The sequence below is a fragment of the Syzygium oleosum genome, unplaced genomic scaffold (assembly GCF_021117445.2).
Source record: "Syzygium oleosum isolate NSW1041296 unplaced genomic scaffold, Sole_v2.1 Sole_v2.01, whole genome shotgun sequence".
In the NCBI taxonomy this organism is placed as follows: Eukaryota; Viridiplantae; Streptophyta; class Magnoliopsida; order Myrtales; family Myrtaceae; genus Syzygium; species Syzygium oleosum.
The window spans coordinates 6,323,150-6,395,238 of NW_026607485.1; the positions used below are offsets into that span (position 1 = coordinate 6,323,150).

The following is a 72,089-nucleotide window of genomic DNA, read 5'->3' on the forward strand; positions in this document are numbered from 1 at the left end:
ACCCTAAAAAATCACTATTTGTCATGGAGAAGAGAATTAATGGGACATGACTTTGGGGTGGGTACCATTTATGGTACCAGTTCCACAACAGGTGCCTAGAAAACTCTGGACCACTTTGTCCAATAAAGCTGAGACAAAAAGCATAAGTTAGACATTTAGAATTGGTTCCAGCCTACAACATATCTGGCCAGTAGTCCGACTGAAAAGGAGCTGCTTCTTTTGGTTAGAAAGAGACAGACAGAAACAGCGCACAGAACACAGATTTAGGATCAATATATTCTAGTCTAAAAAGCATTAGCAATTCAAGATTACATGACATGAAATTTGAGCTTCAGGCGCTTGCAAAAGTTATATATCGAGACCATAAACAAATCAATAATCCCATAAAGTTTCCAGCAAGTAAACTTTGTAATGATTAGTTGGAAGTCTTTATCCACTATATTTAGGTATTCAACCAACTTTAAGCTCCATGGCTTAACATGTAAGACAATTCACACAACTAAATACGTAGACCATAGATGGTTCAGGTAAAGGGTTGTTTGCAACCCATTCTGCTTGTGTTTTGTCTACGGGTTGATTTACCAAAAAAGAAAAAAAACAAGATGCTGACCAATTGTAAATATAAATATGAAGCCATAGAAAGTTCAAGATATCCAGAGTCTCCAGAGTCTAGACTCTTCAAGGCAGAGTTGGCAGAGAATTCCGGGTAACTCTTAACAGACCAAAACTGAATAAATGGAAGAACACAATAGAGAAGAACCAATATCTGAACCCATAACAAGTTTTTTAACTATCTTACCATGATATCAAGTCCGCAAAAGTATGCCATAGGCCCTCCCATAGAATGCCCTGTCACCATGACGTTGATGTCAAATCCTTGGCTCTTCTAACAGCATCCAAAGTACCAGGTTGCACCGTCGTATACCGACAAGCATAATAAATCCATGATGAACCTAAGCAAAGACAATAGAATAAGACTGTAACTCATTCCAAATCAGAAGTATCCACAACTTGCAAGAGGCTCATCATCTCTAGAACCATGGCTACAGGCATGCGGGGGTAGTTTAGGACAAGCTGTTTCCAGTAGAAATCTTCAACCCAGTTCTGTATGCTGTAGACATAAATAGAAGTAACCACTAACTGAAAAGTTCAAACAACTTTTCCAAGAACAAAAATTAGTGAAGTATGTGATCTCCTCATGACTCCTTCTAAATTTACAAGCACATAACTTTCATGTCTCAGTGGAAATGATTCACTGTTTTCCCTTCTTATGGACAGCAGACCCATGTGCTTTGTGTACGCACTCACCGGAGGCTACTCTTCTTAGCTTAAATTTTCATCAAATCCTTCGCATGTCAAATGTAAGAGGTATAATTGCTAAAGTTAACATGCATACCTATGTTCTTGAGTACCTTCGAAAGCTATAACCGCAGCATTAAGGTCCTGGCCACGCCAATAGATGCCTATAGGTAATATATATTGATTAGAAATAAGGACAAAAAATTAGATGAAATTCAAACATAGAGGCATCACAGGCATCGCAAATTGGTAGGCCACTGCAACATGAATTACATACCTATAAGCAGTGCTGGACGTCAACTATCAGATCAATGAATTAGAACCCCTACTTTCAAATCCAAAGGCATTAATAACCAGTCAGAAGCTAATAAGAGAAGGCAGCATATGCCCACAAAATCTCATCTCAAGAATTGGCCATTTAGTACTGAGGACCAATTCTTTACGCAACCTTAGCAACAATGTCATATTAAAATGCAGTCAGATTACCTTGGTCTTTCCATCACAACCAGGACATGTCCAACTAAAAAGTTCTGCAAATCTGACATGTAAACTTGCAAAATAAAAAGCTTTGCATCTTGTTACGATGTTATTGTATTGAAATTGGTGAAATCTGAAGGTAATAACAAGAAGCTCTAAGTAAACGGGAAAATCTTTATAAAGAACACTTACTACAGATGCATACTCCACGACCATCGTCACAAGAGCGTGATTGTAAACAGCTTTATGAGCCTTGGACCTCACTCAAAGTTCTGCATTTACCAGTAGAGAAGATTTTAGATTGAAAATGCGGTCACAAGCTCATTCAATTACAAGCAACGAGGCAAGTTTCTTATGTCTCTAGCAAGCTATTTCGACAAATCAAGTGAGAGGAACACTTAAGGAAACATCAACCCAAACCAATATTTTCAGTATATATCTGCTGTCCTTCGTGAACTTAAAGAACTAATTTTATTCCCAAAGTAGAAACAGCAGGATGAAATTTGTATCGAACAAATATGACCATATTCCAGACGTAGCATTGATCCAAACTCGGTAATCCAAGAGCTTAACAGAACGAACCAAATACAACACAACACTGTCAGTCCTATGCTTTGAAAACATCCAAATCGTACACCTGAGGGATCACTCAGCTATAGTCTGTCCCATTCAATCAGGCACCACAGCTCCACAACACAGTCAACTATTCCCCCCCAACCCTGAAATGCCTAATCAGCCAAAATTCACAATTCAAATCTCACTGTCCAAGCTCAAAACCAACCCACTCAATACCAGGGCCTGTCAATTCTCACTATCAAAACTCCCAAATCCGGATTGAGTCAGAGGATCAGGGCAGCAGTAACTGATGCCATGAAAGCGAATTGCAATTACCTCTCGCCCCACTCCACTCGCTGCAATCAAGCATTGTCAGAATAACCATCACTCCCAATCACGACCCGTTCCGCTCCACATTCTACGAGAGAATCGGATCGAACAGCGTCATCGAGAAAAAACCGAAAACCGGGCCACGGGAAAAATCCAATCGCCGCACGTTTCGCATGCGCAGACGCGATCAAATGGCGCGATCGCGCAGCGAGATAGAGAGTGATCGATCGCGATCTTTGTCCGCATTGCTCGGATTCGAACCTCGATTCCGGTCTAGCAGGTTCGTGTGGATTCTTATGGCGATTGAAAGCCACGGCGACTTGGGTGCAAAGGAAGGAGTAGGACGGTGAATTTTACTGACTTTTTTCCTGATTTGCCCTCGGGATCTTCTTCTGTTGAAGGGCACATCCGGTGATTTCGTCGTTCGCGTGAGGGCACCGAAGGAAGTTCAGCTAAGAAAATTCAATTTTGGGGTTGTATCTTCTCAGTTCTCTCTCTTTATGGAGACTTCCCTTTGGTGTCCCCACGTTAGCACTTTTTGACTCGAGCATAGTTCAATTAGCTGGTTCGAACCCGGTTTCTGGAACGACGCCACTTAAATTAAATAACACTCCCCCCACGTTGACGAGAATGGCGAGGCCCAGTTGGAGGGCGATGAGGTTTGATGTTTGCCTTCGCCGTATTTTACTGGATTAGTTGGAATTTTGGTGCCGGATCGATCAGATTCGGCGGATCTCTTGTTTGCTTGCTAGGGTTCACCGGGTCGGCTGCGGTTATAGGTCTCTCCTGGCATTTTGTGCTAGGAAGTGGACGTGTGCTTCGTGTGTGAATACGAGATTTTAAGAAGTTTTGGAATGAGCGTGGGATTTCGGATCGAGGATGTCGAGTTAGGACACTTCGAGTTGAGTTGCTGTTCTACTGGGTTTCCTGGGATTGTTTCACTGGGATTCGGTAATGCAGATTTCGAGCAACAGAGCTCGAGCGTCTGGAGTCGAGAAAGGAAGACCTGTTTATCTGTTGATAAGGTTCAGAGAAACGACTCCAAAGACTGCCAGTATGATCAAACCTCCCCAATCCACCATGGCCATCGGATCTTCCGCAAGCTCAGGAGGTCGAGCACCTCCACTAAAGCCCACACTGAACCCTGTTACACTAATCTGGTTCGAGAGATCTGGAAGTTGTCTTCATGTGCAATTGCGACAACCGTAGTCTTTCAAGACTTGCCGGAAGCCTCGGTACTATGTGTATTTGAGCACACGTCTGTTTCAAGACCGTGTGAGATGAACTCCTGTAGTTTAACTGACCAATGGATTTACCAATTGTCACCAAGTTTCTACGTTCTTGTAGGATCAAATCTTCTAAATTTGCATGTTGCAGAGAAATTAGGGGTTCCCTTCGAGCAACAGCAGCAGCCGGTCAGATTTAAAATCATGTAAATTACTCGAATGTTTGATCTTATAAAATCGGATGCTAATAAATGTCACATAGCATGGTAACCTACCTTCATGTGGCTCCATGCTTTCCAATCATGTGTAATTTCACCATGAGATAGATTGAGAATAGTTAGATTCACCCATGGAAAATTCGCTATGTATAAGCATTCGAGGGAAATTATTCAGAGAAAGCCCGCACAATTCTGGAAGGAGAATTGAAATCCCCAGAGAACATTGGTTGGAAGAACGTTTGATGAGAAATTGTCCCAAGAAAACCCTCGCTTGCGTGCGGACATCTTCCTTAAGTCCATTTTTCAGGCTTGCTAAAGAAACAAAGTCCATGTTAATAAGAGAAAGCAAAGGTCCATATGTCTTCAGTGACTTACATCGACCAAATGCAATACAATGAAATCATATGCAGGCTTTCGTGCTTTTCTTCGAAACATTTTATTTGATAATTGGGTTCGATTGAATGTTTTCAATAAGCAAGCGAAGAAATAGTCAACATTAAATGAGACAATAGGAGGACATTCAATATAGGTTAATCTAGTAACTACACAGGCAATTAAATTGGCATAATCGGAACTATTTATCTGAATTATTGTAGTTAAAGTGGTGAAAATGGTTGCACCGATGCATGCCACGTAACTATTGCATTCGTGTGTGGGTTTGCTATATCAACTTGGTCTAGTGAGGTGTGTGATCTATCTACTTGAATTTATCTTTGAAAACGTCATTTGAAAGAGAGAAGTTGCATACTTGAGATCGGAAAGGAATTGAAACCTTACCGAAGATCGAGTTGCAATCTTAAATGGTGCACAATTGAATTGGGATAAGAAGATCGCATGGGAGATAGGTCAAAATCTAATAAGAAATTAGTGCCAACCTATCATTAAGCACCAAAAGTCGTGAATTCTTGAACTTTTACCTTTTTTTCAAGAAATTTACAAAGCTTAGTCAAATTGCGAGGGTAAAATTTGAGTTTACCTTAAAAAAGGGCTTGTTCGAAAACACAAAAACATTCTCTATTACTTTTGCTTCTGACTTCCCCTTTACAATTAGAAAATAAAATAAAAATATTACTCATGCTCTATATTTTCTATTGATATTTCTCTCGATATTATATGTACTTTTAAGTTGCGAATAACAGCAAGATTTGTAAGTAGAAGAATCCAGAAATATACTTGATCTCCTAAATTTTGCTGGACCAAACTAAGCCAATGACAAAGTGATTGGATGCCTGGATGGCCTTCCATTGAGTTCCTTTGGCACTAACTAACAAAGGGCCAACTCACACTGTCCCTTTTTCACTAACTTAGAAGGACCATCTTAATCCTCTTTCCATTGCAAACAACGCCATTCAATTCAAAGTCTTTTTCACTATCATTTGACACAATTAATAAATCCATAAATTAATTAGAAATCTTGAAAGAATCAATTGACAATAGTTTATTGCAGTAGTTTGAATGGGGTTTTTTTTTTCTGTTGAAGCATAGTTTGGTTCGATGTGACTCTCTAATTCCTTCAACTACTACCTCCAATAAATATCGGTAACGAAGGAGAGGTTTGGAGAAAGGTGGCCAAGCAAGCTTTCGATGAGTTGAAAACGGCTCATTTGATAGTATCCAAATGCTCGGTCGGAGTCGACAGTCACATGAATGAAATCATGAGCATGGTTCGTGTTGTGAAAACAACTCTCGCGAAAATCATCTCCAATCGGCTTTCGCAGGATTTTGCTAATTGTTGATTAAATTTTTTCTAAACACATGTCTAGTTTGTTTTGGCGCAAAAGCACGGCCCTTAATTGGATTCACAGGAGTTGAAGAGAAGCTATACCAATTATTGATTGTATTCAGGAATGTTTCCAGCTGCAAATGGACTTGGTCTAACGTTGTTTAATGTCAAGCTTAATATGAAATAATGACTCAAATCCTTTAATTTCTTTTTGGATCGAAAAATCCAAATCCTTTAATGTAACAGCCCGAATTTCGATGTAATTTCCGGGATCAATGAAACTGATATTATTTCGCATTTCATTTTAGTAAGTCTCACCCAGAGCTGATCACTCTCGGGATACTAACCAATAGGGTATGGCTAACTAGAAGATGGTACGTGGACCGGGGACCCTATCGCGAAAGGGATACCGATCACGAGAGACGCTGAGGAAATATTTTGGGCCAACGTGGGCCGATCTTAGGAAAGAGTAATGGATTGGGTTTGGCCAAGGCCAACGATGTACAATTGGGACGCAGGTGATTCTGCAAGACCAAAAGTGCACGTGGTCAACCAGTCCGGAACTTGAACCTAATGATTGTGACCTCTGGAACTAATGATAATTTCTCATTCTCTCAATGATCGAGACCATCACGATATGAATAGCCTTAGGTCGATACGCGTAACCTCTAAACAGCCACCCGTTAGTGAGAGACTCTGAAATTGAAAGTTTAGCGGGTTTTGTTCACGGAATTGGGCCCGAATTTCGGTATCGATTTTCAAAGGCTTAAGAGACTATTTTTGGGAATCTGACGTCATATTACGCTGGCCACTCACATGTGGAGTTAGTACGAGTAAAAATTGGAATTTCGGTCCGGGGGTGAAAAATTACGATTTTGCCCCCGGGATGTCAGCGTCGCTTTTCGAGGCCAAATGAGGTTATTTTTCGTGGCCGACGCCATTTTTGGGTGGCCACACATACCAGGAGTCGTTTTGGCCAAAAATTGGAATTTCGACTAAAATTGGAAAAATAATATTATTTTATTCCCGAAACTTTGACGTGGATTTTCGAGGGCTTGCGCGATGAATTTCGCGATTCCGACGCCATATCATGTTGGCCACGCATATATGGAACGCGTATGTGCGAAAATTGGAATTTCGGTTCGGGATCGGAAAATTACGAAAATGCCCTTAGACCATTTTTGATTAATTCCGAAAATTGGATTTAATTTTGGGATTAACCAAGGTGAGTTAAGGTTAAACCAGGTCTGGTCAACCATGATTGGGTACAAAAGACCATTTTACCCCTAAATTATTGGATTTGATCAAATCTAGTCCATTGGATCAAGGGTAAAATTGTCAAATGGGCTTAGATAATGACACTTGGACTCCACTAAGACCATCTTTGACTCATTTGACCAGACATTTCCTCTCTCTCTCGTCCATTTTCTGTTCAGCCCAAGCCATTCCCCCTCTTTCCTTCACCGTATCTCTCTTTTCCCGTTTTCCATTTCTGCAATTCCCGTTTCTGTTCATCTGGTACTGTTCACGCCGGAACAGTACCAGCCGGTGCTGTCCCCGCCGAGCCGAACCACCAGCAGCCTAGTTCCACCTCCGTGCAGCCACCACGCCCGGTATAGTCAAAAACAGCTCTCTCTCTCTCCTTTTTCCTCTTTTCTTATTTTTTCTGTTTTACAAACAGCATCACGGAGCTTCACGGAGCTCCGATCGCCGTCCGTCAACACCCGGGCCTCCAAAGACATCCATACGCCGCCGTTCAGCCCCGTTTCGCATGGTGACCGTACGGTTATCGTTCATGTCCGTGCTATCATCGTTCATCCGCACCGCACGGCCGCCGCCGCGTGACCGGTGCCTCGCCGGCCACCGCTTCCCGCCCGTCCGTACAGTGTCCGTACGGAAGTACTGTTCACCGTCTGTACACGCCGCCGTCGTCCGCCGGGAATTCCGCCGCCGGTTTCACTGTTCACCAGTGATCGGCCGCCGTTCCCCGACGTCGTGACTTTGGATTAGGTGAGTAAAATTCCTAAACCCGGATTAGGACTGATAGTACGTTTTTCCTGGACTGGTTTAGGTATTATCGGTGCATTTTTGACTGGCTTAGATAATAGCAGTGTGTATTTGAGACTGGGTTGAGGACCGATTAGTAGAATTTATTATCGGGAAAATTTAGTGGTTTAATGAGAACTATTGGGGAGGAAAATGGGGTTTAATGACCAATTTAGGAGCTCGTTGGTGAAATTGCAGGGTATGCCCGGATTGACTGATGGTATGTAATTCGTGCTTAATTGTGAGTGATTGCATACTGCCATGTCGCATGTTGTGTGGCTGCATTTGTGGAGTGCGATTGGCCCATTTTTGGCTTGTAGTTAATTATTGAGTTGTGAATCGCACGTTAGGCCACACGGTATTAATTGGGCCAATTAAGCACGTGTTGTGACATTGGGTGTCCAAATTATGTTGGTGCTCGTGGTGCATTGCATTGCATAACATGGACACGCATTGCGTATGCCAAGAGTGAGGCATGTGATGAAATTGTGCGAGCATGCGTGTCTGCCATGAGCATGTGATCACCTAAAATACCCTGAAGCGTTATACGCTGGGTTCAGATAATAATGAGCTGTGTGATCACCTAAGGACCTTCGGGTCGATACCGTCCTCATGCACTTTGAAGCGGGACGATGCCCGGTACGTCCGGAAGGCGACCATCCTCATGCACTTTGAAGCGAGGCTCGGTTCGCAAGGAGAACAGTGTTGCGCCTCATGCACTTTGAAGCAGTGCTAGAGACACCGGGCCAGATCGGTTGCTTGCGCCTCATGCACTTTGAAGCGGGCTAGACGCACCGGGCCGTGAAAAATTGATGACTCGAGTCGTAATAATAATTAATTGGGCAAGTGTGCCAGTGTGAGCCAGTGGGCCAAAGAAATGTGCATGACATGTCAATGACATTTGCATGCATAAACATGCATTGAATAGCATGCGAGTGTGTGAGACTCGGTGTATGAGCATGTGATTGGCGTACGTGTGATAATGTATGCCACGTATGTCTCGTGATTATTACATATTGAACTGTCTAACCTGCAGGGTCAGAGAATTGTATGATTATGGTTGTGTTATGATTTTAAATGTTTGTTTCCGGTCAGGAGATTGCATGCTAGCCTAGCCTAGGTTTAGGGGTTGAACTCACTGAGATTCGTCTCACGGTTGTGTAAACCGAAACATTTTCAGACCCCCAGCAGTAGGATGCCGAGGTCACCACCTCTTTTTGGGAATATCGCATTTTATCCAGCAGTCATCGAGCATGCACCCCGGTAGGGATGGAGCAGAACGGAGAAGTGGCTGTTTGGGTTATTCCCAGCTGTTGGTGTTTCCTTTTTGGTTGTCGTGAACACTGTAAAAAGAGTTTTAAAATAGTAATATAAGTATGTACATATTTTCTGCGTTGATCGTTGTTTATTGGATGGCTATCCTTGGCTCATATTGTAATTGTCTGGGTTTGTTTATTTTATACTTCCGCTTGTGCTTGATCTCTGTATGGGCGTGGGTCGGCGACGCTTCCTGGGACGTCGCAATTTATCGACCGAAGGTGGGATGCTCTCGCTTCGTGGGGTACGGGGCGTGACATTTAATTTGAGATGAATAGAAGTGTGACAAAATTTCATCCAAGTCTGAAGATTTACCATAGGCAGTCTCGCATTGTCTGCAAGTTGTTTCCTTTTTGTCTTTTTTTTCTATTACAATAGATAATCTGCAAGTATTAGCTGAGAAGGCGACGAGCCACACCTCTCAAATGGTCCATAACTCAGCTGGACAAAAGCTGAATAGCCGATATTCAATCACCGTGAGGCACTCTAACAAAATCTATCCCCAAAGTAGAAACAGTAGGATTTGAGATTCGCATCTAACAAATATAAGGAAATTCGACCAATCTGACCATATTCCAGGTGTATCATTGATCCAAACTCGGTAATCTAGCGGCTTAACAGAACCAACCAAATACAACTCATCGCAGGTCGGTTATATGCTTTGAAAACATCCGATTGTAGACCAGAGGAAATCATTCACTACGATCTTTGTTCGTATTGCTCGAATTCAATCTACGGCAATGGAGTTGAAAGCTACAGCGATTTGGGGCGAAGGAAGGAGGGGACGACAAATTGACGGATCTTTCCTGATTTGCCCTCGGATCTTCTTCTGTTGGCGGGCATTATTCGGTGATTTCGTCGTTTACGTGAGGGGCAATGAAGGAAGTTTCGCTAAGATGGGAACGTTCATAAAGACCTGCACGGCGATGCCTTGCAGTTGTATTTTAGCCTTGACAGAATGAGACGTGCCTTTTTGGACTTTGGGTTCCTTTGATGTCTCCACATTAGCATTTTTGACTCGGGACCGGTTCAATTAGTTGGTTCCAACTTGAATTCAAGTTAATATTTTATCTGTGGTGGAGGTATAGGAAAATGTGATTACTCCATTACGATGGCAAGCTTCTCGGGTTAAATATTTTCAAATTCAAGCTCGAATTGATCTAATAACTCGAGTTCTCCAAATTTGAAAAGAATGTAATTCAACCTAAGTGCCTCCCAAGTTGAGCTTAATTACGAGTTGTGGAGCCCACCTCTCTTGGGTTGGAGAGACAATATGATGACTTGCTATTACGCAACAATTCTTGAATACTCTCTAAATGACTTATATTGAATTGGATGCAATAGCTTTTTTATTAGATAAATTAACTCTGATTTTGAGTCGGGTCATTTTGTCTAAAAACTTACGGGACTATTGACAAAGCGACTGCAATGGGAAATCATGGCATTTGTTATCCCATAATTGCTCGACTGGAGATATGAATTGTACGATCATCGGGGTTGAATGTTTTACATGTAGAAGAACGCGCCCATAAACTTCGAGAACAGAAGAAAAATGAAAAGCCAGAAAACAATTTAAAACAAAAATAACGAAAAACGCAAACCCTCCTCTGCTTCCTCCAGTTTCGGACACCGTCTCCGATCAAACGGGTACGATTCTCCCACCGTTCAGTCCGACTCTATCCTCCTCCCTTTTTTAATTTCGGATCGTCCCTCGGATTCTGATTCGGCCTCTCTCCCTCTCTAGCACAAACAGTGACGACCTTGACCGATGATCAATCGACCGATCTCTGCCGAAACCGGTTTTCAGCACCGCCATGGCTGGCGAGACCCTAGAAGCAGCGGGCGTCGTGCAACGAGACCCTGTCCCACGGCTCCGACGAGGAGCAACAGCAGCAGCAGCTCAACGATTGTTGACTAACTTGCTAGACGTTGACTTTGTTCGATTCGCATGCTGGTTTCAAGGGACAAACATCAACGTTCTCTATCTTAAAGGGAAAATACATCTACAAACTACCAAGACGGAAGGGAAAGTTTGACATGGACTTACTGCCTTAAAAGGGATTGCTGTATGACCTCCATCCAGTTAGATCAGGTCGACCTTTCGATGTCGAAATGGTGCTATTAGATGCTAGATTTCAGGTGCATGTGAATTTAGAAAGATTGATCTCCACCACCTCCCAAAGGAGCCTGGTAAAATGGAATGTTTGAGAATACCCTTGATTGATGGGACATCAATAAAGCATATGCCTGAATGTCAAGGATTGAAGAGTCCACGAATTCTCAGTGCTTGCCATCGTTCCTCACTGACTACAAAACCTTCCATCGTTCACTTAACTTCCTTATCGAGGTTTCTCTGCGAGGAGCTGGGATCATGAAGCTACCCGGCTCGATTGGACCCCTCGTCAGCCTTGAACACTAGTCTTCCAGAAACTGCAAGTCAATTTAGACACTACCAGACTCAATCTGGACTTTGGAATCACTTGCTGAGTTTGATAAATTGAACACGGACATAGACAAGCTGCCTGGTTTGGTCGGGAACACGAAGCATTTGAAAGTTTTGAAGATGAGCTTCTACGTCATAAGAACGATAACTAGTGCAGTATGGAAGCAGGAAAAGCTAGAAAAATAGATTCAGATCTTAGTGAAAATTTGCTAATAGAAATTCCATTATATCTGGAGATATTCTTCCCGGAAGATTTTGAAACTGACATGTGCTGAGATACACCAAGTACTAAGGCTCGTAGAAATTCTTATCTATCTACATGTTCATACCGAGTTGATGATGGCATTTCCAATCTCTCGAACTTGAAAAGCTTGAGAGATTTGTCTTTGGGATGCTGAAAGTCTCCTCACCCTGTTGACCCGTCTAAGCTTGTGGAAGATGCTATCCCCCGGTTAAACAAACTGGAGTCTTTAGAGTTGTCCTCTTCGACAATGACCACCATATCACCATATATTACGCAGCTTTCTCATCTCAAAGAGAATTGAACTTTCTAATGAATGTCTGCAGTGCCTCCCAATGCTTCCCTGAAGTTTAACGCCCTTATGAATCAGACATTGCCGGTCAACGCATACATTGATAGACCTATCAAACTTAAAGAAACTATCAGAACTTGTAATTGAGTATTCTGCAGTTACAGAAATTCCAGGCCTTGCGAGTCTAGAAAGTCTTAGAACTTTGGAGCTAAATGAACTCAACCAACAGCACAGATTGGGTGATCTGAGTGGCTTCAAGAAACTAATGGCTTTTCATTTACATCATTGTGGTAATCTGGTTGACCAGAATTTTTGGAAAATTCATTGATCTCCTCCGGCAACTCAGTCCTGAAGTTTCCTAATGTATCAACGTTAAAGAAATTAGAACTGGTAGGCATACTTCACTATGGGTGATTTGGAAATTCAGCACATTATGGAGTTGCTTGATCAAACTTGGCAAGTTTCTGCAAAAGAGAAAAAAATGGATACCTGCTCTGTTGAGTACTTTTTTCTGATAAGAAGTGCCTCCTATTCTGTTATAGATACGAATCACCAAGAAGTTTATGCAAATCTTCTTTTCATGTGCACTTGGCATGTTGACTTTTTATATGGTTTTGTAATTCTATATACCCTTGTTCAGATCTTCTTTGTTTTAATTTGGTTCGGTTTAGATGTTTCAGTGGCTTTGAATTGCTAATTAACTTTCCCAGTGAGGTCAAGTCAATTTGTATAACTTCCAAGTGCAATATTTTGTCAATTTACTATACAGCAATTTATCGGAGGTATTCTTATAATTGCTGCTTCGTATTACTAAATCCGAAGTTGTTCGATACCCATGCTTCATGCTGGAGCGCGTTAAACTTCGTCATACCGTATAGAATAAACTAGTTGTTATAAAGTGTGTGAAATATCTCAGCACTTACGGCATCACCTCTACGGCAATAGCCTCCTCAAAATTGCAAGGTGTAGAAGATAAATACTCTACATCGATAAGACAGAACAAAAATTGCAATAGCCTCCTCGTTTTAACGTGGCATTAACATTAGCTACCACTCTCAGAAAGAGAGAAAAAAAATAAGACAGAACAGCGCACGGTTGGTGCAAGAAGACCGAAACATCACGCGATTAGAGGGTCCAAGTCAAAGTCTACGAAGACTTGGACTACGAACAGTCCACGAACCAACTTACTCAAGAAGGAATCGCACCAATGATTCATTTTATTTGGCAGTTTGTGCGTCACAGTCAGACTTCCATAAACATAGAGATTTCATCAAAAATATTAAGAAAAAATGTCACTAGATCACTCTATAAAATTCAACACCGATTCATTTGTTCTCTCGTTCACCCGCAAAAATCACATGACAACAAATCGCTCTCAAATTCTTATATTAATCGATAATTTCGTCTTGCGATTTCCTCTGATCAAATACCATCATATGAAAATCGAAAATCATATAAAAACAAACTCTTAGGGTGTGTTTATCTAGCTTTGAAAATGTTTTTAGAAAATTCATTTTCTGAGAAAGTAAACCAGAAGAATTTGATTATGGTGAAAACAAGATGAAAGAATTGAATTTATCCTAATTGATAATAAGTAAATCCACTAAAGGTGGTTTGTATCGTTAAAAGTAACATATATTGACTAATAAATTAGAATCGATATCATCTTTGTTTATTCAGTAATCCATCAAAATAACAACGATAACAAAGAAATTAGGATAGAAATCAAGGAAAACGATTCATTCTTGCCAAATCATTTTCTCTAAGCTTATTAGCCCATGTTAAACGTTTTCCATCGATCGCATAGTTTTACATAATTCAAACACCGGAAAGTACGGAAAAAATTTCTGAAAAATGATATTTCATCAAATAAAGTGACCCTAAGTTAAATAAAGGAGGAAGAACAGGAGGTACAGTTCCATCTTTTTTCTTTCTTTTGTTGGGAAAGTTATTACCCTTTGGGACAAAATTGTACAAGTGTTTGCAAGCTCACGTCGTTGATAGAAGTCAGATTTGAATGACGGTAGACCATATAATTGATTCCAATGAAGAGATCCAAAGTGAACAATCATATCCCTTTATATTCTTTCTTGTCCCGAAAAGGAGAGAACAAAACTGAAGTGCTAAAAAGAAGTTGGACGAATGTTAAGGCCACTGTTTGATGAAATGATTTTTCTTTCTTTTGGCCGGCATCATTTGATGAATGACTCCATAACACAAATTCAATGATTTCGGGGGATTTTCAATGATAATCTGTAAAACAACATGTGTTCATCGTTTCGCATAACAGGGTTTGTTTAATGGCATCTTAATTAAAAAAAGATGTGCGCTTTTACTCTATAAGCACGGGCTTTTCGTCATTTGAAGTTTAACAAAATAAATCCGGGTTATTTACAAGTAATGTTAGTAAGTATACTAAAATTGATATATTAAGTGATATTGATCAAATCATCTTAGCAAGTGAATGAATGGATTCGTGAGAATAGATACTATTCAAGTGTGAAAATACAAACGGTTCTCATTTACTTTCATAAAAAAGTCATTTTTTGGAAAAACTGAATTTTCCAGATCTAGAGAATCTTGAGCTTTCCAAATTGCTATTAAAAATGTCCTTAACTTTCTACTTTATCATGGAAAACATAAATTTTCAGTTTTGTATTAAGTTGACATGGAATCTTAATTTTCTTAGGAAAAAGTCCAGACCTTTTAATTTTATATTGCAGCAAGATGTCTATATCGCAGATTTGACATATAAGTTTAGTAGATAATTTCAGAGTTTCTACCTTGGCCCCTAGTCTAATGTATGCCATCACAGCACTTGTCTTTTATTTCTTGGCCCAATCGGCCCATCGAACTGGATCGACCGGAGTTCACCTTGATTAGGATGGGGGGAAATGAACTTGGTTGGAAGTTTGATATCTGCTTTTGTTGACTTCGACTTTGAACGAATCCACACTTATTTGTTTGGGGGGGGAAAGTTGATTGTAATCCACAAAATTTCTACACGACATGTTCAGTGATTTTGCCACGTTAAGAAACATAATAATTGTCAACTATGACAAGCTGGAGCGATTCTTCGAGGAAGCATCCTTATTGACCAAATTTTGTAGCAAAACTGTCCCACGGCTCTCTGCATATTCAACCAATCCTGTGGCTTCTAAGTTCATTGACCTACCGAAAAGTCATTCAGAAAAATCTTGCTTTTTAGTTCCTTAATGTTTTGTGGTGAAGGAACAAAGAGGTCTTGATGGTTAAGGCCCGCATGCATCTATACGAAAAGTGTTTCTTTTCCTTTATAAAGAGTAGGAGTTAGGCAGTGGATCCTACCTATTTTCTCTTTTTCTCTGGGCTTTTGAGCAAATGGAGGAAGCTCAATTTCGATTCAAATGGAAGGAGTCCAATTTAAAAAATCTGCAACAAGACTTTTGGACTTTCGTTTAGTAAAATAAAAGTTCAGTGGAGTATGAGCAAAGCTAAAGCTATCGAAGAACAAATATGATCTTCCATTGGTCTCGATTCAAGAAATTCAATACTTTTCAAGAGTCTTTTTTTGACTCATCATGATTAATAAATTCAGTCTTGAATTTTTTTTATCACGCTTGGATCTACATCTGAAAAGACTTAAGGACTCATGAATTCCAGAATGGGAACATTTTTACACCTCCGGATCTAGCGAGATTTTATTTTTTCCTCCATGTTGTCCTTATCAAGTAGCAGTCGGTCTGTTTAATCAACATCTGTATCTATCGAAAGCTGAAGATCTTGCTGGTGTTGGCGGATTCGCATCACTCATGCAGTCGCCGGCAAGTGCGATAGTGACACTGCAATTATATACGGGCAAAGACGCAAGCGTGCCTCGAGCAGTGTCATTATTGCAATCTGCGGGCTAGTGCGTGGGCATCTATCAAGACACGTGTTGTCAGGATTTCCAGTGGAAGATGATATTTACAATTTGTGGTCAGTTGAGTGTGAAGTTTGGTTGTCTCCTATGTCTAGAACTTGTACATAGTAGAAGAGCGAAGGCTTACTCGGTCTAATGGCTTAATCGACTTATCAACTTATCCCACGATTAGCTTTAAAGTTTGTGGAGGGATAAAATCTAGATTGCAATGTTTGGAAAGGGGGCCTTTTAAAGTGCCAGGACCAAATGACTTTTAAGCAGTATTTTCGACATCAGTGGATGACTGTGAGCTATTCATTCAGTCGGTCTTGAAATTGAGAAACTCTGGCTTGGTGCTGGGAATTCAGAAAGCATCAACCAAACTCTTATCACCTTGATTTTCAAAGTTGACTTTCCTAAACGGTTGGAGCAATGTCGGTCTATTAGCCTCTGTAATATTTCCTTCGGTATTATCATTGAGATTATCATGATTTGATTGCATAAATTTAAGCTAAACTTGACTTTACTCAACCACTCAACCAAGTAAGTTTCGTTTCAAGTCATCATGTCCAATATAATATCATCATTGCTAAGGAAATCATTCATTAACCGTGCAAAATGAAGGGGAAGGAAGGCTACATGCTAGTCGAGGTGGATTTGGGCAAGGCGTTCAATAGGTTAAGGTGTGAATTCACGTGACTGGACTTCGTGGCTCATTGGTGCCTGGTGGATCCCATCAAGCGATTTATTGCGATTAACAATATGCAGCTTTTTAGGAATGGAGAACTAAGAAAAGCTCCAGGTGGTGTATAACAAGGGAATCTGCTTTTGCCTTCAATCTTTGTCCTTTGTATAGGGCGACTTTCTCACTAAATCATGAATTTCGTTGAGAAGAGTGTTTGGAAGCCTTTAATTTCCGAATTACATTTTCCATCCCTTCAGGTCATTTGTCCACAATTGCCACCTACATACTCGACCGACATACCATTAAAAAGAAAAATTAGGTCCGTGCCATGAGGGCGTTGGAATAATTTGGCAGCAGCAAAATAGACATCCAATTGATAATCAACAACTCGTATGATCTGCGACCAAAAAAACAACTTCTCATAGACTGGGGGCAGTTTTCCCCAAAATAGCCCCAACTCGACACCCCAATCCCGAAGTTAACCGGCCATTTTCAATTAGAAGTGCACTTAGTGAAACTCTCTAATCAGCCCTACGATCCAACTACCGATTCGAGTAAAATGTTTTTCTAAGAATATAACAAAAATGCTCATTTAATATGCTCGCTTTCTCGAAAGGAACAACGGTAGAGTGGTCAGAAAGAGAAAATAATGGGCATAAGGAGACTGAACGGCACCTTTTTTAGTGATCGTTTAAATCGAGAGAGATTAAATTATCAGATTTCTGGCAATCCAAATTGGAGCTGACACTGAAGTGATCCGAACAAAATTTTTTGCACCGAAGTAAGGGCCGTATAAAATTTTTGGCATTTTATGGTATCCTTGTTCCGAGAACAATGTCCGTCCGACGAAAGCCATTAAAATTAAAATATTGATCACGTGACAGGAAGGAACGAAGTAAAGCGCCGACGCACGCGAAAACAAGAAGGTGGAGGCGTTTGTTATCCGATCGCGGGGATAGGACAAGCCGCGTAGCCAAACGGCCCCTACCCCTGCGGTTTCGATACAAACAAAGCCGGCTCTCTTCACTCGCCCCCACGAGAAGTCTTAACTACAAAAGAGAGAAACCTTCGAACAAACCAAACAGCGTCCTACACGCCTCTCCCCTTATATACGTGCACCGTCTCTACTTCTCACGCTCGTCGCGTTCTCGCTCTCTCTCTCTCTCTCTCTCTCTTCCTCTCTTCAGTTCGTTCGGCTTTGTGTTGATTCATTCGGAGCTCGGAATGGCCGCCGCCGCCGGAGCGGCACCCGCTCGCGCTTCGTTCGCTCTGAGGCAGGCGCAGGTACGGTGATGGGTGTCGGTGGGTTCGCGATTTCTCGAAATGGGTTTTCCTTGTGATGAGGCTTGGTGCCTTTGGATGATCGCGGGTGTCGATTCTTGCGTGGTCGGTTTTTGTTTGGTGCTTGATCTCTGTGTTTGCTGGGATGTAGTTCTTTCGGGTTTTCGAGGCGTGTTATCAGCTTGACGTTAGCTGTTTTCCAAGACTAGGATGAAATGTGCTCGTTGTTTTGGTGCTGGAGGTGTTTTTTTGTCCGTTGGGTTGTGGTGAATGTTGAGTTTTTGTCATGGATTGGTGGAGAAGTGGTGTTTCGTTTAACTTGATGGTGGAAAAAGAAGAAGAAACTGCTGTACTTTTAATGTGTTTAGTGACTGGATTTATGAATTCTGCTGGCGGGGATATGCTGGTTCTGAATGCTTTGTCATGGAAGATGTGTGTGATGATTGATCAAACAGAGCGAATTTTTGGCTATGTTAAGGATTTGATAGGGCTCGTTGGGAAGATGAGTACGTCTTCTGGTGGTTTTCGAAAAACGGTCATGTTTGTGGCGGTAGTCTGGGTAGATAGAGGAATGCGTGAACTGCGTGAGCATCGCTAAAGCGTGCATTTGTAACTTCATTGGAAAGCTACAGCACTGCCAAATGAGCATTTCAAATATCTAGATGGACTAAATGAGCTGTCTGAGGTTAATAGTGAGTTCAGGCTAGCTAGACTAGGTTTTGGCTTTCTGCTGCTTTGTGGCTGCTCTGCTCACGATTCTAATCATTCCGCTTCGCAAGCTGTAAATTTGGGGATTCAACTTGAGCACCCTATCTGGTGATTGATCTAGTTTGGTCTTTTTCGATGTGTTGTCAAGTTGCTCTCAGGTAGTAGCTTTTGCAGGCATTAGGGGAGCCTAAAGTACAATATTATTCCTCTATTTGGATGTGAATCTTATAAAACTTAATTAGAGTCCCAGAGAAATAATTGTTTTTTGGCCATGAAGATAACAATGACCATATGCGTAGTCTGTCATGCATCTCAAAGCAGACAGCTTTCTGTGACTTCCGTTGCAAGTTTGTGGTTTCCGTTCCTCTTCAATGTTGCTTATCTTCCTACCTCTCTCCGTCTTTGAGTTTTCAAAGAAGATAATAGCAAAAGGCACACCAAACTTTGCAGACAGAGCTTACCATCAGCAGATTGACGGAGGAGAGAAGTTTGCAGAATCGAGAGAGAGATGCACTTAAGCGTGACCTGGTGAGTAATGTGCACTTTAATGTTTTCCCCATTACGTGCATCATGCCAATCTTGCCCCATCTCCAAGATATGGTGCAGTATACTTTCTTTCAACATTCGAATACCAAAGCTTACGGGGAAAGATTGTTGCTTTGTTCAACAGGAGATGTTGAGGAAGACAGGTGGGAGAGCAATTCAAGTGGGATTTCCTTTCCTGTATGTTTGTGCGGTCGCTCTTGTTGCCCTTGCAGCCGGATACATTATCCACCCGTAGCTGAGATGGTTTTGGTCGCCGCCTAATTGGGCTTTAAGTAGATTGTGTATATCTAGGGTTCAGCATTGTGTTGCCTTATTTTTTCGTCTGCAATCTCATGTATAAACCTGGAAGCTTTGGTATTTCAGTTGGAGATGATGTGCTCTTAAAATGTATATTCCTGGTTTGACTCTATGGATGGTGTAATTGGAAAAATCTTGAGTTCCCAAGAGACAAAAATGCAAGAAAAGTTCCGCAATCATTGTTGTTATTATTGGTATTTACAAAAGTTCCGGTACTACAAGACATAAATGTTATTGTTGTAAGTTATTGTTGATAACTACAATAATCTCGCAGCAGTTTTTACCAAACATAGTAATCATTGTGTTGCCAAATACATGTGCTTCGACCGGCTTTAAATATCCATATATCTGCAAGCCAAAACACTATTTCATCTTGCTTTTAAAATTTTCATTCCGCCTTCATTTAACATGTTACCTTACCGCGAAATTGATTTAGAAACTTCGAAAAATACTCACAAGAAAAAACTTCATTTTCTAAATAATCTGGCCAATCATGGCATCAATCAAATAAAAAAATTGATACTGTTTAATTTAACTAAATGGAAATGGAATGTGTCATATACGTATAGTTTGCTATTGCATCGAAATGTAATCATTAGATTAACAGCTGCATGAGATTGGTTGATTTGATTTTGATGCGGACGCCAACAATCTAAAACCTAAGCTCCCTATGCCTCGTTTTAACTTAGTATTAACATTAGCTACCACTCTCAGAAAGAGAGAAGAAAAAAAGACAGAACAGCATACGGTTGGTGCAAGAAGACTGAAACATCACGGGTCTAGAAGGGCAAAGTCAAAAGTCTATGAAGACTCGGACTACGAACAGTCCATGAACCAACTTGCTCGAGAAGGAATCACACCAATGATTCATCTTGCGATTCCCTCCGATCAAATATCATCATATGAAAATTGAAAATCACATAAAAACAAACTTTTAGAGTGTGTTTATCTCGGTGAGGATTTTCTTGTCATAGGAAAATTTTTTTAGGAAATTTAATTTCAGAGAAATTAAACTAAAAAAATTGATTATGGTGAAAACAAGTTGAAAAAATTGATTTTATCGTAATTGGTAATAAGTGAAATCCATTAAAGGCGGCTTGTATCGTTAAAAGTAACATATAATGACTAATAAGCTCGAATCAATATCGTCTTTATTTAATCTGTAATCCCATCAAAACAACAACTATTACAAAGAAATTAGGATAAAAATTATGAAACCATATTTGTAAAGTATTATATATGATCTTGTTTTTGGGAATGTAAGAAAATTGAGCACTGATGAAGTATATTCTTCTCACTTCAACGCAGCAAGAGATCAGGAAAAACAATTCCTTCTTACCAAATCATTATTCTCTAAGCTTATTGTTTTTAGTCTGTGGTAAACATCTTATATTGATCAAATAATTTTGCGTAATTCAATTATCGAAAAAGTATGGAAAATTTTTTTTCTCAAAAATGATTTTTCATCAAACAAACTGACCCTAAGTTAAATAAAGAAGATGGAAAAACAAGATCTCAATGACAATTTTTCATGAATATAACTACGAAAATAAATTCCTCTGGGCAAGGGAAAGATCTTGCTGACAACAAAAAGGCACGCTAAAGCATTGGCAGGGTCTTCTTTTCCGTGTTAGGATGACCCATCTTCTTTTTCTTTGCTGTATTTCTTTTCATTATCACTTTGCTTTTTTAACCACATTTTCCTTGGATTCTCGCGGGCCACTTTCGCCGTGAACGCCGGTTGAGGTCTCCAGTGGGTTTATTACTTTGATAGTTGATTGATAGGCGGCCACCATTTGATAAATGATTTTTTTTTGGCCGGCAGCATTTGATAAGTAGGGCTTTTGAACTTTTTTCATCTTTGAAACGTTTCTCGAAGAAAAGATCACGTGAGATCAATGGAGGGGAGGCAATGCTCAGTTTATTCATCATTGGATTGATCATAATCCAGACTCTGAAAAGCTTATGATATTATACGTGCCAACTCTTTACGGGTGACTTTAGTTGGCTGAAGAACGGTTGATAGAAGATGATCTTGGTAGCTGCTGCTTATGTTGGTTGTCGTCGAGTCAGTATCGTGAAACTTTAGTTGCGAAGTGGCTATTTTCTATAGGGAAACACGAAATGTTCAGTTACCAAAAAATTGATGTAGAAACTTGAAAAATACTTATAAAATAAACACCTTATGTTCGGAGAAACTTTGATCTTTAAATAAACTAACCAATTGTGTCATCAATCATCAGAAAAGTTGATACTGTCTAATTTAACTAAATGGAAATTACGAAATTGCCATATACATATAGTTTTGCCTAACATCGAAATACAATCATTAGATTAAAAATTGCAATAGTCACCACTCTCCAAAGAAAAAATAAAATAAAAGAACAGCGTTGGCGGGGGAGGAGATGTGCGTCACAGAACTAGAACGGCAAAGTCAAAGTATTCGAAGACTTGGACTACGAACAGTCCCCGAACCAGATTTCTCAAGAAGGAATCACACATCGACCAAAACAAAACGGAATCACACCAATAATTCATTTATCTGCACGCGCGGGAGAACAAAAACGTCAAAGAAAATCTCCGCGATCAGGCACAGGAATAGCAACTCATATGACCAGATGAGGGGCTGTTTTCCCCAAAATAGCCGCGACTCGACACCCAAACCCCGAAAGTGACCCTACAATTATGTGCAAGCGAAAACGCGCCGCGGGCAAGTGCGTGGGCCATTCATAGCAACGCGGTGTTGTCAGAAACTCCACAAAGACAAAGATTATTAAAATTCAAGAGCATAATAACGGAAAGCACTCGATTGCTCCCATCTTTTTAGAATTCCACTAGTTTAATTACTCCGCAATTTTATCTTCCTGTTTTTTTCAATTGCGTTATGACGGTGAAGATAAAAGAGAAGAATTGAGTTGGGAGGGGCCACTTTGGTTTTGAAAAAACCTGCATTTGTCAACTTTGACCACAAAAAAACTCAAATTAGTATACATATAATAAATTTACTCAAAATTAATTTTTTGACCACAAAAAATCTCAAATTTATACATTTATGACAAATTTACCCTATGTTAAATTGGATTAATACCATAAAAAATCACAAATCAGTACATATATGTAAAAACCCAAACCGGTATACCCGTTAATTGCCACGTGTCATCCGATTTAAAAATTTGACGACAAAATTTAACATAAATTAACGGATGGTAAAATTGTCACAGGTATACCAACTTGGGGTTTTTGATGGTCAATTTTTTTTGATAAATTTATCACAAATGTATCAATTTTGGATTTTTTATGACATTAGTCTTTTTTTTTTTTACTTCCTCAAAGCTAGTGCAATGTGGACATTGTTTAGGAAATGCCAGATGAAGGACAGTGGCCTTTTCCGATTTCGAGAGAATATTCTTTCGGAAGCTTTTATGAAATTGCAATTGAATATTGTCAGGGGTACAAAAAAAAGTGGGCATCGAGCACTGTGAAGCGTGAACCCCGAACACTTGCACGTTCGCTCCTTGAGACTTGAGATTACCTTGGCTTCTTCTTGTACTTACTCCATCCTGGTCTTGAGCGCTCGCTCTCATCTCTGCTATTCCACCATTTGCCTGTGTGTTTCAAGCTTGAAACCTTCTTGTTGCTAACTTACAAAACATTCATAAATTACCACTTCTTATTAAATTTTATCACTGTGATAAGTAAATTACTAAGATTATGAAAATTTTACCAACATTCCAAATGAAGTAGTAAATTAACTCATTTGAATTTTTATCAGTGTTGTAAATACAATACCAGCATCATTGGAAATTAACCAACATACCAATAAAGCAGTAAATTGCTGACTCCTACAAAATTTCACGAGGGTGGTGAGTAAATTACCAACACAATCAAGAATTTACAAACATTATATGGAAGTATTAAATTACCAACTCTCTTAAATTTTACCATTGGGTTAAGTAAATTACCAGCACTATCAAGAATTCACCAACATACCAATTAAGTGGTTAATTACCAACTCTTAATATTAGTATCGTAAATAAATTACCAACACTATCAAGAATTTACCAAGATTCTAATGAATTAGTAAATTGACATAGCCGTAGAACCAACAGTAGAGATCAAATAAATTAATAAAAAAATCCATATATCTTATCCTTGGCCAAAAATGGATAAGAGCATAAGAAAAATCATGGGGCTCAACACAATCGGCTAGTGTGTTTGTGTATGAGAGAGAGAGAGAGAGAGAGAGAGAGAGAGAGAGAGAGAGAGAGAGAGAGAGAGAGAGAGAGAGAGAGAGAGAGAGAGAGAGAGAGAGAGAGAGAGAGAGAGAGGAAATTCAATTTGGGATAAGTGTATTGGAAGTCCTAAAATTTATTGTCACGAAAGTGCAATTGAGTTCTAAAACTTTCAAAAAGTGCAATTAAGTCCTAAAACTTGTCACGAAAGTGCAATCAAATCCTAAAACATTCAAAAAGTGTGATCAAGCCCTAAAACTTGTCACCAAAGTACAATAGAATACAAAAACTTTCAAATAGTGCAGTTAACGGAAGGATTTGATTGGACCAATTTGACAAGTTTTATAACTTGATTGCACTTTTTGAAAGTTTTAAGACTCAATTGCACTTTCATGACAAATTTTAGGGCTTATTTGGATTTTTAAAAGTTTTAGGACTAAATTGTACTTTCGTGACAAGTTTTAGGACTTTAAATGCACTTATCCCATTCAATTTTAAAGAAAGTGAACCATTTTCTAGTGTTTTTTTTTTGTTTTTTGCATTGAAAAACAAGTTGAAAAAATTGGTTTTATGTAATTGTAATTAGTGAATCTGCCACCGTACTAGTTAAATACATGGAAAAGACTCAAGAGAAACCCCCAAAACCCGCCCAGTTAACAAATACGCTTTCATGCTTGATATTCGACTGGAATCAAGTCTTTTTGTAATCATAGTCTATGAACTTAGAGCCCTTTCCTATTGCCTTTTTAAGACTTAGACTTTATGCTATGTGAACAATCGCAGACTTTGAGCATTAGCACAGAGTCAATGAACCTAGAGCCCTGTGTTGATTCCATCTTCGAAAGTTTCTGAGCATTATGTGTGCCGATTCCACTGGATTTTATGCTATGCGATTCAAATCGGAGCATCTTTCAAACGATTGTTCACATAACATAAAGTCTAAGTCTTAAACTTTTGCTTTTAAAAATATCCTAATATTGTAGAGGATCTTGAACTTTTGCTTTTAAAAATATCCTAAACTGTCAACTTTATCAAGGAGAATTTCTAGTTTTGTATTAAGATGACATGGAAAATCAATTTTCTTTGAAAATGTCCCGAATTTTCAATTTTATCAAATTAATTTAGATATTGCAACAGGATGTCTATTCCATAGATTTGAAAATAAGCTTAATAGATAATTTCAGAGTTTCCATCTTGGCCCCCTGTCTGATGTACACCATAACTGCACTTGTGTTTTATTTTTGGTTGTAGGGAAAATTCCTAATAAGGGCTTGAAATGTCCTCATTTTCTTAAATAAAAGTTTGAAGTTGACATTATTTCAAATAATGGCATGAAATGGCCAAGGCAACTACAAATAAGAGCTTGACCTCGTCAGCCGGTTAAATATTCCAACCGATTAAGGGCATTTTCATCCAAAAATAATTTTAATAACTTCGATAGTTGATTGATAGGCAACCACCATTCAATAAATTATTTTTTTTTTGCCAGCATCATTTGATAAGTGGGGCATCTGAACTTTTTTCATGTCTGAATTGTTTCTCGAAGAAAAGATCAAGTGAGATAAATGGAGGGGAGGCAATGCTTGGTTTATTCATCATTGGGTTGATCATAATCTGGACCATGAAAAGCTTATGATAGTGTACGTGCCAGCGCTTTACAAGCGACTTTGGTTGGCTAAAGAATGGTTGATAGAAGCTGATTTTGGTCGCTGCAGCTTATGTTGGTTGTCGTCAAGTTAGTATTGTGAAACTTTAGTTGCGAAGTGGCTATTTGCTATCGTGAAACGTGGAATTAGTTATCACAAAATTGATTTAGAAACTTAGAAAAATACTTCCAAACAAACACCATCTATTCAGAAAAGTTTTGATCTTTAGATAGTCTAGCCAATCATGTCGTCAATCAATAGAAAAGTTGATACCGTCTAATTTAACTAAATGGAAAGTTCAAAAGTGTCGTATGAACATAGTTTTGCCTGGCATCAAAATAGAATCATTAGATTAAAAATTGCATGAGATTGGTCGATATGATTTGGGTTAATACCACGAAAAATCACAAACTTGTACACTTATAAAAAATTTACTCCAAACTAATTTTTTTGTCCCAAAAAACCCCAAACTGGTATATCTATAACAATTTTACCCTTCGTTAAATTTTACTGTTAAATTTCTAAGTTGGATGACACGTGGCAGCTAACGGGTATACCAATTTGGGATTTTACCATCACATATGTATCAGTTTGTGATTTTTTGTGGTATTAATCCAATTTAATGGAGGGTAAATTTATCACAAATGTATCAGTTTTGGGTTTTTTGTGGTCAAAAAATTAGTTTGGGGTAAATTTGTCACATGTATACCAGTTTGAGGGTTTTTGTGGTAAAAAAATTAATTTGGGATAAATTTATTACAAATATACCAATTTAGAATATTTTGTGGTATTAACCCATATGATTTCAATGCGGAGGACACTGACAATCTAAACCTAAGTAAACCATGCCTCGTTTTAACGTGTATTAACATTAGCTACCACTTTCCAAAGAAAAATAAAATAAAAGAACAACGTACGGTTGGTGCAAGAAGACTGAAACATCACGGGACTAGAGTAGCAAAGTCAAAGTCTACGAAGACTTGGACTGCGAACAGTCCACAAACGAACTTGCTCAAGATGGAATCACACCAACGTTTCATTTTATTTGGTACTTCGTGCCTCACAGTCAGACTTCCATATACGTAGAGATTTCATCAAAAGATAAAAAAAAGTCACTAGATCACTGTGTAAAATCCAACACTAATTCATTTATTCTCTCATTCACCCGCAAACATCACACGACATCAAATCGATCTCCAATTCTCATGTTCATCGATAATTTCGTCTTACGATTTCCTCCGATCAAATACCATCATATAAATCGAAAATCATATAACAACAAACTTTTAGAATGCGATTATCTCGCCGAGAATTTTATTGTTGCGGGAAAAGGTTTTTAGGAAATTCAATTTCAAAGAAAGTAAATCAGAAAATTTTGATTATGGTGGAAACAAGTTGAAAAAAATTGATTTTATCGTAATTGGTAATATGTGAATCCACTAAATGCAGCTTGTATCGTTAAAAGTAACATGTAATGACTAAAAAATTGATATCGTCTTCGTTTATTCTGTAATCCATCAAAATAACAACGATTACAAAGAAATTATGATATAAATCAAGGAAGACGATTCCTTCTTGCCAAGTCATTTTCTTAATTATTTTTAGCCCATGGTTAATGTTTTCCATGGATCGAATAGTTTTACGTAATTCAAACACTGAAAAGTACAGAAAAAAATTTCCAAACAATGATTTTTCATCAAATAGTATGACCCTAAGTTAAATAAACGAGGAAGAATGTGAGGGACAATTCCATCTTTTTTTTTTCTTTTTTTTGGAAAGTATTACCCTTTGGAACAAAATTGTGCAAGTGTTTGGAAGCTAACGTCGTTGATAAATCCAGATCCAAAAAAAAAGAAAAAAGAAGTCATTGATAAATGTCAGATTTGTATGACGATAGACCACATAATTGATGCCAATAAAGAGATTCAAAGTGAACAATCATATCCCTTCATATTCTATCTTGTCCCGAAAAGCAGAAGAGAAAAAGTGAAATGCTAAAAAGAAGGTGGACAAATGTTAAGGTCTCGAGCGTGTAGCGAAAAAGGACAAAAGCAAAGCAAGAATATATTCCATTCCACTTTTCTTAAAAGTTAAGTTGAAAAAGGCTAACTGGACTGCTTGGTCAGTATCGATCACCAGGAGATAAATTCATGAAAATAATAGGTGCTCAATCAAGTGAAACACGAATCATCGGAACCTATGGGATGGGTGGCATCGAAAAGATGACTATTGCCAAAATCATTTACTATCAGCTTTCGTGCGATTACAAGAATTGTTACTTTCTTCCGGATATCCAAGCCCCCACGACTAAAGTCAGAACAAAAGTGAAGATGGTAAAACAAGATCTCAAGGATGATTTCTCGTGAATATAACTATGAAAAGGAATTCCTCGGGACAAGAAGGGGCAAAATAGGAAGGAGCAATAGTGAATGATTTCTTGCCACCGAAATGCATCCTCATGTTGTTGTTTTTCTTCTTCTTCTTCTTCTTCTTTTGCCTTGCGGGCTTCTTTTGACTAAAGTCCTGCCGAAAGAGGCGCACGCTAAAAAGCGTTGGTGGGTTTTCTTTTTCCACACTAGCATGACCCATCTTCCTTTTCTTTGCTTTATTGCTTTATATCTTTTCATTATTATCACTTTACTCTTTTATTGAGATTTTCCTCAGATTCTCTCGGACCATTTCGCCGTGAATGACGGTTTGAGGTTCCCGGCGGGTTAATTACTTCGATAGTTAATTGATAGGCGGCCCCCATTTGATTAGATGATTTCCTTTTTTTGGCCGGCAGCATCTGATGAATGATTCCATAGCACAAATTCAATACTTTATGGAGATTTTCAATGATAATTTGTAAAATAACACACGTTCGCCATTTCGCATGACGGGTTTTACTTAATGGCAATTTAATTACAATTGCTAGCAATATGTGGTTTTTTTTTCATCAATTTTTTTTTTTTGGTAAGGTTTTTTTCATCAATGTTGTTAAAAAAGATGTGCACTTTTACTCAATAAGCACGGGCTTTTCGTCATTTGAAGTTTAACAAAATAAATCCGGGTTATTTACAAGTAATGTTAATAAGTATACTAAAATTGATATATTAAGTGATATTGATCAAATCATCTTAGCAAGTGAATGAATGGATTCATGAAAATAGATACTATACAAGTGTGAAAATACAAACAGTTCTCATTTTTTTTATAAAAAGGTCATTTTCGGAAAAACTGAATTTTCCAGATCTAGAGAATCTTGAGCTTTCCAAATTGCTATTAAAAATGTCCTTAACTTTCTACTTTATCAGGGAGAACATAAATTTTCAGTTTTGTATTAAGATGACATGGAATCTTAATTTTCTTTGAAAAAAGTCTTGACCTTTCGATTTTATATTGCAGCAAGATATCTATATCGCAGATTTGACAAATAAGTTTAGTAGATAATTTCAGAGTTTCTACCTTAGCCCCTTGTCTAACGTATGCCATCACAACACTTGTCTTTTATTTCTTGGTTTTTTTTCTTAGCCTGATCAGCCCATCAAACTAGATCGACCGGAGTTCACCTTGATTAGGATGGGGGCAAACGAACTTGGTTGGAAGTTTGATGTCTGCTTTTGTTGACTTCGACTTTGAATGAATCCGCCCATTTATTTGTTTGGGTGGCAAAAGTTGATTGTAATCCCCACAATATCTGCACCACACGTCCAGTAATTTTGCCGCGTTAAGGAACGCAAATAATTATCAAATTTTGACAGGCTGGGAGCGATGCTTCAAGGAAGCATCCTTATTGACCAATTTTGCAGCAAAACTGGCCCACGGCTCTCTCTCCATATTCACCCAATCCTTTGGCTTCTCCAAGTTCAATGACCAACCAAAAAGTCATTCAAAAAAATCTTCCTCTTATTAGTTTCTTAATGTTCTGTGGTGAAGGAGGAACAAAGGGTCTTGATACTTAAGGCCCCCATGCATCTATACAAAAAGTCTTTCTTTTCCTTTGATAAGAGTAGGAGTCAGGCAGTGGGATCCCACCTATTTTCTCTTCTTCCCCGAGCTTTTGAGCTAATGGAGGAAGCTCGATTTCGATTCGAACGAAAGGAGTCAGATTTAAAAAAATCTGCAATGATACTTCTAAACTTTCGATTAGTAAACCAAAAGCTTAGCGGAGTATAATCAAAGCTAAAGCTATCAGAGAACAAATTTAATTTTCCATTGGTCTCAATTCAGGGAATTTGATACTTCCTAAGAGGTTTTTTTGACTCATCGAGTCATCGTGATTTAATATCTTCAATCTTAAATTTTTTGTTGGTCACACTAGGATTTATGTCTAAAAAGACTTAAGAACTTGTGAATTCAGGAATGGAACATTTTTACACCTCCGGATCTGACGAGATTTTATTATCTATCGTGAAACATGAAATGTTTAGTTACAGCGAAATTGATTTAGAAACTTAGAAAAATACTCACAAGAAAAAACTTTATTTTCTAAATAATCTGGCCAATCATGGCATCAATCAAATAAAAAAATTGATACTGTCTAATTTAACTAAATGAAAATGGAATGTGTCATGTACATATAGTTTGGTATTGATTCGAAATGTAATCATTAGATTAATAGTTGCATGAGATTGGTCGATTTGATTTTGATGCGGACGCCAACAATCTAAAACCTAAGCTCCCTATGCCTCGTTTTAAGGTAGTATTAACATTAGCTACCACTCTCAGAAAGAGAGAAGAAAAAAAGACAAAACAGCATATGGTTGGTGCAAGAAGATTGAAACATCACGGGTCTAGAAGGGCAAAGTCAAAAGTCTATGAAGACTCGGACTACGAACAGTCCATGAACCAACTTGCTCGAGAAGGAATCACACCAATGATTCATCTTGCGATTCCCTCCGATCAAATATCATCATATGAAAATTGAAAATCACATAAAAACAAACTTTTAGAGTGTGTTTATCTCGGTGAGGATTTTCTTGTCATAGGAAAATTTTTTTAGGAAATTTAATTTCAGAGAAATTAAACTAAAAAAATTGATTATGGTGAAAACAAGTTGAAAAAATTGATTTTATCGTAATTGGTAATAAGTGAAATCCATGAAAGGCGGCTTGTATTGTTAAAAGTAACATATAATGACTAATAAACTCGAATCGATATCGTCTTTATTTATTTTGTAATCCCATCAAAATAACAATGATTACAAAGAAATTAGGATAAAAATTATGAAACCATATTTGTAAAGTATTATATATGATCTTGTTTTTGGGAATGTAAGAAAATTGAGCACTGATGAAGTATATTCTTCTCACTTCAACACAGCAAGAGATCAGGAAAAACGATTCCTTCTTACCAAATCATTATTCTCTAAGCTTATTATTTTTAGTCCATGGTAAACATTTTATATTGATCAAATAATTTCACGTAATTCAAATACCGGAAAAGTATGGAGATTTTTTTCTCAAAAATGATTTTTTATCAAACAAACTGACCCTAAGTTAAATAAAGAAGATGGTAAAACAGGATCTCAATGACAATTTTTCGTGAATATAACTATGAAAATAAATTCCTCTCAGTAAGGGAAAAAATCTTGCCGACAACAAAAAGGCACGCTAAAGCATTGGCAGGGTCTTCTTTTCCGCGTTCGGATGACCCATCTTCTTTTTCTTTGCCGTATTGCTTTATGTCTTTTCATTATCACTTTTTGCTTTTAACCAGGTTTTCCTTGGATTCTCGCAAACCAGTTTCGTCGTGAACGACGGTTGAGGTCTTCGGTGGGTTTATTACTTTGATAGTTGATTGATAGGTGGCCACCATTCGATAAAAGATTTTCTCTTTTTTGGCTGGTAGCATTTGATAAGTAGGGCTTCTGAATTTTTTTCATCTCTGAACCATTTCTCGAAGAAAAGATCAAGTGAGATCAATGGAGGGGAAGCGATGCTTGGTTTATTCATCATTGGATTGATCATAATCCGGACTCTGAAAAGCTTATGATATTGTACATGCCAATTCTTTACGGGTGACTTTGGTTGGCTAAAGAATGGTTGATAGAAGATAGTTTTGGTAGCTACTGCTTATGTTGGTTGTCATTGAGTCAGTATCGTGAAACTTGAGTTACGAAGTGGCTATTTTCTATGGGGAAACACGAAATGTTCAGTTACCACAAAATTGATGTAGAAACTTGAAAAATACTTACAAAATAAACACCATATCTTCAGAGAAACTTTGATCTTTAAATAGACTAACCAATCGTGTCATCAATCGTCAGAAAAGTTGATACTGTCTAATTTAACTAAATGGAAATTACGAAATTGCCATATACATATAGTTTTACCTTGCATCGAAATACAATCATTAGATTAAAAATTGCAATAGCTACCACTCTCCAAAGAAAAAAAAAAAATAAAAGAACAGCGTGGGGGGGGGGAGGAGATGTGTGTCACAGAACTAGAAGGGCAAAGTCAAAGTATTCGAAGACTTGGACAACGAACAGTCCGTGAACCAGATTTCTCAAGAAGGAATCACACATCGACCAAAACAAAAAGGAATCACACCAATAATTCATTTATCTGCGCGTGCGGGAGGACAAAAACGTCAAAGAAAATCTCCGCGATCAGGCACAGGAACAGCAACTCGTATGACCAGACGGGGGGGGGCTGTTTTCCCCAAAATAGCCCCGACTCGACACCCAAACCACGAAAGTGACCCTACAATTATGTACCAGCGAAAACGCGCCGCGGGCAAGTGCGCGGGCCATTCATCGCAACGCGGTGTTGTCAGAAACTCCACAAAGACAAAGATTATTAAAATTCAAGAGCATCATAACCGAAAGTACTCGATTGCTCCCATCTTTTTAGAATTCCACTAGTTTATTTACTCCGCAATTGTATCTTCCTGTTTTTTTCAATTGCGTTATGACGGTGAAGATAAAAGAGAAGAATTGAGTTGGGAGGGACCACTTTGGTTTTGAAAAAACTTGCATTTGTCCACTTTGACAGGCTGTAATGAATCATTCTTATTGACCAATTGATGATCAACAGATTCCAGAAAATAACGTGGTTTTGGCCATTTGTGGTGGGTGGGGAACCAAAAACGTCGAAGAAAATCTCCGCGATCAGGCACAGGAACAACAGCTCATATGACCAGAAGGGGGCTGTTTTCCCCAAAATAGCCCCGACTCGACACCCCACCCCGCAATTGTATATTTTTCTTTTTTCAATTGCGTTGTGTCGGTGGAGATAAAAGATAAGAATTGAGTTGGGAGGGGCCACTTTGGTTTTAAAAGAACCTGCATTCGTCAACTTTGACAGGCTGTAGCGAGCCATTCTTATTGACCAATTCTAGCAAACTGGCCCTCGACTCTCTGCATATTAGCCAATCCTGTCTTCCTCGTTTAATGACCCACAGTGATCTCCATTTGTAATTCTCGTACTCACGCTTACACTAGTGATCATGGCTTCCAAACTTTTTCCATCTCTTGCTGCCCCTGTTTTTGCTGCTATGCTGTTCATTTTTTTCTTGAAGAGAAGATCGAGGGAGATCAATGGAGGGGGTGCAAATAACAATGCAGCTGCAAACGATGAAACAGCAGGAGGCGCTTCTTCTTCTCGCACTTCAACAGAAGGTCGTCAAGGAATGGCTACTTCATCAGGATATGACTATGAAGTATTCTTAAGCTTCAATGGATCAGATACTCGAGCAGGTTTTACCGACTTCCTTTACACTAGTCTTGATAATGCGGGAATCCGCACATTTAAGGACGACAAAGAGCTCGGCGTCGGGGAGGAATTTGCCCCAGAACTTCTCCAAGCAATTAATCAGTCGAGGATCTCAATACCTATCTTTTCGAAAGGCTATGCCTCTAGCGTATGGTGTCTCAAGGAGCTAGTCCAGATGGTCGAGTGCCAGAAAACTGGAAGACAAAAGATCATCCCTATTTTTTATGATGTGGCGCCTTCAGAGGTTCGGCACCAAACAGAGGGTTATGCAAAGGCCTTTCTTGCACATGAAAACAAGAAGCGACACGACGAAAAGACTATTCAAGGGTGGAAGGATGCTCTCAGTGCAGTGGGAGCAATAAACGGATGGGACCTGCATAGCAAGAAGGAGAACAGGTGATTGCTTTAAGCATTCCAGCTCATGTACCTTGTACCATTAAAACTTTATGTGTTTCAGGTTTCTTTTCTAGATTTTTGTTAGCCCTGTTTAAATTGAATTCTGAGTTATTGAAGTTATACTGCTGAAATCTCGCTAAGTAATGGCACAATCCCAATTTTGTCCCATTTTATTCCAAGCATCATTTTTTTTCCAGTTTAGTTCATTCATTAACTGTAAGTACCAACGCTAATTCATCTACAATGGAATAAATCCTTGAAGAACACATTCCGAATTTAATTTGGTCTTGTCAGAATATAGTTAATTCAACACAATTTTCTAACTCATTGTCTTTTGCCTCCAACAAACACTAGGCGAGAAGGAGAGTTCGCAAAAGAACTTACCCATAAGGTTTTCAGCGAGTTGAAAAAGGGTTATCTAGCGGTATCAGACTACTTGGTCCGTGTCGACAACCATGTGGACGCAATCATGGAAAAGATAGGTGCTGAGACAAGTGAAACACGGATTATAGGAATCCACGGGATGGGTGGCATCGGAAAGACGACTATTGCCAAAATCATCTACAATAAGCTTAAAAAAAATTTCGAGGGCTTTACCCAAAAAAAAAAAAAAAAATTCGATGGTTGTTGCTTCCTTTCTAACGTCCGTGAAACCTCAAAACTCGAGGGCATTCACCGCTTGCAGCATCAGCTCATCTCTGACATCCTCAACATGAAATGCATGGATATAAGAAATATTGATGAAGGGATTAAGACCATTAAAGACAGGTTGTCTAATAAAAGAGTCCTCCTTCTTCTCGATGATGTGGCAGAAAAGGATCATATGGATGCACTTGTAGGAAATGGTGATTGGTTTGGTGAAGGGAGCAAACTCATTATTACTACAAGAAAGAAAGATGTTCTCATTGTTCCGGAAGTGGACTGCACTTATGAGGTTAATGGCATGGATGACTGTCAATCTCTTCAACTCTTTAGCAAACATGCTTTCAGAAGAGACTCTCCTTTGATTGAGTATATTGACCAATCCAAGAGGGCAATAGGCATTGCTAGAGGTCTTCCGCTAGCTCTTGAGGTCATAGGTTCACTTTTATCTCGCACTGAAAAGAAAAGCTGGGATGACATATTGGAGAAGTTGGAAAAGGTTCCTCATGTGGATGTTCAGAGTAAGCTAAAAATAAGTTATGATGCATTAGAACTTGGACAACAACATATATTCCTCGATATAGCTTGTTTTTTCATTGGACATGACAAAGACATTGTGGTCCATTTCTGGGAAAAATCTAAATTTTTTCCAAAAGTAGATATGGAAGTTCTGCAGAACATGTCTTTGATAAAGATTGGAGAGTATAATAAAGTGTTGATGCATGACCAACTCAGAGATTTCGGAAGAGAAATGGCTCGTCAAGAAAGTAAGATGAAAATAGAGGAGCAAAGGAGGGTATGGGATCCCAAGGAAGCATTGGATTTGCTGAGGAGACGTAAGGTAAAATCCCCCGTGCGATAAATCTCCATGTTACTTGTGGACATTTTTTTTTATAAAAAATCCAGTTACTTTTTTGTGTTCTCTAGCACTACTGTGACCTACTCAAACCAATATTTTTGCTCTGTCAAGATTAAAGTAACGATAGTACTCCAACTCAACCCATTAAAATAGTGAACTTGAATAAATGTGTTTCGCTTCAACTCTTTAGTTTCTAAATTTTACCATTGGGCAGGGAAAAACAAAAGTTGAAGCTCTTCATCTACACTTTGACCATGAGCGGCAGTACCGTTTTACCCGTAAAGATTTTAAGAGAATATCAAATGTGGGGTTTCTTCGAGTTAACGGTTCGGAGGAACATTTTTGTGTTGAAGAGAGGCTTCTTTGGCACGAATCACCATCAAATGTTCTTCCGGCTAATGTTTTTCGGGAGAATTCGTATCTCCTTCCGCATTTACGATGGCTTTCTTGGCACGGTATTCCCCCAACATTTAACATTGCAAATTTCTCCATGGAGAATGTGGTTATTCTTGATCTATCTGACAGTGAAATTACGGATGATTGGAAGGGGTGGAGCCATATGGAGGTATGTTATATGCTAGACAACACTTATTATTCCGTCTTATGAGATTCAAAAATAATCTTTGCATGATTTTTCTTTTCACAGGTGATGAAGAATTTGAAAATTTTGAATTTGACCGGATGCGATTGCTTGGAGAGAACTCCCATCTTCTCTGCTGAGGTAAATTTAGAACGATTGATCCTAAAGGGCTGTAAATCATTAACTGATATTGATAGGTCGATTTGTCATTTGAAAAGCCTAGTTTCCTTAGATGTAAGCTCTTGTAACAATCTTCGGAGGCTGCCAGACGAGCTAGGTAGAGATCTTGCGAGCCTTGAATACCTATATCTGAAACGTTGCACATGGTTCGAGAGGCTTCCAGATACAATCGAAAATTTGGAATCGCTGATTGAGCTGGATATATCCGAAACGAGGATCAAAGAACTACCCGATTCCATCGGAAATTTGGAATCACTGATTGAGCTGGATATAACCCTAACGAAGATCAAAGAACTACCCGATTCCATCGGAAAGTTGAAAAATTTGAAAGTAGCGAAGATGGATTTGAATGACATAAGTAAAATACCCGATGCCTTCTGGACAATTGAGAAGCTCGAAGAAATAGATGTCCGATGTACAGAGGATTTCAATGTGGAAGTGGAAATTGGCAATTGCATCTATAGAAATCGATCCCTAAGGATCTTGAAATTACGGAATGCTGCAATATACGTGGTACCGAGGCTTCCTGAAAGTCTTATCATTCTAAAGTTGTCTGACTTGTATATGGATACGTTTCCAGATCTCTCAAACCTGACTAATTTAAAGGTATTGAAGCTGCGGCTTAGCGAACATGATGCTGGTTGGGAATCTGATGGGCCTGTGCAAGAATATCCGATGCCAGGGGGGATTGGGAATTTAAGCAAACTGGAGACTCTGGAGCTATACTCTTATCGTGTGACCCACTTACCCACGGGTATTAGTAGTCTCCTTCCTCGACTCCAAAGACTTAAACTCCTGTGCCCTAATCTGCGTTGCCTCCCGAGCCTTCCCTCCAGTTTATTATCCTTGGAATTGAGGTCTGAACACATGACCGCCTTACCCATAGATATCGGTCTCCTTCCGCGACTCCAAAGACTTGAACTCCAGTGCCCTAATCTGCGTTGCCTCCCAAGCCTTCCCTCCAGTTTATTATTCTTGGATTTGGGCTCTAAACACATGACCACCTTACCCACAGATTGTTGGAGTCTCCTTCCCCGACTCCAAACACTTCAACTCTCCTGCCATAATCTGTGTTGCCGCCTGAGCCTTCCCTCCAGTTTATCATACTTAAGTTTGTCAGGTTGCAAGTCATTTGTTTTCCCCGGGGATCTATCGAATTTGACGAACCTATCAGATCTTTGGATTACTGACTGTGTAATCTCAGAGATTCGAGGCCTTGATGGTTCGGAGAACCTAGATTTGCAGCTTTCGGAACTTCAACAGGTGTGGGTATTACCTGATCTAAGTAATCTCAACCAACTACGGATTCTTCATCTGTGGAACTGCAGTAATCTGGATGAGATTCAAGGCGAACTACCACAATGTTTGGAAGAATTGACTATTCATGACTGTGGATCTTTACGGAAGTTGCCTGATCTATCAAGCTTGAAGGGACTGCGATCTGTTGATATAAACGGTTGCGGGAAATTAAATGTGGAGGCAATTTCTTTGCTTTGCTGGAAGAAGGCAATCAAATTTCGGGGATACTGAGATGCATCAGAGGTACAAGATGACGAATCTGGATACGAATTTGAATATGGATTTGAGGGAGAAGACTGACAGATAAGTGCACGTTGCTCTTGAAAGCTTCTTGATCGCCGGCCACAAATTGTTCCCTCGCGTGCAAACTTTAAACAAATTGAGGTAAGTTAGTTCATCTGACAACCAATGTTTTCCCTTTTTTGCAATCAAACTCTTTCACGGATATGAACAGAGAAGTTTCACATGCACTTTTTAATTACCTTTTCACGAGTTGATGACTAAAAATCTGATGAAGGTATTGGAATTATGATACCTCCGGACAACCAGAGGGTTCTTAATTATGTACAGACATTCGTTCCCTTCTACTAGTTTGGTTTGGCTTTTTTCGCCATATTCTCTTTGGATGGTTTCTCCTTGGTTTTATGTTTCCCAATTGGAGGTATGCAGGTCGATCGCATCGTTTTTATTTGGTTTGGTTTGTAACAAATTATTAGATATCCTTGTCGATTTGTTGCTTCACTTATTTCGAAGTTGATAACCTTGCTTCGCATTGGAGATAACTTCCTTGTACTGTAAACAATTAGATGGAATATGTGTCGAAGGTCATATAATAACTATGGTTCTCATCCCGAAACTTTACAAAGATACCGTGAAGAGGACAGACACTCGTATTGATATGCTTATGTTCAGTTTATTTTCCAGGAAAGATGTGCTTCTTAGTGGGATTTGCAAATATTATGGAGAAGTCATAAAATGAAGAAAGAGGAATTTTACTTGGGTAGCGGATCAATAGTTGGTGCAGCAAAACTTCCACCTCCAAGGTATCATAAATCGTCTTACAGTTAAGGCTAAATTTCAGTAATATCGTTACCTACTGCCCAGGACATATGATAAGTCTAACTTGGGGTTTGAAATCATGTAAATGAAACTCTTGTGTGATCTCGATTGTTGCCTACATTTTCTAGAAATGGTTATGCCTCGGTGATTATCTATCATAAAAGCCCTTCCTTTCACCTCGGTTATACTAGAGGATTCTTTTAGGTTTTAAGATTGACAAGAAGTGCTAAGTGAGAGATCTCAAACTGCCTTTTTGCCAATTTCTAATGATGTTGAGAGGAATTAAAGTTTGAAAAACTCACAGAAATCTTATTGCGCAAGGAGCTGTGGCTAATTGGGCAGCTGTACAAATGAAGACCGAATAAAGGAAAATGAAAATGACATCCAAAGTGAAGTTTTATGTCCTCTTTTTATTTACTTTATGAGTTGATGCCTGGAAATCTGAAGAATGTATTGAAATTATGGTACCTCCGTATAACCAGAGGGTTCTTAATTATGTACAAATATATGTTTTTTTTTCCTAGTTTGGTTTCGCTTTTTTAGCTATATTCTCTGTGGATGGTTTCTCCTTGCTTTTATGTTTCCCAGCTGGAGGTATGCATGTGGATTGCATCGTTATTATTTGATTTATGACAATTCATTAGATATCCTTGTCGATTTGCTGCTTCACATATTTCGAAGGTGATACCCTCTGCTTCACATTGGAGATAACTTTGCTATACTGTAAACAATCAGATGAAATGTGTGTTGGAAGGTCATAGCACTATGGTTCTCATCCTGGAATATTACAGCATAATTAACTCATTGTTGCTATTGTGAAGAAGACATTGTATTGATATGCTTATGTTCAATTTTTTTTTCAGGAAAGGTGTGCTTCTTAGCGGGATTTGCAAATGTTATGGAGAAGTTATAAAATGAAGAAAGAGGAATTTCACTTGGGTAGCAGCATCAATAGTTGGTGTAGCAAAGCTTCCATCTGTGACAGGAGAGGAGAACTATTTAGCTTGGCCAAGGTATCATAAATCATATTATAGTTGAGGCTAAATTTCAGTATTATCGGTGTATCGGACATGTGAGGAGTCTCACTTGGGGTTTGAAATCATGAAAATCGACCCTTGTGTGATCTCCATTATTGCCTCCATTTTCTTGAAATGGTTATGCCTAGGTGGTTATCCTGTAATAGAAGCCTAGCTGTATAGATGGAGACCGAAGAAAGGCAGATGATGGATGAAATTTGATGTTGATCATGTTCCCTCTCACAATCTTGGGGTGGTAAACCCTGTATTCATCTGTTTTGGAGGGTAAAAAAAGCTATTTAGGCAAACCTGATTTTTTTTCCTTTATTGTGGGCTGAAAAAATGATTATTACATTTCATCTAAATGTGTGTTCTCTTCATTGTTATGCAATAGAACTTGCTTATCAGTACCCAGATGTTCTTTTATGAGAAAACACTTGAAGGGATTGTCTGGACCGGGAGAAAAATTGTGTGCTTAGAGTGGTGCTCAAGGCAGTCTTAGTTGCTCTTGCCAAAACCAGTTCATGGACCTCTCGATGTGAAAATGGTGTTCAAGGTAGTCTTTGTCATGAGTATGATAGGCACTCACAACACAAGAAACATGAATTGTTGGAATTCATGGAATGGGCCTTGTTGGAGAGACGACTCTCGCCGAACTTATCTACAATCAGCTTTCACATGGTTTTGAGCACTATTGCTTTTTCTCTAACATCCGTGAAACTTAAGAGCTCGAGGGCATTCAGTCGTGCAGAATAACTCATCTCCAATATCCTCAAAAGGAAATTGACAGAAATAAGTAATGTTGATGAAGGGATCAAGACAATTAAAGATAGGCTTTTTTGTGAAGGAATTCTCATCCTTTTTGATGATGTTGACCAGAAGAATCGTTTGAATGCACTCATGGGTAACATCTGTGATGTTCGGGCATTACTGAATTCTTCAATGCTGAATATCAAGCGTTGAAGGATCTCGAAATTCTCAGCGCTTTTTGTTTGTCATTGAATATCAGTGCTTTTTGTTGATTGAAGGTACTGCCATCCTTAATGTGAGTTGATCGGGTTGAAATACTTCGCAGAAAGGGATAACATGCGTGAGGCCTCTGATCGTTTCAACTTGAAGAGGTTCCACTGATGCAATGTCTGGCTTGCTTAGAAGATTCAGCCATTTCTTGAAAAATTTAGAAGACATGCTCAGCAGAGGAGTTCATTTTCCAATAAGAAGTGCATGTGGTACTTGAAAGGTCCTGCATCCAAAGCTAAGTCTGTTGTCAAGGAAGATTTGAAACTTAAACAAATTTCTTATTGTCCTATGTCATCTCAAGAGATATTCACTGTAGTCTTTCCTGGGATCGTTATCTGTTATACATAAATTACAATCACACTTTGGCAAGTTGACATGAAATCTATTGTTGTAGGCATAGTTATTACTGGCTGTTTTTGCAGCCGTTTTCTACCTTTAAGATGGACGTTGTAAACTGCTCATGAAATGGGACCGTGGTTTCTTTTGATCTATTTCATGAGTTTGATTTGGTTTAGATATATTACTTTTTGACGGTTTTGGTGGGCTAATTGAGTTACCAATAAAAGACAAGTCAAATTGATGCTAGTGTTACTGCATTAAAGTGCATTACTTTTGTCAATTTACACGTGGGTCATTTATGTGAGGTCCTTGGAACTTGCTGGTTTGTACTTTAAATTTGAACTTAATAACCATGCCTTGTAAAACTTAACTTTGCTATACCTTAAACAATGAAGGATAGTCAAACGTGTAGGTTTTAATCCGTGATAAAAGCTCTTTTGTTCATTTTCGGTTACCTAGGTATGGAGCTTTAGGTTTCAACATTGGTAAGGAGAATCGCTAAATGACAAAAGAGTCCTATATGTCGGCCTGAGCTCTTTCTCTTGGTAATAAGCAAGAAAAACTTCCGGGTTCTTATTGCAAAGGTAAGCTGGGGCTAGCGCAGGTAACTCGTAGATTTGACGATAGCGTATCTTTCTCAACGTTTTGGTGCTGTACTTTAGCTTTTATTGTAATGTACAAACTATAGCTTATCATATAGTGTCAAGGACTTAACTGGTCTCTTGCACAACGTGCTTTGAATGTTTCACAATTGGCAATTTATGCTTTGAAATGATGAAGGAATTTCGGTTTTCCGGTTTTCACTAATGTTAATTCCGGCATATGAAAAATAGAAGGTAAAAGCTTATAGCTTTCGTTCCAAAGGCCGATCAGATCATTTTTACATGTCTAAACAAAGATGATATAAATTGCTTACTTCCTAAAGGTTGAAATCCAGCAGAGGTCGTCAATTGAAATGACGCACACTTTAGATAAGATCATTTTTTTCCGAGATGGCTTGATTTATCTGTCCTGCCATGGAACAGTCGAAGTACTTGGTTGCGCCGAGAAATCTTTTATGTGCCATTAAGCCAGTAGTAGATGGTAAGGTCACAGATTGAAAAGTGTTCTCCCTAGACAGTCTTTGTTTCGCCTTATAAAACCGGTTAATCTCTGAACCATGCAAGTCTAACAGTCCCAGAATTCACAAAGTTCTGCCAATTTTGTGAAGTTCAACACAAGTTCGACCCCCAAAAAAAGAAAAAAAAAGGAAAGAAAAGAGCGGCGTGATTTAGCTGTGGATAGCTCAGCTCAGCATCCACACATCCTAATTAGGTTTTATTGAGTCTAGTAAAAAATGCCACAGGCCCAAGATTAGATTGACAGGTAAACTTCCGAGCGCATTCATTCAATATGTACCACAAAGTTGTGTTTACAAGGATGATACATTCAACTTCATGCTATTTACATTCCAAGTGAATTTTAGTAGAGATCCTATGCATCTTGTGATGGACATGGAAACAGATTGATGGAATGCATTACATGAACAAACTTCATCCAGAGTTACCTAATGATCTTCACGAAATTAGGTGCTGACTTGGGAGCATTTTACGTTAAGTTACTCTTGGCATCGGAGTCTTAACGCAGCCTCAATGCAGAAGAAGAAGGATTCCTGGAAAGCATAAGGTATCCTTTGTCTTCGCTTCCATATTCCTTGAATCGTGGGTCCATGACAATTTTGCACGATCCCCACGTCTCCGCCATTAATTTTGCACCATAGTAGAGTAAATGGTTCGTGAGGCTATTACCAGTTACCAATCTGCAGAAACATACTATGATAAGTCATCCGTAAATATTTCCGGTAATAAAAGACTGGCATTCTCTAGAACAAGCCGATCTGTCACATGACTTATTGCACCTAGCATGATAAATCCACAAAATAATTGCTTGTAACAGGTAGCTATGACTGAAGCTACCTCCTTACCTGCTGCAAATTGGATCTTCTCCAGAGCCATCACAAACTTTCTTGACCTAATAAACCAGACAAACAAATCCTATATTATACAGCCGTACCTACAAAAAAAGAAGGATTCCAATTACATGTGAACACTCACATAAAAAAGAGTAAGATTATCACCAGACAAGCAGGTGGAATCAAATTATTTTCACATTATCTCACATCAATATGTTTATCCGTGACTGTCATTGAGCTAGTTGTCAATATTATAGGCATTAGTAGACATACATAATTTAAATGATTAATACTTTATAATTGCACAGAGCTCAAGACTAGGTCATCAACCATCATAGAGAGAGAGAGAGAGAGAGAGAGAGAGAGAGAGAGAGAGAGAGAGAGAGAGAGAGAGAGAGAGAGAGAGAGGAGAGAGAGAGAGAGAGAGAGAGAGAGAGAGAGAGAGAGAGAGAGAGAGAGAGAGAGAGAGCAATACACATTATTACGCGTCTTAAATTTGGAATTGGTACAAGAAACTCATGATAGCTTTATAGGAATGAGAAGAGTTCCTTAAATATTGTTAAAAAGGTCCTGAGTACTATGAACTGCCTTGCTTTGTTGAGAAGATAAAACAAACAAAACCTATAAAATTATATGCTGAAAAAAACGAGAGTATGAACATTGTTGGAAAAAATAAGACTTCTCCGGTTAGATAGGTTGAAATAAATGCAAAGGAAATGTCAAATGCAGTCAACGACAATTCCCCATAATTTATCTGATATTCCGTCAAGATCAAAGTCATACCACCCTAGGGAAGTGATGGTATGTCTTTTGTGGGAACTGAGAATAGTACGGAGGCAAATGAGGCACAATATATGTCCATTAGTTATTTGTATAGTATTTGGCATGCAGTAGTAAGAAACAAACATTGCATTGCCAATACTAGGTTGTCCAAATGTAAAAACCTGGACAATCTGTGCTTCATGATTTGCCTGGAAATTAAGTGTCCTTAGTTATATAAGTAAATCAAGTGAGCACTGGTCTGGAAAAAACAGCTCCACCACACATAATTAGACAGCCAAATTACTTGAATGTTAATACTTTCACGTGGGGAAAAACTACTATGCATCAATAACCATATATTGCATCTCACATACGAAGGTGAATGATAGAACAACCCTTTCTCTCCATGAGGGTTGGAGGTCTAGTGTTAATTTGTCTAGATCCCATCCATAATTTTCCCAAAACTAAACCCCACAGCCACAACAAAACCCACCCCACCACCCTCACATCCAAAAAAGGTGTTAATAATATGGAATGGTGGTATTGGGCGTGTATTTTCAACCAAGGCGCATTTAAATGCTTCCACAAGAAGCACTTGGATGTTGGTGGGGTGAGTCATATCCTACTGACATAAACAAGAAATTCCAGGTTCGTGGTGAAATTGCCTCTAGACACCCAAAACTTACGGTCATTAATAGTAAAGGAGAAACAAAATCTTAAAAAGGGCCACTACGCATGGAAAGGGCCACGACCCATGGGCATGACGTCACAATCGGCTCAGAACAATTTTCAGCAAGAAACCAGCAAACAAAAATGACATCTTAAACCATCCAAGTGTTCAGACAAGATGTCGCAGTTGCTATTAATACTTCGAGAAAAGGTTTAGTCTAAAGTTCATCCAACCTATGATCCTATCATAGGCCACGTGAATGTCTGTATAATCTGAGTTCAAGACAAAGTTTGACCCTAAAAAATCACTATTTGTCATGGAGAAGAGAATTAATGGGACATGACTTTGGGGTGGGTACCATTTCTGGTACCAGTTCCACAACAGGTGCCTAGAAAACTCTGGACCACTTTGTCCAATAAAGCTGAGACAAAAAGCATAAGTTAGACATTTAGAATTGGTTCCAGCCTACAACATATCTGGCCAGTAGCCCGACTGAAAAGGAGCTGCTTCTTTTGGTTAGAAAGAGACAGACAGAAACAGCGCACAGAACACAGATTTAGGATCAATATATTCTAGTCTAAAAAGCATTAGCAATTCAAGATTACATGACATAAAATTTGAGCTTCAGGCGCTTGCAAAAGTTATATATCGAGACCATAAACAAATCAATAATCCCATAAAGTTTCCAGCAAGTAAACTTTGTAATGATTAGTTGGAAGTCTTTATCCACTATATTTAGGTATTCAACCAACTTTAAGCTCCATGGCTTAACATGTAAGACAATTCACACAACTAAATACGTAGACCATAGATGGTTCAGGTAAAGGGTTGTTTGCAACCCATTCTGCTTGTGTTTTGTCTACGGGTTGATTTACCAAAAAAGAAAAAAAACAAGATGCTGACCAATTGTAAATATAAATATGAAGCCATAGAAAGTTCAAGATATCCAGAGTCTCCAGAGTCTAGACTCTTCAAGGCAGAGTTGGCAGAGTTGGCAGAGAATTCCGGGTAACTCTTAATGACCAAAACCGAATAAATGGAAGAACACAATAGAGAAGAACCAATATCTCGAACCCATAACAAGTTTTTTAACTATCTTACCATGATATAAGTCCGCAAAAGTATGCCATAGGCCCTCCCATAGAATGCCCTGTCACCATGACGTTGATGTCAAATCCTTGGCTCTTCTAACAGCATCCAAAGTACCAGGTTGCACCGTCGTATAGCGACAAGCATAATAAATCCATGATGAACCTAAGCAAAGACAATAGAATAAGACTGTAACTCATTCCAAATCAGAAGTATCCACAACTTGCAAGAGGCTCATCATCTCTAGAACCATGGCTACAGGCATGCGGGGGTAGTTTAGGTCAAGCTGTTTCCAGTAGAAATCTTCAACCCAGTTCTGTATGCTGTAGACATAAATAGAAGTAACCACTAACTGAAAAGTTCAAACAACTTTTCCAAGAACAAAAATTAGTGAAGTATGTGATCTCCTCATGACTCCTTCTAAATTTACAAGCACATAACTTGCATGTCTCAGTGGAAATGATTCACTGTTTTCCCTTCTTATGGACAGCAGACCCATGTGCTTTGTGTACGCACTCACCGGAGGCTACTCTTCTTAGCTTAAATTTTCATCAAATCCTTCGCATGTCAAATGTAAGAGGTATAATTGCTAAAGTTAACATGCATACCTATGTTCTTGAGTACCTTCGAAAGCTATAACCGCAGCATTAAGGTCCTGGCCACGCCAATAGATGCCTATAGGTAATATATATTGATTAGAAATAAGGACAAAAAATTAGATGAAATTCAAACATAGAGGCATCACAGGCATCGCAAATTGGTAGGCCACTGCAACATGAATTACATACCTATAAGCAGTGCTGGACGTCAACTATCAGATCAATGAATTAGAACCCCTGCTTTCAAATCCAAAGGCATTAATAACCAGTCAGAAGCTAATAAGAGAAGGCAGCATATGCCCACAAAATCTCATCTCAAGAATTGGCCATTTAGTACTGAGGACCTATTCTTTACGCAACCTTAGCAACAATGTCATATTAAAATGCAGTTAGATTACCTTGGTCTTTCCATCACAACCAGGACATGTCCAACTAAAAAGTTCTGTCAAATCTGACATGTAAACTTGCAAAATAAAAAGCTTTGCATCTTGTTACGATGTTATTGTATTGAAATTGGTGAAATCTGAAGGTAATAACAAGAAGCTCTAAGTAAACGGGAAAATCTTTATAAAGAACACTTACTACAGATGCATACTCCACGACCATCGTCACAAGAGCGTGATTGTAAACAGCTTTATGAGCCTTGGACCTCACTCAAAGTTCTGCATTTACCAGTAGAGAAGATTTTAGATTGAAAATGCGGTCACAAGCTCATTCAATTACAAGCAACGAGGCAAGTTTCTTATGTCTCTAGCAAGCTATTTCGACAAATCAAGTGAGAGGAACACTTAAGGAAACATCAACCCAAACCAATATTTTCAGTATATATCTGCTGTCCTTCGTGAACTTAAAGAACTAATTTTATTCCCAAAGTAGAAACAGCAGGATGAAATTTGTATCGAACAAATATGACCATATTCCAGACGTAGCATTGATCCAAACTCGGTAATCCAAGAGCTTAATAGAACGAACCAAATACAACACAACACTATCAGTCCTATGCTTTGAAAACATCCAAATCGTACACCTGAGGGATCACTCAGCTATAGTCTGTCCCATTCAATCAGGCACCACAGCTCCACAACACAGTCAACTATTCCCCCCCAACCCTGAAATGCCTAATCAGCCAAAATTCACAATTCAAATCTCACTGTCCAAGCTCAAAACCAACCCACTCAATACCAGGGCCTGTCAATTCTCACTATCAAAACTCCCAAATCCGGATTGAGTCAGAGGATCAGGGCAGCAGTAACTGATGCCATGAACGCGAATTGCAATTACCTCTCGCCCCACTCCACTCGCTGCAATCAAGCGTTGTCAGAACAACCATCACTCCCAACCACGACCCGTTCCGCTCTACATTCTACGAGAGAATCGGATCGAACAGCGTCATCGAGAAAAAACCGAAAACCGCGCCACGGGAAAAATCCAATCGCCGCACGTTTCGCATGCGCAGACGCGATCAAATGGCGCCATCGCGCAGCGAGATAGAGAGTGATCGATCGCGATCTTTGTCCGCATTGCTCGGATTCGAACCTCGATTCCGGTCTCGCAGGTTCGTGTGGATTCTTATGGCGATTGAAAGCCACGGCGACTTGGGTGCAAAGGAAGGAGAGGACGGTGAATTTTACTGACTTTTTTCCTGATTTGCCCTCGGGATCTTCTTCTGTTGAAGGGCACATCCGGTGATTTCGTCGTTCGCGTGAGGGCACCGAAGGAAGTTCAGCTAAGAAAATTCAATTTTGGGGTTGTATCTTCTCAGTTCTCTCTCTTTATGGAGACTTCCCTTTGGTGTCCCCACGTTAGCACTTTTTGACTCGAGCTTAGTTCAATTAGCTGGTTCGAACCCGGTTTATGGAACGACGCCACTTAAATTAAATAACACGCCCCCCACGTTGACGAGAATGGCGAGGCCGAGTTGGAGGGCGATGAGGTTTGATGTTTGCCTTCGCCGTATTTTACTGGATTAGTTGGAATTTTGGTGCCGGATCAGATTCGGCGGATCTCTTGTTTGCTTGCCAGGGTTCGCCGGGTCGGCTGCGGTTATAGGTATCTGCTGGCATTTTGTGCTAGGAAGTGGACGTGTGCTTCGTTTTTGAATACGTGATTTTAAGAAGTTTTGGAATGAGCGTGGGATTTCGGATCGAGGATGTCGAGTTAGGACACTTTGAGTTGAGTTGCTGTTCTACTGGGTTTCCTGGGATTGTTTCACTGGGATTCGGTAATGCAGATTCGGGCAATGGAGCTCGAGTGTCTGGAGTCGAGAAAGGAAAACCCGTTTATCTGTTGATAAGGTTCAGAGAAACGACTCTAAAGACTGCCGGTATGATCAAACCTCCCCAATCCACCATGGCCATCGGATCTTCCGCAAGCTCAGGAGGTCGAGCACCTCCACTAAAGCCCACACTGAACCCTGTTACACTAATCTAGTTCGAGAGATCTGGAAGTTGTCTTCGTGTGCAATTGCGACAACCGTAGTCTTTCAAGACTTGCCGGAAGCCTCGGTACTGCGTGTATTTGAGCACTCGTCTGTTTCAAGATCGTGTGAGATGAACTCCCGTAGATGTCATTTGATTTTTTCACTAAGCGCTTTTAACTGACCGATGGATTTACCAATTGTCACCAAGTTTCTACGTTCTTGTAGGATCAAATCTTCTAAATTTGCATGTTGCAGAGAAATTAGGGGTTCCCTTCAAGCAACAGCGGCAGCCGGTCAGACTTAAAATCATGTAAATTACTCGAGTGTTTGATCTTACAAAATCGGATGCTAATAAATGTCACATAGCATAGTAACCTACCTTCATGTGGCTCCATGCTTTCCAATCATGTGGAATTTCACTATGAGATAGATTGAGAATAGTTAGATTCACCCAGGGAAAATTCGCTATGTATAAGCATTCGAGGGAAATTATTCAGAGAAAGCCCGCGCAATTCTGGAAGGAGAATTGAAATCCCCAGAGAACATTGGTTGGAAGAACGTTTGATGAGAAATTGTCCCAAGAAAACCCTCGCTTGCGTACGGACATCTTCCTTAAGTCCATTTTTCAGGCTTGCTAAAGAAACAAAGTCCATGTTAATAAGAGAAAGCAAAGGTCCATATGTCTTCAGTGACTTACATCGACCAACTGCAATACGATGAAATCATATGCAGGCTTTCGTGCTTTTCTTCGAAACATTTTATTTGATAATTGGGTTCGATTGAATGTTTTCAATAAGCAAGCGAAGAAATAGTCAACATTAAATGAGACAATAGGAGGACATTCAATATAGGTTAATCTAGTAACTACACAGGCAATTAAATTGGCATAATCGGAACTATTTATCTGAATTATTGTAGTTAAAGTGGTGAAAATGGTTGCACCGATGCATGCCACGTAACTATTGCATTCGTGTGTGGGTTTGCTATACCAACTTGGTCTAGTGAGGTGTGTGATCTATCTACTTGAATTTATCTTTGAAAACGTCATTTGAAAGAGAGAAGTTGCATACTTGAGATCGGAAAGGAATTGAAACCTTACCGAAGATCGAGTTGCAATCTTAAATGGTGCACAATTGAATTGGGATAAGAAGATCGCATGGGAGATAGTTCAAAATCTAATAAGAAATTAGTGCCAACCTATCATTAAGCACCAAAAGTCGTGAATTCTTGAACTTTTACCTTTTTTTCAAGAAATATATTTCAATGAATTTTACCAGTCTCCGACTGCTTTGACTTTATGCTAATGTGGGGCTCCCAGAGCATCATAGTATTTCTCACGGGACTTTCATGAGAAAATTACTTCTTCTAGCATGACCGAAAATGGCGCATCAAGCTTGAATCAAAACCCTATGTTCCTTTAACGACGCTAAGTCAATTTACAAAGCTTAGTCAAATTGCGAGGGTAGAATTTGAGTTTACCTTAAAAAAGAGCTTGTTCGAAAACACAAAAACATTCTCTATTACTTTTGCTTCTGACTTCCCCTTTACAATTAGAAAATAAAATAAAAATATTACTCATGCTCTATATTTTCTATTGATATTTCTCTCGATATTATATGTACTTTTAAGTTGCGAATAACAGCAAGATTTGTGAGTAGAAGAATCCAGAAATATACTTGATCTCCTAAATTTTGCTGGACCAAACTAAGCCAATGACAAAGTGATTGGATGCCTGGATGGCCTTCCATTGAGTTCCTTTGGCACTAACTAACTAAGGGCCAACTCACACTGTCCCTTTTTCACTAACTTAGAAGGACCATCTTAATCCTCTTTCCATTGCAAACAACGCCATTCAATTCAAAGTCTTTTTCACTATCATTTGACACAATTAATAAATCCATAAATTAATTAGAAATCTTGAAAGAATCAATTGACAATAGTTTATTGCGGTAGTTTGAATGGGGTTTTTTTTTTAAGCATAGTTTGGTTCGATGTGACTCTCTAATTCCTTCAACTACTACCTCCAATAAATATCGGTAACGAAGGAGAGGTTTGGAGAAACGTGGCCAAGCAAGCTTTCGATGAGTTGAAAACGGCTCATTTGATAGTATCCAAATGCTCGGTCGGAGTCGACAGTCACATGAATGAAATCATGAGTATGGTTCGTGTTGTGAAAACAACTCTCGCGAAAATCATCTCCAATCAGCTTTCGCAGGATTTTGCTAATTGTTGATTAAATTTTTTCTAAACACATGTCTAGTTTGTTTTGGCGCAAAAGCACGGCCCTTAATTGGATTCACAGGAGTTGAAGAGAAGCTATACCAATTATTGATTGTATTCAGGAATGTTTCCAGCTGCAAATGGACTTGGTCTAACGTTGTTTAATGTCGAGCTTAATATGAAATAATGACTCAAATCCTTTAATTTCTTTTTGGATCGAAAAATCCAAATCCTTTAATTTGAGATGAATACAAGTGTGACAAAATTTCATCCAAGTCTGAAGATTTACCATAGGCAGTCTCGCATTGTCTGCAAGTTGTTTCCTTTTTGCCTTTTTTTTCTATTACAATAGATAATCTGCAAGTATTAGCTGAGAAGGCGACGAGCCACACCTCTCAAATGGTCCATAACTCAGCTGGACAAAAGCTGAATAGCCGATATTCAATCACTGTGAGGCACTCTAACAAAATCTATCCCCAAAGTAGAAACAGCAGGATTTGAGATTCGCATCTAACAAATATAAGGAAATTCGACCAATCTGACCATATTCCAGGTGTATCATTGATCCAAACTCGGTAATCTAGCGGCTTAACAGAGCCAACCAAATACAACTCATCGCAGGTCGGTTATATGCTTTGAAAACATCCAATTGTAGACCAAAGGGATCATTCGCTACGATCTTTGTTCGTATTGCTCGAATTCAATCTGCGGCAATGGAGTTGAAAGCTACAGCAATTTGGGGGCGAAGGAAGGAGGGGACGACAAATTGACGGATCTTTCCTGATTTGCCCTCGGATCTTCTTCTGTTGGCGGGCATTATTCGGTGTCAGATTCGGTGATTTCGTCGTTTACGTGAGGGGCACTGAAGGAAGTTTCGCTAAGATGGGAACGTTCAGAAAGACCTACACGGCGATGCCTTGCAGTTGTATTGTAGCCTTGACTAAATGAGACGTGCTTTTTTGGACTTTGGGTTCCTTTGATGTCTCCACATTAGCATTTTTGACTCGGGACCGGTTCAATTAGTTGGTTCCAACTTGAATTCAAGTTAATAGTTTATCTGCTGTGGAGGTATAGGAAAATGTGATTACTCCATTACGATGGCAAGCTTCTCGAGTCAAATATTTTCAAATTCAAGCTCGAATTGATCTAATAACTCGAGTTCTGCAAATTTGAAAAGAAGGTAATTCAACCTAAGTGCCTACCAAGTTGAGCTTAATTACGAGTTGTGGAGCCCACCTCTCTTGGGTTGGAGAGACAATATGATGACTTGCTATTACGCAACAATTCTTGAATACTCTCTAAATGACTTATATTGAATTGGATGCAATAGCTTTTTATTAGATAAATTAACTCTGATTGTGAGTCGGGTCATTTTGTCTAAAAACTTACGGGACTATTGACAAAGCGACTGCAATGGGAAATCATGGCATTTGTTATCCCATAATTGCTCGATTGGAGATATGAATTGTACGATCATCGGGGTTGAATGCTTTACATGTAGAAGAACACGAAATACAAGAGAAGGCGCCCATAAACTTCGAGAACAGAAGAAAAATGAAAAGCCAGAAAACAATTTAAAACAAAAATAACGAAAAACGCAAACCCTCCTCTGCTTCCTCCAGTTTCGGACACCGTCTCCGATCAAACGGGTACGATTCTCCCACCGTTCAGTCCGACTCTATCCTCCTCCCTTTTTTAATTTCGGATCGTCCCTCGGATTCTGATTCGGCCTCTCTCCCTCTCTAGCACAAACAGTGACGACCTTGACCGAAGATCAATCGACCGATGTCTGCCGAAACCGGTTTTCAGCACCGCCATGGCTGGCGAGACCCTAGAAGCAGCAGGCATCGTGCGAGTAATAATTATTCCTCTATTTGGATGTGAATCTTATAAAACTTAATTAGAGTCTCAGAGAAATAATTGTTTTTTGGCCATGAAGATAACAATGACCATATGCATAGTCTGTCATGCATCTCAAAGCAGACAGCTTTCTGTGACTTCCGTTGCAAGTTTGTGGTTTCCGTTCCTCTTCAATGCTGCTTATCTTCCTACCTCTCTCCGTCTTTGAGTTTTCAAAGAAGATAATAGCAAAAGACGCACCAAACTTTGCAGGCAGAGCTTACCATCAGCAGATTGACAGAGGAGAGAAGTTTGCAGAATCGAGAGAGAGATGCACTTAAGCGTGACCTGGTGAGTAATGTGCACTTTAATGTTTTCCCCATTACGTGCATCATGCCAATCTTGCCCCATCTCCAAGATATGGTGCAGTATACTTTCTTTCAACATTCGAATACCAAAGCTTACGGGGAAAGATTGTTGCTTTGTTCAACAGGAGATGTTGAGGAAGACAGGTGGGAGAGCAATTCAAGTGGGATTTCCATTCCTGTATGTTTGTGCGGTCGCTCTTGTTGCCCTTGCAGTTGGATACATTATCCACCCGTAGCTGAGATGGTTTTGGTCGCCGCCTAATTGGGCTTTAAGTAGATTGTGTATATCTAGGGTTCAGCATTGTGTTGCCTTATTTTTTCGTCTGCAATCTCATGTATAAACCTGGAAGCTTTGGTATTTCAGTTGGAGATGATGTGCTCTTAAAATGTATATTCCTGGTTTGACTCTATGGATGGTGTAATTGGAAAAATCTTGAATTCCCAAAAGACAAAAATGCAAGAAAAGTTCCGCAATCATTGTTGTTATTATTGGTATTTACAAAAGTTCCGGTACTACAAGACATAAATGTTATTGTTGATAACTACAATAATCTCGCAGCAGTTTTTACCAAACATAGTAATCATTGTGTTGCCAAATACATGTGCTTCGACCGGCTTTAAATATCCATATATCTGCAAGCCAAAACACTATTTCATCTTGCTTTTAAAATTGTCATTCCGCCTTCATTTAACATGTTACCTTACCGCGAAATTGATTTAGAAACTTCGAAAAATACTCGCAAGAAAAAACTTCATTTTCTAAATAATCTGGCCAATCATGGCATCAATCAAATAAAAAAATTGATACCGTCTAATTTAACTAAATGGAAATGGAATGTGTCATATACGTATAGTTTGCTATTGCATCGAAATGTAATCATTAGATTAACAGTTGCATGAGATTGGTTGATTTGATTTTGATGCGGACGCCAACAATCTAAAACCTAAGCTCCGTATGCCTCGTTTTAACTTAGTATTAACATTAGCTACCACTCTTGGAAAGAGAGAAGGAAAAAAGACAGAAGAGCGGAAGAGCGTACGGTTGGTGCAAGAAGACTGAAACATCATGGGTCTAGAAGGGCAAAGTCAAAAGTCTATGAAGACTCGGACTACGAACAGTCCATGAACCAACTTGCTCGAGAAGGAATCACACCAATGATTCATCTTGCGATTCCCTCCGTTCAAATATCATCATATGAAAGTTGAAAATCACATAAAAACAAACTTTTAGAGTGTGTTTATCTAGGTGAGGATTTTCTTGTCATAGGAAAAATTTTTTAGGAAATTTAATTTCAGAGAAATTAAACTAAAAAAATTGATTATGGTGAAAACAAGTTGAAAAAATTGATTTTATCGTAATTGGTAATAAGTGAAATCCATTAAAGGCGGCTTGTATCGTTAAAAGTAACATATAATGACTAATAAGCTCGAATCAATATCGTCTTTGTTTAATCTGTAATCCCATCAGAACAACAACTATTACAAAGAAATTAGGATAAAAATTATGAAACCATATTTGTAAAGTATTATATATGATCTTGTTTTTGGAAATGTAAGAAAATTGAGCACTGATGAAGTATACTCTTCTCACTTCAACGCAGCAAGAGATCAGGAAAAACTGTAACAGTCTGAATTTTCGATCCTTTTCCCGGGATTTAGGAAATGAATTTGATCAATGCACTTATAGTGAGATCTCACCCGGAAATGCGCATTCACGGGATGCTAACCTTAGGGGTAGGGCCGTTACGGGATTGAGTTCGCACGACCAAAGAACTCGACCTGGGTTCGACTTCGACCATATCGATTGACGAGGGAATGTTTTGAGCCAACCGAGACCAATCTATTTGATTGATCGTGTCCAAAGGGCACTAGTGACAGACCCTCGCAATTATATGACAACCGAGGTCGTCCCGGGTGGAGTAAACTTAAACGTGATTTGACTTAGTGTCGGTCACGGGTCGAGAGCGCGTAATTCCAGAGAGCCACCCGTTAGCCAGAGATAAGCTAAAGTTGCGATTGCTCGATTTTAGTCATTTCTTGGAATTCGGGCCCGGGAATCGAGAATTTTGAAAGTGACAATTTTGGACGGCCGATGACGTTTTTGGCTTGGCCAACCTTGGGGCCAACCATTTTTGCAAAAAAAATGGATTTCGGTCCGGGACCGGAAAAATTACGGTTTTGCCCCTGTGGGCACCAAGGCTGGATTCGGAGGCCGTTTGAGGTTATTTTTCGCGGCCAAGGTCATTTTGGGGTGGCCACGCACATTTAGAGTGGTTTTGGCCAAAAATTGGAATTTCGACAAAAATTGGAAAAATAATATTATTTTATTCCCAAGACTTTGACGTGGATTTTCGAGGGCTTGCGCGATGAATTTCGCGATTCCGACGCCATATTATGTTGACCACGCACATATGGAACACGTATGTGCGAAAATTGAAATTTCGGTTCGGGATCGGAAAATTACGAAAATGCCCCTAGGCCATTTTTGATTAATTCCGAAAAATTGGATTTAATTTTGGGATTAACCAAGGTGAGTTAGGCTTAACTCAGGTCTGGTCAACCATGGTTAAGAGCAAATGACCATTCTACCCCTAAATTATTGGATTGGATCAAATTTGGGCCCTTGGATTAGGGGTAAAATTGTCCAATGGGCCTAGATTGTGACACTTGGATCCCACTAAGCTATCTTTGACCTATTTGACCAGACCCTCTCTCTCTCCTCTCAGCTATTTGGTTATTTTCCCCCGTGCAAGTTCTTATTCTTCTCCGTTTCTTGTTCTGCAGATTACGTTTCTGCCATTTCCGGTACTGTTCACGCCGGAACAGTACCAGCCGGTGCTGCCCCCACCAAGCCAACATCACCAGCAACCATTTCCACCTCTGTGCAGCCACCACAGCCCCAGTTTTTGTCCAAAACAGCCTTGTTTCTCTGTTTTTCTCTTTCCCGGTCTGCAAACAGTACCGCCGGAGCTTCGCCGGAGCCCCGATCGCCGTTCCGTCGACACCCAGCCGTCCAGCCTCGCCGTACGTCGCCGTCCAGCCCAGTCCGTACAGTGTCCGTACGGGGGTACTGTTCACCGTCCGTACGGATCACTGTTCACGCCGGACCGTCGGACGCCGCGGCTGTCACCGGCACCTCGCCGGCCACCGTCCCAGCCTGTCCGTACAGTGTCCGTACGGAGTGGTACTGTTCACCGCGTCCGTACGGCACACTGTTCACGCCGTCCGTACATCGCCGGCGACGCTGCTGCCGCTGTCCCGGCCCGTTCCAGCCCCGTTCTGTCTCGCCTTTTTTGGGTAAGTGTCTCCCCCAAAAACTACCTAGGAGCTCGGGTATTTCTAGACTCGTTTAGGACTCGGTTTAGGCGATTTGTGACTGTTTTTAGGGGCCGTTCGGGATCGATTTGAGTGACTGATTATTTGGTGGTTGCGGACTGATTAGGCGAAGAATTTTGAGGTTTAGGGAGCTTGGATTAGGGCTGTGATGTTGGGGTTTGATCGGAATTAATTTGTGCGATTAATTAATGGGATTGTGCCTTGAATGGAAATTTGTGCGTGGTTGTGTGATTGTGCTTGTTGGTTGGCTTGGAAATCGTTGTGGGCTGATTTGGTTTGTGCATTGGGCTGAATGTGGTGTGGTGGCGTGCCGTGTTTATGTAGCCGTGAAGTGTGGTGATATGGTGATGTGAATGTGCATTGAATTCGCGTGCCAAGAGCGTGTGGTTAAGTGGTGCGTGTTCGTGTGACGAGAATGCGAAATTATGGAATGTGTGTGATGTGTGTATGTTTGGCAGTGTGTTTGTGTGGTGGAGTGGTACGTGTGGAGAGTGTGGAACGAAGGTTTGGAAATGTGGGATTGGTTGGAAAGAATCCGTCCTAAGGCGTGTTCGTTTACGCGGGACGATGCCGTCCCTGACGAGGTGACGATGCCCGGCCTGACGAGGTGTCGATGCCTGACGTGGTCAGAAGACCGTTGGCCTGATGCGTTTTACGCGGGCGCGGTAGAAGGAAAGTGTGTGTAGGATTCCGTCCCTGAGGCGTGTACGTTTACGCGGGACGATGCCGTCCCTGACGAGGTGACGATGCTCGGCCCGACGGGGTGACGATGCCTGACGAGGTCAGAAGACCGTTGGCCTGATGCGTTTTACGCGGGCGCGGTAGTGGTGGAAAGGTTGAGAATGAGTGGGATTTGGCAAGACAAGCGAGAGGATTGTGGAAAGTGACGCATGGTGTGAGTAGCGTGCGAGTGTGTTTGTATCGCGTGATGTGATGCTTAATTATGGGGTAGAAAACTGCTAGGCACGGTATGGGACGTGCCCAAGTGGTTTCTATCTTATAATTGAGGCACGCGCGCGTCTGTGATTCCTTGCTGTGATGTGTTGGCTGTGTTATTGTCTAACGTGCAGGAACGTGCGTGATGGATTCCAGGTAGGGTCGCATGTGATTGTTAGTTTGGCCGATCGTTGTGTGTTATGTGTGTTTTCGTCTGGCGGTACGTGAGTGCCTACGTGGGGTTTGGGGTTGTACACTTATTGAGATTCGTCTCACGGTTGTATAACCGCCACTTTGAACCCCGGCCCTAAACCCGGAAGTGCGCCTTTTCTTTTTGGAAGTCCGGGAGCGCTGTTGGTGCCCGTGGAGCCGCAGTGAGTTCCGAGTTTCAAGCCGAAATTCGAAGCGGACCGGACGAGGGCGATCCTTAGGTTTTTCCCTAGGGTTTTAGGGGTTGTGTAAATCGGGTTGACCCATAGGGAAGTTAAGTTAACCAGACCTCGATCTTTTGTTTAAACGGTGACTGAGGATGTTAGTCTGTATTTATGTCTGGAATATGATGTTTGTATATTTGGTGTTGTATGAATATGTGGTTGCTGGATTGTTCTGTTGTTCTACCCCGTTGTCGTCATTATTTGTCCGGGGTTTTATTATTCGCTTCCGCATGTGGCTCTGATGTTTGGGTTGGGTCGGCGACGTTCCTGGGACGTCGCATCATTTCGACCGGAACAGGGGATGTCGCGAGCTCGATGGGGTTCGGGGCGTGACATCCCCGTTTGAATTGGTATCAGAGCAAGGTTAGCTCGATATCGATAAGGTCGAGACCTGGAGTGATAAGGAGCGACGACTTCAGGGTAGTCAGTAAGGGAGCCTTCGTTAAGTGTGTGTTTATGTTAATTGTGCGTGTTTTGTGAATACGCGCCTGTGATTGCTGAGTGGTTTGTTGTAGTTATATTGATGGTTGAGACGAAGGTGCAGCAGGACTTGAGGTGAGTACAAGAACTCTGTTGAGTGCTTAGTGGTGTTGGTTTGATGTTGGGTGATCGGTTTGATGGTGGGTTGCTGGTTGTTAAGTGCTGGTTGTCGAGTGTTGTGCCTAGGGTTTAGACTAGTATAGTTGGCCTAGACCTCTGATACCCGTGTGGACTTATAGCAGGTAAGAGAGTAGTAGGAAGCTGATACAATGAGCAGCCAAGGAAGGGGTGCAGGAAGAGGAGTAAGGGGTCGAGGTCGAGGTCGTGCTAGAGCTAGAGCGGTAGAAAACCCTAGAGTTGGTGTTGGAGCTGCAGTGGACCCCAGAGCTGATGTTAGGCCTGCGGAAGATCCGCGTATGGAAGGAGTCCTCAGAGTATTAGAGAGGATTGGGAATATGATGGATAGACAGGCCCAACAACGAGACAATGCGACCGCCCAAGCTGCTGAGGTTGCAGCTGCTGTAGTTAATGAGAATGCTGGTGTTGGAGGAAATCAAGCCCAACAAGGGCAGGTTCAACCAGCAGGGGTTAGACAGATGCCCCAACTAGTGGAGCAATTCATCAAATTGAAGCCGCCTAAATTTCATGGTCGTGGTGACCTCGAGGCTGCGCCAAGGTGGGTAGAAGAACTGGAGAAAACTTTTAAGGTTTTGGGGTGCACCGAGGAGGAGAAAGTGACATTGGCGGTTTATCAGTTACAAGAGGGTGCAAATGATTGGTGGAATGCCGTGGAAGGTAGAGTGTTTCCTGTAGGAACGGCCCCGATTTGGGCTGTGTTTGTAGAGAATTTTTATGAAAAATATTTCTCGGAAAATGCGCAAGAAAAGAAGTTGATGGAATTTATGCGCTTGCGCCAGGGACAAATGACTGTGGATCAGTATGAGGCCGAGTTCGCGAGATTGGCTAAGTTTGCACCGACCATGGTGGAGAACCCGAGAGATAGAGCGCGAAGATTCCGGGATTGACTGAAGCCGGATCTTCGGAGTCTGATATTATCGCATGACATTAAGGATTATGGAGAAATGTATAGGCGGGCTCAAATTATTGAGCAGGATATGATGGAAAGAACCGTCGCGTCTGGATCACCACATATCTCAGCCGGGGACGATCGTCAGTTGGGGAAAAGGTCGATGATGGAAAACCGACGTTTTGTCCCTCCGGCAAGAAGGAATATTGGAAAGTCGGCATATTCGTCTAGTTCAGCCTGTAGACGGTGTGGGAGATACCATGGGAATGGTCCCTGCCCAAGTGTGACTGGGGCATGTTTTGGGTGCGGTGGAATGGGACATCACATAAGGAATTGCCCGAATCTTCAAGTTCGACCACCCCCGTCAGTGCAGGCACCTCGGATTGGGAATCCGACTAGTGCAGCTCCGCCGGCTAATTCGAGCAGACCGCCGGCACAAGGACGTGTGTATGCCTTGACGCAAAGGGGAGTTGAGGATGCGCCAGGCGTAACCCCAGGTATGGTTCTTGGTATAATTAGGTGGCATTTGTTTTATAGATTCGGGGCGTTGCACTCGTTTGCGTCTGTTTGATTTGTTATATGGCTGGATTGAAATTGTTTCTAGAAGTACAAGCGTGTGTGATTATGCCATTGATGAATAAGATGTGCATGCTGTTGGGATATTCAGGCTGTGAAATGGTGTTTGGTGGTGTAGAAAGCGGAATAGATTTGGCTTTGTTAGTTATGTGTGATTTCGGTTTGATTGTGGGCTTGGATTGGTTAGTTAAACAGAATGCTGTAATGGAATGCAGCATTAGAGTGATTCAGTTTAGTCTGGCTAGACACCTTAAATTTGAAGTTGTAAGAAGTCGAGGAGGAACCTCGATAGTTGCGTTGTTGACAGGATTTAAGGGAGAGATGTTATCGGTCAGTCTGAATGGACTATACAGGTTTGAAAGGATATGTTGGGAATATGTATATTGGATTTTAGGGGCAAATGGGAAGGAACCAATTTTAAGGATTAAGACGGTCCCATTGGTCAAAGATGTTTGAGATTATTACGGGACATAAGGCACCAATCGGGAGTAAAGAATAATGAGACGTCATCACCCCCATTTGTTTGGATGGCTAAGTATAGTTGTAAATTTCGAGGACGAAATTTTATTAGGGGGGAAGAATTGTAACAGTCTGAATTTTCGATCCTTTTCCCGGGATTTAAGAAATGAATTTGATCAATGCACTTATAGTGAGATCTCACCCGGAAATGCACATTCACGGGATGCTAACCTTAGGGGTAGGGCCGTTACGGGATTGAGTTCGCACGACCAAAGAACTCGACCTGGGTTCGACTTCGACCATATCGATTGACGAGGGAATGTTTTGAGCCAACCGAGACCAATCTATTTGATTGATCGTGTCCAAAGGGCACTAGTGACAGACCCTCGCAATTATATGACAACCGAGGTCATCCCGGGTGGAGTAAACTTAAACGTGATTTGACTTAGTGTCGGTCACGGGTCGAGAGCGTGTAATTCCAGAGAGCCACCCGTTAGCCAGAGATAAGCTAAAGTTGCGATTGCTCGATTTTAGTCATTTCTTGGAATTCAGGCCCGGGAATCGAGAATTTTGAAAGTGACAATTTTGGACGGCCGATGACGTTTTTGGCTTGGCCAACCTTGGGGCCAACCATTTCTGCAAAAAAATGGATTTCGGTCCGGGGCCGGAAAAATTACGGTTTTGCCCCTGTGGGCACCGAGGCTGGATTCGGAGGCCGTTTGAGGTTATTTTTCGCGGCCAAGGTCATTTTGGGGTGGCCACGCACATTTAGAGTGGTTTTGGCCAAAAATTGGAATTTCGACAAAAATTGGAAAAATAATATTATTTTATTCCCAAGACTTTGACGTGGATTTTCGAGGGCTTGCGCGATGAATTTCGCGATTCCGACGCCATATTATGTTGGCCACGCACATATGGAACACGTATGTGCGAAAATTGGAATTTCGGTTCGGGATCGGAAAATTACGAAAATGCCCCTAGGCCATTTTTGATTAATTCCGAAAATTGGATTTAATTTTGGGATTAACCAAGGTGAGTTAGGCTTAACTCAGGTCTGGTCAACCATGGTTAAGAGCAAATGACCATTCTACCCCTAAATTATTGGATTGGATCAAATTTGGGCCCTTGGATTAGGGGCAAAATTGTCCAATGGGCCTAGATTGTGACACTTGGATCCCACTAAGCTATCTTTGACCTATTTGACCAGACCCTCTCTCTCTCCTCTCAGCTATTTGGTTATTTTCCCCCGTGCAAGTTCTTATTCTTCTCCGTTTCTTGTTCCGCAGATTACGTTTCGCCATTTCCTGCAGATCTTGTTCACTAGGAACAGTACCGGCCGGTGCTGCCCCACCAAGCCAACATCACCAGCAACCATTTCCACCTCGTGCAGCCACCACGGCCCGAGTTTTTGTCCAAAACAGCCTTGTTTCTCTGTTTTTCTCTTTCCCGGTCTGCAAACAGTATCGCCGGAGCTTCGCCGAGCCCCGATCGCCGTTCCGTCGACACCCGGCCGTCCGGCCTCGCCAGTACGTCGCCGTCCCGGCCCAGTCCGTACAAAGTGTCCGTGCGGAGGTCTTTCACTTGTCCGTACGGATCACATTGTTCACGCCGGACCGTCGGACGCCGCGGCTGTTCCCGGCACTCGCCGGCCACCGTCCCACACTGTCCGTACGGTGTCCGTACGGAGTGTACCGCTTCATCTGCGTCCGTACGGTGCACTCGTTCACGCCGTCCGTACATCGCCGGCGGCCAGCCGCCTATCCCGCCCGCCTTCCATCTGACCCCGTTCTGTCTCGCCTTTTTTGGGTAAGTGTCTCCCCCAAAAACTACCTAGGAGCTCGGGTATTTCTAGACTCGTTTAGGACTCGGTTTAGGCGATTTGTGACTGTTTTAGGGGCTGTTCGGGACTGATTTGAGTGACTGATTATTTGGTGGTTGCGGACTGATTAGGCGAAGAATTTTGAGGTTTAGGGAGCTTGGATTAGGGCTGTGATGTTGGGGTTTGATCGGAATTAATTTGTGCGATTAATTAATGGGATTGTACCTTGAATGGAAATTTGTGCGTGGTTGTGTGATTGTGCTTGTTGGTTGGCTTGGAAATCGTTGTGGGCTGATTTGGTTTGTGCATTGGGCTGAATGTGGTGTGGTGGCGTGCCGTGTTTATGTAGCCGTGAAGTGTGGTGATATGGTGATGTGAATGTGCATTGAATTCGCGTGCCAAGAGCGTGTGGTTAAGTGGTGCGTGTTCGTGTGACGAGAATGCGAAATTATGGAATGTGTGTGAAGTGTGTATGTTTGGCAGTGTGTTTGTGTGGTGGAGTGGTACGTGTGGAGAGTGTGGAACGAAGGTTTGGAAATGTGGGATTGGTTGGAAAGAATCCGTCCTGAGGCGTGTTCGTTTACGCGGGACGATGCCGTCCCTGACGAGGTGACGATGCCCGGCCTGACGAGGTGTCGATGCCTGACGTGGTCAGAAGACCGTTGGCCTGATGCGTTTTACGCGGGCGCGGTAGAAGGAAAGTGTGTGTAGGATTCCGTCCTGAGGCGTGTACGTTTACGCGGGACGATGCCGTCCCTGACGAGGTGACGATGCCCGGCCCGACGGGGTGACGATGCCTGACGAGGTCAGAAGACCGTTGGCCTGATGCGTTTTACGCGGGCGCGGTAGTGGTGGAAAGGTTGAGAATGAGTGGGATTTGGCAAGACAAGCGAGAGGATTGTGGAAAGTGACGCATGGTGTGAGTAGCGTGCGAGTGTGTTTGTATCACGTGATGTGATGCTTAATTATGGGGTAGAAACTGCTAGGCACGGTATGGGACGTTCCCAAGTGGTTTCTATCTTATAATTGAGGCACGCGCGCGTCTGTAATTCCTTGCTGTGATGTGTTGGCTGTGTTATTGTCTAACGTGCAGGAACGTGCGTGATGGATTCCAGGTAGGGTCGCATGTGATTGTTAGTTTGGCCGATCGTTGTGTGTTATGTGTGTTTTCGTGCAGCGGTACGTGAGTGCCTACGTGGGGTTTGGGGTTGTACACTTATTGAGATTCGTCTCACGGTTGTATAACCGCCACTTTCAGACCCCCGGCCCTAAACCCGGGAAGTGCGCCTTTTCTTTTTGGAAGTCCGGGGAGCTGCTGTTGGTGCCCAGTGGAGCTGCAGGTGAGTTCCAGAGTTTCAAGCCAGAAATTCAGAAGCAGACTGGACGAGGGCGATCCTTAGGTTTTTCCCTAGGGTTTTAGGGGTTGTGTAAATCGGGTTGACCCATAGGGAAGTTAAGTTAACCAGACCTCGATCTTTTGTTTAAACGGTGACTGAGGATGTTAGTCTGTATTTATGTCTGGAATATGATGTTTGTATATTTGGTGTTGTATGAATATGTGGTTGCTGGATTGTTCTGTTGTTCTACCCCGTTGTCGTCATTATTTGTCCGGGGTTTTATTATTCGCTTTCGCATGTGGCTCTGATGTTTGGGTTGGGTCGGCGACGTTCCTGGGACGTCGCATCATTTCGACCGGAGCAGGGGATGTCGCGAGCTCGATGGGGTTCGGGGCGTGACAAAAACAATTCCTTCTTACCAAATCATTATTCTCTAAGCTTATTGTTTTTAGTCCGTGGTAAACATTTTATATTGATCAAATAATTTTGCGTAATTCAATTATCGAAAAAGTATGGAAAATTTTTTTTCTCAAAAATGATTTTTCATCAAACAAACTGACCCTAAGTTAAATAAAGAAGATGGAAAAACAAGATCTCAATGACAATTTTTCATGAATATAACTACGAAAATAAATTCCTCTGGGCAAGGGAAAGATCTTGCCAACAACAAAAAGGCACGCTAAAGCATTGGCAGGGTCTTCTTTTTCGCATTAGGATGACCCATCTTCTTTTTCTTTGCTGTATTTCTTTTCATTATCACTTTGCTTTTTTAACCAGATTTTCCTTGGATTCTCGCGGGCCACTTTCGCCGTGAACGCCGGTTGAGGTCTCCGGTGGGTTTATTACTTCGATAGTTGATTGATAGGCGGCCACCATTCGATAAATGATTTTTTTTTTGGCCGGCAGCATTTGATAAGTAGGGCTTTTGAACTTTTTTCATCTTTGAAACGTTTCTCGAAGAAAAGATCACGTGAGATCAATGGAGGGGAGGCAATGCTCAGTTTATTCATCATTGGATTGATCATAATCCGGACTCTGAAAAGCTTACGATATTGTACGTGCCAACTCTTTACGGGTGACTTTAGTTGGCTAAAGAACGGTTGCTAGAAGATGATCTTGGTAGCTGCTGCTTATGTTGGTTGTCGTCGAGTCAGTATCGTGAAACTTTAGTTGCGAAGTGGCTATTTTCTATAGGGAAACACGAAATGTTCAGTTACCAAAAAGTTGATGTAGAAACTTGAAAAATACTTATAAAATAAACACCTTATGTTCGGAGAAACTTTGATCTTTAAATAGACTAACCAATCGTGTCATCAATCATCAGAAAAGTTGATACTGTCTAATTTAACTAAATGGAAATTACGAAATTGCCATATACATATAGTTTTGCCTAACATCGAAATACAATCATTAGATTAAAAATTGCAATAGCTACCACTCTCCAAAGAAAAAATAAAATAAAAGAACAGCGTTGGCGGGGGAGGAGATGTGCGTCACAGAACTAGAACGGCAAAGTCAAAGTATTCGAAGACTTGGACTACGAACAGTCCCCGAACCAGATTTCTCAAGAAGGAATCACACATCGACCAAAACAAAACAGAATCACACCAATAATTCATTTATCTGCACGCGCGGGAGAACAAAAACGTCAAAGAAAATCTCCGCGATCAGGCACAGGAACAGCAACTCATATGACCAGATGAGGGGCTGTTTTCCCCAAAATAGCCCCGACTCGACACCCAAACCCCGAAAGTGACCCTACAATTATGTGCAAGCGAAAACGCGCCGCGGGCAAGTGCGCGGGCCATTCATCGCAACGCGGTGTTGTCAGAAACTCCACAAAGACAAAGATTATTAAAATTCAAGAGCATAATAACGGAAAGCACTCGATTGCTCCCATCTTTTTAGAATTCCACTAGTTTATTTACTCCGCAATTTTATCTTCCTGTTTTTTTCAATTGCGTTACGACGGTGAAGATAAAAGAGAAGAATTGAGTTGGGAGGGGCCACTTTGGTTTTGAAAAAACCTGCATTTGTCAACTTTGACCACAAAAAAACTCAAATTAATATACATGTAATAAATTTACTCAAAATTAATTTTTTGACCACAAAAAATCCCAAATTTATACATTTATGACAAATTTACCCTATGTTAAATTGGATTAATACCATAAAAAATCACAAATCAGTACATATATGTAAAAGCCCAAACCGGTATACCCGTTAATTGCCACGTGTCATCCGATTTAAAAATTTGACGACAAAATTTAACAGAAATTAACGGATGGTAAAATTGTCACAGGTATACCAACTTGGGGTTTTTGATGATCAATTTTTTTGGATAAATTTATCACAAATGTATCAATTTTGGATTTTTTATGACATTAGTCTTTTTTTTTTTTACTTCCTCAAAGCTAGTGCAATGTGGACATTGTTTAGGAAATGCCAGATGAAGGACAGTGGCCTTTTCCGATTTCGAGAGAATATTCTTTCGGAAGCTTTTATGAAATTGCAATTGAATATTGTCAGGGGTACAAAAAAAAGTGGGCATCGAGCACTGTGAAGCGTGAACCCCGAACACTTGCACGTTCGCTCCTTGAGACTTGAGATTACCTTGGCTTCTTCTTGTACTTACTCCATCCTGGTCTTGAGCGCTCGCTCTCATCTCTGCTATTCCACCATTTGCCTGTGTGTTTCAAGCTTGAAACCTTCTTGTTGCTAACTTACAAAACATTCATAAATTACCACTTCTTATTAAATTTTATCACTGTGATAAGTAAATTACTAAGATTATGAAAATTTTACCAACATTCCAAATGAAGTAGTAAATTAACTCATTTGAATTTTTATCAGTGCTGTAAATACAATACCAGCATCATTGGAAATTAACCAACATACCAATAAAGCAGTAAATTGCCGACTCCTACAAAATTTCACGAGGGTGGTGAGTAAATTACCAACACAATCAAGAATTTACAAACATTATATGGAAGTATTAAATTACCAACTCTCTTAAATTTTACCATTGGGTTAAGTAAATTACCAGCACTATCAAGAATTCACCAACATACCAATTAAGTGGTTAATTACCAACTCTTAATATTAGTATCGTAAATAAATTACCAACACTATCAAGAATTTACCAAGATTCTAATGAATTAGTAAATTGACATAGCCGTAGAACCAACAGTAGAGATCAAATAAATTAATAAAAAAATCCATATATCTTATCCTTGGCCAAAAATGGATAAGAGCATAAGAAAAATCATGGGGCTCAACACAATCGGCTAGTGTGTTTGTGTATGAGAGAGAGAGAGAGAGAGAGAGAGAGAGAGAGAGAGAGAGAGGAAATTCAATTTGGGATAAGTGTATTGGAAGTCCTAAAACTTATTGTCACGAAAGTGCAATTGAGTTCTAAAACTTTCAAAAAGTGCAATTCAGTCCTAAAACTTGTCACGAAAGTGCAATCGAATCCTAAAACATTCAAAAAGTGTGATCAAGCCCTAAAACTTGTCACCAAAGTACAATAGAATACAAAAACTTTCAAATAGTGCAGTTAACGGAAGGATTTGATTGGACCAATTTGACAAGTTTTATAACTTGATTGCACTTTTTGAAAGTTTGAAGACTCAATTGCACTTTCATGACAAATTTTAGGGCTTATTTGGATTTTTAAAAGTTTTAGGACTAAATTGTACTTTCGTGACAAGTTTTAGGACTTTAAATGCACTTATCCCATTCAATTTTAAAGAAAGTGAACCATTTTCTAGTGTTTTTTTTTTGTTTTTTGCATTGAAAAACAAGTTGAAAAAATTGGTTTTATGTAATTGTAATTAGTGAATCTGCCACCGTACTAGTTAAATACATGGAAAAGACTCAAGAGAAACCCCCAAAACCCGCCCAGTTAACAAATACGCTTTCATGCTTGATATTCGACTGGAATCAAGTCTTTTTGTAATCATAGTCTATGAACTTAGAGCCCTTTCCTATTGCCTTTTTAAGACTTAGACTTTATGCTATGTGAACAATCGTAGACTTTGAGCATTAGCACAGAGTCAATGAACCTAGAGCCCTGTGTTGATTCCATCTTCGAAAGTTTCTGAGCATTATGTGTGCCGATTCCACTGGATTTTATGCTATGCGATTCAAATCGGAGCATCTTTCAAACGATTGTTCACATAACATAAAGTCTAAGTCTTAAACTTTTGCTTTTAAAAATATCCTAATATTGTAGAGGATCTTGAACTTTTGCTTTTAAAAATATCCTAAACTGTCAACTTTATCAAGGAGAATTTCTAGTTTTGTATTAAGATGACATGGAAAATCAATTTTCTTTGAAAATGTCCCGAATTTTCAATTTTATCAAATTAATTTAGATATTGCAACAGGATGTCTATTCCATAGATTTGAAAATAAGCTTAATAGATAATTTCAGAGTTTCCATCTTGGTCCCCTGTCTGATGTACACCATAACTGCACTTGTCTTTTATTTTTGGTTGTAGGGAAAATTCCAAATATGGGCTTGAAATGTCCTCATTTTCTTAAATAAAAGTTTGAAGTTGACATTATTTCAAATAATGGCATGAAATGGCCAAGGCAACTACAAATAAGAGCTTGACCTCGTCAGCCGGTTAAATATTCCAACCGATTAAGGGCATTTTCATCCAAAAATAATTTTAATAACTTCGATAGTTGATTGATAGGCAACCACCATTCAATAAATTATTTTTTTTTGCCAGCATCATTTGATAAGTGGGGCATCTGAACTTTTTTCATGTCTGAATTGTTTCTCGAAGAAAAGATGAAGTGAGATTAATGGAGGGGAGGCAATGCTTGGTTTATTCATCATTGGGTTGATCAGAATCTGGACCGTGAAAAGCTTATGATAGTGTACGTGCCAGCGCTTTACAAGCGACTTTGGTTGGCTAAAGAATGGTTGATAGAAGCTGATTTTGGTAGCTGCAGCTTATGTTGGTTGTCGTCAAGTTAGTATTGTGAAACTTTAGTTGCGAAGTGGCTATTTGCTATCGTGAAACGTGGAATAAGTTATCACAAAATTGATTTAGAAACTTAGAAAAATACTTCCAAACAAACACCATCTATTCAGAAAAGCTTTGATCTTTAGATAGTCTAGCCAATCATGTCGTCAATCAATAGAAAAGTTGATACCGTCTAATTTAACTAAATGGAAAGTTCAAAAGTGTCGTATGAACATAGTTTTGCCTGGCATCAAAATAGAATCATTAGATTAAAAATTGCATGAGATTGGTCGATATGATTTGGGTTAATACCACGAAAAATCACAAACTTGTACACTTATAAAAAATTTACTCCAAACTAATTTTTTTGTCCCAAAAAACCCCAAACTGGTATATCTATAACAATTTTACCCTCCGTTAAATTTTACTGTTAAATTTCTAAGTTGGATGACACGTGGCAACTAATGGGTATACCAGTTTGGGATTTTACCATCACATATGTATCAGTTTGTGATTTTTTGTGGTATTAATCCAATTTAATGGAGGGTAAATTTATCACAAATGTATCAGTTTTGGATTTTTTGTGGTCAAAAAATTAGTTTGGGGTAAATTTGTCACATGTATACCGGTTTGAGGGTTTTCGTGGTAAAAAAATTAATTTGGGATAAATTTATTACAAATATACCAATTTGGAATTTTTTGTGGTATTAACCCATATGATTTCAATGCGGAGGACACTGACAATCTAAACCTAAGTAAACCATGCCTCGTTTTAACGTGTATTAACATTAGCTACCACTTTCCAAAGAAAAATAAAATAAAAGAACAGCGTACAGTTGGTGCAAGAAGACTGAAACATCACGGGACTAGAGTAGCAAAGTCAAAGTCTACGAAGACTTGGACTGCGAACAGTCCACAAACCAACTTGCTCAAGATGGAATCACACCAACGTTTCATTTTATTTGGTACTTCGTGCCTCACAGTCAGACTTCCATATACGTAGAGATTTCATCAAAAGATAAAAAAAAAAGTCACTAGATCACTGTGTAAAATCCAACACTAATTCATTTATTCTCTCATTCACCCGCAAACATCACACGACAACAAATCGATCTCCAATTCTCATGTTCATCGATAATTTCGTCTTACGATTTCCTCCAATCAAATACCATCATATAAATCGAAAATCATATAACAACAAACTTTTAGAATGCGATTATCTCGCCGAGAATTTTATTGTTGCGGGAAAAGGTTTTTAGGAAATTCAATTTCAAAGAAAGTAAATCAGAAAATTTTGATTATGGTGGAAACAAGTTGAAAAAAATTGATTTTATCGTAATTGGTAATATGTGAATCCACTAAATGCAGCTTGTATCGTTAAAAGTAACATGTAATGACTAAAAAATTGATATCGTCTTCGATTATTCTGTAATCCATCAAAACAACAACGATTACTAAGAAATTATGATATAAATCAAGGAAAACGATTCCTTCTTGCCAAGTCATTTTCTCTAAGGTAATTATTTTTATCCCATGGTTAATGTTTTCCATGGATCGAATAGTTTTACGTAATTCAAACACTGAAAAGTACGGAAAAAAATTTCCAAACAATGATTTTTCATCAAATAGTATGACCCTAAGTTAAATAAACGAGGAAGAATGTGAGGGACAATTCCATCTTTTTTTTTTCTTTTTTTTGGAAAGTATTACCCTTTGGAACAAAATTGTGCAAGTGTTTGCAAGCTAACGTCGTTGATAAATCCAGATCCAAAAAAAAAGAAAAAAGAAGTCATTGATAAATGTCAGATTTGTATGACGATAGACCACATAATTGATGCCAATAAAGAGATTCAAAGTGAACAATCATATCCCTTCATATTCTATCTTGTCCCGAAAAGCAGAAGAGAAAAAGTGAAATGCTAAAAAGAAGGTGGACAAATGTTAAGGTCTCGAGCGCGTAGCGAAAAAGGACAAAAGCAAAGCAAGAATATATTCCATTCCACTTTTCTTAAAAGTTAAGTTGAAAAAGGCTAACTGGACTGCTTGGTCAGTGTCGATCACCAGGAGATAAATTCATGAAAATAATAGGTGCTCAATCAAGTGAAACACGAATCATCGGAACCTATGGGACGGGTGGCATCGAAAAAATGACTATTGCCAAAATCATTTACTATCAGCTTTCGTGCGATTACAAGAATTGTTACTTTCTTCCGGATATCCAAGCCCCCACGACTAAAGTCAGAACAAAAGTGAAGATGGTAAAACAAGATCTCAAGGATGATTTCTCGTGAATATAACTATGAAAAGGAATTCCTCGGGACAAGAAGGGGCAAAACAGGAAGGAGCAATAGTGAATGATTTCTTGCCACCGAAATGCATCCTCATGTTGTTGTTTTTCTTCTTCTTCTTCTTCTTCTTTTGCCTTGCGGGCTACTTTTGACTAAAGTCCTGCCGAAAGAGGCGCACGCTAAAAAGCGTTGGTGGGTTTTCTTTTTCCACACTAGCATGACCCATCTTCCTTTTCTTTGCTTTATTGCTTTATATCTTTTCATTATTATCACTTTACTCTTTTATTGAGATTTTCCTCAGATTCTCTCGGACCATTTCGCCGTGAATGACGGTTGAGGTTCCCGGCGGGTTAATTACTTCGATAGTTAATTGATAGGCGGCCCCCATTTGATTAGATGATTTCCTTTTTTTGGCCGGCAGCATCTGATGAATGATTCCATAGCACAAATTCAATAATTTCTGGAGATTTTCAATGATAATTTGTAAAATAACACAAGTTCGCCGTTTCACATGACGGGTTTTACTTAATGGCAATTTAATTACAATTGCTAGCAGTATGTGGTTTTTTTTTCATCAATGTTGTTAAAAAAGATGTGCACTTTTACTCAATAAGCACGGGCTTTTCGTCATTTGAAGTTTAACAAAATAAATCCGGGTTATTTACAAGTAATGTTAATAAGTATACTAAAATTGATATATTAAGTGATATTGATCAAATCATCTTAGCAAGTGAAAGAATGGATTCATGAAAATAGATACTATACAAGTGTGAAAATACAAACGGTTCTCATTTTTTTTATAAAAAGGTCATTTTCGGAAAAACTGAATTTTCCAGATCTAGAGAATCTTGAGCTTTCCAAATTGCTATTAAAAATGTCCTTAACTTTCTACTTTATCAGGGAGAACATAAATTTTCAGTTTTGTATTAAGATGACATGGAATCTTAATTTTCTTTGAAAAAAGTCTTGACCTTTCGATTTTATATTGCAGCAAGATATCTATATCGCAGATTTGACAAATAAGTTTAGTAGATAATTTCAGAGTTTCTACCTTAGCCCCTTGTCTAACGTATGCCATCACAACACTTGTCTTTTATTTCTTGGTTTTTTTTCTTAGCCTGATCAGCCCATCAAACTAGACCGACCGGAGTTCACCTTGATTAGGATGGGGGCAAACGAACTTGGTTGGAAGTTTGATGTCTGCTTTTGTTGACTTCGACTTTGAATGAATCCGCCCATTTATTTGTTTGGGTGGCAAAAGTTGATTGTAATCCCCACAATATCTGCACCACACGTCCAGTAATTTTGCCGCGTTAAGGAACGCAAATAATTATCAAATTTTGACAGGCTGGGAGCGATGCTTCAAGGAAGCATCCTTATTGACCAATTTTGCAGCAAAACTGGCCCACGGCTCTCTCTCCATATTCACCCAATCCTTTGGCTTCTCCAAGTTCAATGACCAACCAAAAAGTCATTCAAAAAAATCTTCCTCTTATTAGTTTCTTAATGTTCTGTGGTGAAGGAGGAACAAAGGGTCTTGATACTTAAGGCCCCCATGCATCTATACAAAAAGTCTTTCTTTTCCTTTGATAAGAGTAGGAGTCAGGCAGTGGGATCCCACCTATTTTCTCTTCTTCCCCGAGCTTTTGAGCTAATGGAGGAAGCTCGATTTCGATTCGAACGAAAGGAGTCAGATTTAAAAAAATCTGCAATGAGACTTCTAAACTTTCGATTAGTAAACCAAAAGCTTGGTGGAGTATAATCAAAGCTAAAGCTATCAGAGAACAAATTTAATTTTCCATTGGTCTCAATTCAGGGAATTTGATACTTCCCAAGAGGTTTTTTTGACTCATCGAGTCATCGTGATTTAATATCTTCAATCTTAAATTTTTTGTTGGTCACACTAGGATTTATGTCTAAAAAGACTTAAGAACTTGTGAATTCAGGAATGGAACATTTTTACACCTCC

The 72,089-nt window shown here is 39.8% G+C and overlaps 2 protein-coding genes and 2 long non-coding RNA genes across 8 annotated transcripts; 2 read left to right on the forward strand and 2 right to left on the reverse strand.

The window, feature by feature from the left end:
- The first annotated feature begins 17,696 nt into the window (after positions 1 to 17,696).
- LOC130140039 (vesicle-associated protein 2-2-like) lies at positions 17,697 to 52,859 on the forward strand. Of its 2 annotated transcripts, none has more exons than XM_056318331.1 (3): positions 17,697 to 18,016; positions 19,172 to 19,249; positions 19,392 to 19,676. In XM_056318331.1, exons 1-3 carry the CDS (start codon positions 17,957 to 17,959, stop codon positions 19,500 to 19,502), a joined length of 249 nt encoding a protein of 82 aa, XP_056174306.1. In that variant the 5' UTR covers positions 17,697 to 17,956; the 3' UTR covers positions 19,503 to 19,676. The 2 variants fall into 2 exon arrangements, with proteins under 2 accessions (XP_056174306.1, XP_056174301.1); XM_056318326.1 differs by lacking the exons at positions 19,172 to 19,249; positions 19,392 to 19,676 and adding exons at positions 52,355 to 52,432; positions 52,575 to 52,859 and having other exon boundaries at positions 17,701 to 18,016.
- LOC115669775 (disease resistance protein RPV1-like) lies at positions 32,761 to 38,082 on the forward strand. Of its 2 annotated transcripts, none has more exons than XM_056318285.1 (5): positions 32,761 to 33,538; positions 33,893 to 35,021; positions 35,254 to 35,604; positions 35,686 to 37,482; positions 38,011 to 38,082. In XM_056318285.1, exons 1-4 carry the CDS (start codon positions 32,877 to 32,879, stop codon positions 37,327 to 37,329), a joined length of 3,786 nt encoding a protein of 1,261 aa, XP_056174260.1. In that variant the 5' UTR covers positions 32,761 to 32,876; the 3' UTR covers positions 37,330 to 37,482; positions 38,011 to 38,082. The 2 variants fall into 2 exon arrangements, with proteins under 2 accessions (XP_056174260.1, XP_056174265.1); XM_056318290.1 differs by having other exon boundaries at positions 38,023 to 38,082.
- LOC130140042 (uncharacterized) lies at positions 41,891 to 42,808 on the reverse strand. The gene is made up of 2 exons (XR_008818051.1): positions 42,496 to 42,808; positions 41,891 to 42,330 (listed from the first exon to the last, which is right to left on the reverse strand). It is a non-coding gene; the product is annotated as an uncharacterized LOC130140042 (long non-coding RNA).
- Positions 45,031 to 48,071, reverse strand: LOC130140040 (uncharacterized). Of its 3 annotated transcripts, XR_008818049.1 has the most exons (6): positions 46,885 to 48,071; positions 46,576 to 46,721; positions 46,002 to 46,265; positions 45,793 to 45,840; positions 45,613 to 45,679; positions 45,031 to 45,169 (listed from the first exon to the last, which is right to left on the reverse strand). It is a non-coding gene; the product is annotated as an uncharacterized LOC130140040 (long non-coding RNA). The 3 variants fall into 3 exon arrangements; XR_008818045.1 differs by having other exon boundaries at positions 46,576 to 48,050; XR_008818048.1 differs by lacking the exon at positions 46,576 to 46,721 and having other exon boundaries at positions 46,885 to 48,040.
- Positions 52,860 to 72,089: the final 19,230 nt, after the last annotated feature.

Coding starts and splice junctions, on each gene's coding strand:
- LOC130140039 (XM_056318331.1), top strand. CDS start 17,957: ATGGCCGCCGCCGCCGGAGCGGCACCCGCTCGCGCTTCGTTCGCTCTG. Junction 18,017..19,171: donor TCGCTCTGAGGCAGGCGCAG/GTACGGTGATGG, acceptor CAAACTTTGCAG/ACAGAGCTTACCATCAGCAG. Junction 19,250..19,391: donor ATGCACTTAAGCGTGACCTG/GTGAGTAATGTG, acceptor TTTGTTCAACAG/GAGATGTTGAGGAAGACAGG.
- LOC115669775 (XM_056318285.1), top strand. CDS start 32,877: ATGGCTTCCAAACTTTTTCCATCTCTTGCTGCCCCTGTTTTTGCTGCT. Junction 35,022..35,253: donor ATTTGCTGAGGAGACGTAAG/GTAAAATCCCCC, acceptor ACCATTGGGCAG/GGAAAAACAAAAGTTGAAGC. Junction 35,605..35,685: donor AGGGGTGGAGCCATATGGAG/GTATGTTATATG, acceptor TTCTTTTCACAG/GTGATGAAGAATTTGAAAAT.